Source organism: Momordica charantia (assembly GCF_013281855.1).
Source record: "Momordica charantia cultivar OHB3-1 chromosome 9 unlocalized genomic scaffold, Mcharantia_2.0 BLBB01000009.1, whole genome shotgun sequence".
NCBI classification, from domain to species: Eukaryota; Viridiplantae; Streptophyta; class Magnoliopsida; order Cucurbitales; family Cucurbitaceae; genus Momordica; species Momordica charantia.
This window is the reverse complement of record NW_028275167.1, coordinates 24,151,625-24,221,441: the sequence shown is the minus strand read 5'-3', so window position 1 is coordinate 24,221,441 and position 69,817 is coordinate 24,151,625. Positions and strand designations below refer to the sequence as shown.

The 69,817-nt window shown below is 33.6% G+C and overlaps 8 protein-coding genes across 11 annotated transcripts in view; 6 read left to right on the top strand and 2 right to left on the bottom strand.

The window, feature by feature from the left end:
* The first annotated feature begins 5,938 nt into the window (after nt 1–5,938).
* Nucleotides 5,939–11,930, top strand: LOC111015946 (Nucleic acid-binding, OB-fold-like protein). Of its 2 annotated transcripts, none has more exons than XM_088118106.1 (12): nt 5,939–6,106; nt 6,390–6,491; nt 7,347–7,517; nt 7,751–7,816; nt 8,045–8,110; nt 8,744–8,863; nt 9,983–10,134; nt 10,267–10,357; nt 10,454–10,522; nt 10,823–10,914; nt 11,123–11,186; nt 11,484–11,930. In XM_088118106.1, exons 1-12 carry the CDS (start codon nt 6,026–6,028, stop codon nt 11,586–11,588), a joined length of 1,179 nt encoding a protein of 392 aa, XP_087974232.1. In that variant the 5' UTR covers nt 5,939–6,025; the 3' UTR covers nt 11,589–11,930. The 2 variants fall into 2 exon arrangements, with proteins under 2 accessions (XP_087974232.1, XP_087974231.1); XM_088118105.1 differs by having other exon boundaries at nt 5,940–6,106; nt 8,738–8,863.
* Nucleotides 11,931–18,731: 6,801 nt separating this feature from the next.
* RR16 (response regulator 16) lies at nt 18,732–20,558 on the top strand. The gene is made up of 5 exons (XM_022291139.2): nt 18,732–19,090; nt 19,493–19,578; nt 19,702–19,779; nt 20,044–20,114; nt 20,257–20,558. The coding sequence occupies exons 1-5, from the start codon at nt 18,964–18,966 to the stop codon at nt 20,345–20,347; spliced, it is 453 nt and encodes a 150-aa protein (XP_022146831.1). The 5' UTR covers nt 18,732–18,963; the 3' UTR covers nt 20,348–20,558.
* Nucleotides 20,559–22,952: 2,394 nt separating this feature from the next.
* GLY1 (NAD-dependent glycerol-3-phosphate dehydrogenase family protein) lies at nt 22,953–27,856 on the top strand. The gene is made up of 9 exons (XM_022291037.2): nt 22,953–23,383; nt 24,785–24,921; nt 25,061–25,166; nt 25,400–25,601; nt 25,697–25,784; nt 26,109–26,256; nt 27,130–27,279; nt 27,370–27,519; nt 27,608–27,856. The coding sequence occupies exons 1-9, from the start codon at nt 23,069–23,071 to the stop codon at nt 27,620–27,622; spliced, it is 1,311 nt and encodes a 436-aa protein (XP_022146729.1). The 5' UTR covers nt 22,953–23,068; the 3' UTR covers nt 27,623–27,856.
* Nucleotides 27,857–28,347: 491 nt separating this feature from the next.
* LOC111015953 (uncharacterized) lies at nt 28,348–31,523 on the bottom strand. Of its 3 annotated transcripts, XR_002602096.2 has the most exons (6): nt 31,160–31,516; nt 29,984–30,917; nt 29,768–29,863; nt 29,529–29,668; nt 28,709–29,037; nt 28,348–28,617 (listed from the first exon to the last, which is right to left on the bottom strand). XR_002602096.2 is itself a non-coding variant. In XM_022291160.2 (5 exons), exons 1-5 carry the CDS (start codon nt 31,423–31,425, stop codon nt 28,848–28,850), a joined length of 1,626 nt encoding a protein of 541 aa, XP_022146852.1. In that variant the 5' UTR covers nt 31,426–31,516; the 3' UTR covers nt 28,348–28,847. The 3 variants fall into 3 exon arrangements, 2 of the variants coding, with proteins under 2 accessions (XP_022146852.1, XP_022146853.1); XM_022291160.2 differs by having other exon boundaries at nt 28,348–29,037; XM_022291161.2 differs by lacking the exons at nt 28,348–28,617; nt 28,709–29,037 and adding an exon at nt 29,044–29,196 and having other exon boundaries at nt 31,160–31,523.
* A 6,543-nt stretch (nt 31,524–38,066) lies between these two features.
* Nucleotides 38,067–42,907, top strand: WRKY55 (WRKY DNA-binding protein 55). Its single transcript, XM_022291167.2, has 3 exons — nt 38,067–38,588; nt 39,219–39,350; nt 42,343–42,907. The coding sequence occupies exons 1-3, from the start codon at nt 38,182–38,184 to the stop codon at nt 42,761–42,763; spliced, it is 960 nt and encodes a 319-aa protein (XP_022146859.2). The 5' UTR covers nt 38,067–38,181; the 3' UTR covers nt 42,764–42,907.
* A 1,165-nt stretch (nt 42,908–44,072) lies between these two features.
* Nucleotides 44,073–46,822, bottom strand: WRKY54 (WRKY DNA-binding protein 54). The gene is made up of 3 exons (XM_088128350.1): nt 46,397–46,822; nt 45,893–45,994; nt 44,073–44,661 (listed from the first exon to the last, which is right to left on the bottom strand). The coding sequence occupies exons 1-3, from the start codon at nt 46,765–46,767 to the stop codon at nt 44,217–44,219; spliced, it is 918 nt and encodes a 305-aa protein (XP_087984476.1). The 5' UTR covers nt 46,768–46,822; the 3' UTR covers nt 44,073–44,216.
* Nucleotides 46,823–57,045: 10,223 nt separating this feature from the next.
* LOC148209239 (uncharacterized) lies at nt 57,046–58,473 on the top strand. Its single transcript, XM_088117467.1, has 3 exons — nt 57,046–57,707; nt 57,787–58,269; nt 58,432–58,473. The coding sequence occupies exons 1-3, from the start codon at nt 57,183–57,185 to the stop codon at nt 58,471–58,473; spliced, it is 1,050 nt and encodes a 349-aa protein (XP_087973593.1). The 5' UTR covers nt 57,046–57,182.
* Nucleotides 58,474–69,426: 10,953 nt separating this feature from the next.
* LOC111015925 (Rhodanese/Cell cycle control phosphatase superfamily protein) overlaps nt 69,427–69,817 on the top strand; it is a 5,348-nt gene continuing 4,957 nt past the window's right edge. Inside the window, exon 1 of the mRNA XM_088117816.1 lies at nt 69,427–69,817. This exon is cut by the window's right edge and continues 188 nt beyond it. Coding sequence (XP_087973942.1) covers nt 69,484–69,817 — 334 coding nt within the window. The 5' untranslated portion in view covers nt 69,427–69,483.

Sequence of the window (69,817 nt, the reverse complement as noted above, 5' to 3'; positions counted from 1 at the left end):
AATTCAAAATTTTAGAGGATGAAAAAGAAGAAATGATTACCAAATGAGAAGCAATATATATATATATTAAATAAATTTTTACTTGAATCATGGATTGACTTAGTGGTGCCAATGTAAATAGTAAGTGGCTTAGGGGAATCGATTCAAACTATGGTGGCAATCTACCTAACATTTTATAATCCACGAGTTACTTTGATAACTAAATGGAGTACGGGTGAGACAATATCATAACATATATCTAATTTTTGTTTAGTTTAAATAATATGTGCAACCTTCCATATATGTCATAACTAGATAGCGAATCTAATCTTATATGGACTATTGAAAAATTCATTATTTTATATTTTTAACGACTTAACATGTATATTTAATAATGTGTTTCAATAATTATTACTAATTGAGTAAGAGGCAGTAAATAATGAAAACTATTAAATGAACTTTTTCCTATTGGAATAAACTATGAGAAATAACTTCTTCATAATCTCAAAACTTATTCATAATAAAAGCTCTAAATAAATTTATGTCGTCTTTTAAGTGGCTCCATTTATTACTATTATTATTGTTTTAATCGTCATATGTCGTGATATTAAAAAGGAAAATGTTTTTATATGAAACATGTAGGCTCTAACCCATTTGGCTCGAACACTCCAAAGAAGAGAGGAAAGAACCCATGATAAATTAAGTAGAGCTGGCTCGACTTAAGGGATGATTATGATTGATAGGAAATCTACTAACATTTTATGGACAATTATGCCATCAGATGATTTTCTACTATGGGCAAAGAATCCTTTAAAATACGAAGTCACATTCTTAAAAGGTACAATCTCTTGCATTCTATATAAACTTACATCGACATTAACTCATACTTAATTCTAACTTAAGTTTTGGAGTGTACATGGTTGAGCGCCACGCCAAACTCTTTGCTAGCGTATCATCTCGATCAAAATCGTGCATAGAATTAATTCTAACGTAATTAAGTTTTAGAGTGTACGTGATCGAACAACACACTAAATTATTTGCCAGTGTGTCACTTTCGTCAAAATCGTGCATTAATATATATTTATATAAAAGGGCACATGCATTAATCTTTTAAAAACATTTTAACAAGTTGAGAAGTCATTTCAAATATTAGAAATTAGTTTCGTAAAATAAAGTAAGAGACTAAACAATCAAAATAACTATAATTTTATGGGTGTGATTAGGTGCTTCTAGAATGAATGTTTTAAGTAAAATAATATTTCAATAAATAAAATATAATTTAGTAAAACTTGTTTAATATATCATTTTGGTGTTTAATTCTATCTTTTTTAAAACAATAACTTTGAAGTGCTTATTGGACGAACTACGATTTAACTTTCAAACATAGTCTTAATATAATCAATTTAGATTAATACTAGTTGATACAAACATAATTTAATTGGTCAAGGTATTAGTAATTTTCTTAGATGTACTAACTCTAAATCAACCAATTTGAGCGTACGTTAACTGACCAAGGCACTATAGCTTCAACAACAAAGTTAGAAGACGAGTTCGAAGCTACTTTTTTTCTTTTTCTAAATTCATCCATCATGGAGTGAGTAATCGAATCATTAACCTTTAAATTCATCTAAATTTCAAATGAGATAAATCTATTAGATTCAAGAATCCACTACTTAATATAAACTCGCTACTAAGCAACATCTATTTAAGTTTTAATGCATAAACTTCTACTTAAAAACTCAATATAGTCATTGTCGTTATTTTTAAAAACTTCCTTATTAAAAACGTAACTAAAACAAATTTAGCTTCCTTCTTCGAACCTAAGCATAACTCTGACACCATAGATATTTTTTAGGGTCTAACGGTCGAATTTCCGTCTCATATTTCGTAATTTAAAAATATATTTGTTCGATTCGAGATGAATCAACCTTCTAAAAGAATTTGAAAATAAAAAGAGGGAGAGCAATAAATAAGAGAAAGTAGGTGATGAAGGTGGGTGGAGGGTATTGAAGAAGGAGTGAGATTGGGCAGGGTTCAGACTGCAAATTGATTGTGATTTTTCATTTACTCTTTTTTTTTTTCCTTTTTTTTTTTAATTTTATTTTATTACATTGCATTAAAGCATAATGGGGCCCACTTTCCCCTTGATTCCCTCTCCAATTACTCCATCTTTTTAATTTGCTAAAGCCCCGCACCATTTGATTTGACCTCTCCTTCCTCCTTTTCATGGAAGCTTCACACTCCTACTGGATCATAAATTACCAACTTAGTATAGAACAAATATTGTTTGATTTTGGTAAAATATTAAAATTGAAATTTGTCCCATATGGAAAGATACAAAGAGAGAGTGTGCTTACCAAGTACTAGAAGTTGTCCAACGTTGAGGAGGTGTGTTCCAACTACTATAAAAAGAGCTTATAGGCTTGAGTTTTAATTACTTCTAAGCATGGTAGACCAACTTTAGTTAACTAAGCGGTATTTGCTTTGAGGGAGCGTTTTGTGTAATTGGGATCAGGGAGAAAAATCTGTGTGATTGTAATAATTTTTCAAGTAGTGGATTTCTCTTTGTGGGCTGTGGTTTTTTCTCCGATTTAGAGTTTTTCATGTTAATTCTTGTTTTTCTTATTTCATTGATTTCTTTAAATTTATAAGTTATTTTTTGCTTATTCTTGCCGTAAAAGTAGGAGATTTTTCCTCATCAAATATATGGTTTAGTCTCTAATGGTGGGACGATTTCAGTTTAGTCCCTATTGTTTAGAAGGTTTTAATTTAGTTTCGTAGGTTACTGTTGGTGAATGTGAGAATTGGTTAAGAGTAAACTTACCTGACATAATACTCAGTGAATTAATGAAAATTTAGAGGAGAAAAAGAAGTTATCATAGGAAGGAAATTCAAAATTTTCACAAATTTCTTAGAAATTTGGAGGAGGAATTAGAAACTTTCTTCTCTTAGATCACAATTTTCATCTTCTAAATTTATGTCAATTCAATGAGTATTATGTCATATAAGTTTAATATAAATTTATTATCAGCCAATGTTAACATTTACTAATTGTGAAAGAATAAATTGAAAAATATTAAAACTCAAGACATCACATTGAAATTTTTTAAACAATTGCGTCTAAATTGAAGAAAAAAAAACTCAAACATAAGGGGCTAAAAGCATAAGGCTTTAGTATAAAATAATGCTCAAGTGTTGATTGATCCGTTGGTATCTTAAAAGTTCACTATAAATTTCTTTTATGTAATCTTCTCTTATAGTTGTCAAAAACATAATGGTCATTAGTATTGACCGAGTATTATCCTTTAGTATATGTGTGTTGTGCTTAGTTCTAATTGGGTCCTTACGGTTTCAAAATTTTCGATTTAGTTCTTATAGTTTAAACTCAGTTTTAATTTAGTCTCTATGGTTCAAAAGTTTCAATTTGGTTCATGTAGACTGTCAAACCTCACAAATTGCCTTTACTATTACTATATTGAATATGTGACACATTTTCTATTTGTATGACATTGAATTAATATTTTCAATAACTATGTTAATTAATTGTACTAAGATTTATAATTGAATAAAAAATAAGAGAAATGAATGGGGTAAGAAAGTGTTTAGAAACAAGTGTTGGTAGGATTATTGACTTGAGTAAGTAGTAAGTTATATATGTATCCAACTTAAACTACGAGAAGTATAATAAAATATTTGAAAGTTTAGTGACAAAATAAAATATGAAATCTGATAGGATTCCCTTTAAAAAAAAATGCCATAAATATCACAAGTCAATCAAATTGATTAAACTTTTATTAGCCATAATTTGGTTGGCCATTGGCATTGATTGGTAGAGGATGTTTTTGTAAAACTTTCAAACAAAATCAATTAGAGTGAGGCATTAAATGGTTGAAGGAGCCATTTGTACTTCACCTTCTAAACAAGGTAAAGACTTTTGGATTGAGGATCTTTAAAAAGAATGCCAATCTTGACACTAGGTAGCCATTTGAATTTCAAAAGTGTTCCTTCAAAATTTAAAAATAAAACATGAGTAAAGGAAATGTCACCAAAAAAAAAAAAAGTAACAGATGAGTATTTATTTATTTATTTTGGTTGAGTTCAACGACACGTGGGATGAAGATTATATGTTTTAACCAGTTGAATAATGCTTAGATTGACAATAAGAGTGAGTATTTGAATAGTAATATAGTCCCTACAAATATTTAACGAGTATGAGTTTATAGTTTATGAAGTTTGAGATTAGGAAGTTTGGTTTATAATATTTTAAATTACTACACAAAGAATTTATGTAACATGGAGTTGGTTCGTGGGTGCATATAATATAGAATGTTAGATATCATGAGTACGAATTTGTGTAATTAACCTAAATTTATATAGCACATGTTCATATGGAATATAACTTATATATAATGTAACTATCAGTTTTTTTAAGATTGAAGGTTTGATCTCTCACCCTCATATTTATTGATTAAAAACAACAAAATTTATATAGTACTCTAGGTTAACGAGATTTGAATCTACACGTATGTATTTGCAATGATGATGTAATATTTTAAAAACAATTTATTTTGGAATAAACTAATCCACATATCAAATATAGGTTCGACTTTGTGTCCTTAGAGGGTGCTTGACTAATTAGTGAGTCAATGTATCCCAAGAGATTTAACAAAATTTTCAATTGAATCGGAAGGAATGATTCTCTCGTTTTTTACTCATAGGTGTGAATTTCATTATAATCTGAAATATTTGGGACAAAAATTGTAAAACCTATCATTGAACTATAAAAGTCGTGAACTTTTAAATGCAGAAATTAAGTCCCTAAATTTATGAAATAATTACCCTCAAAATCTATTGTTATTAACTTCATTAGTGACAGTTTTGAGTAGAGAGTACATAAAGTTGAAGGTATCTCTTTTTATATGCAAAATAACAAATAAAAAAAATTAGTTCTCTGTTGTTCATTTTCAACAAGGACAGCATTGAATACTTATAACACATAAAAATTGATCTATAATATTAAATATTATTGTAATAAACAAATGTGCATGATTAAATCAATACAAAAATCTAAAAGGGAGCAATTAATTCATAACTAGTGTTAAAATATATAAATTAACTATTCTAATAAAATGGTAAACTATTTATTTTAAAATCCTCGTCCTTAATACTTTTAAATTCTCAAATTTTCTCTGAATGTAGTAGAAGTTTTCAAAATTATGTCATTAAAAATTTTCTCTGAATTTTCATAGCTCAAGTGGTTAAGTCACCTATCTCTGATAAGAATACATATTAAAAAATGAATGCTATTTTTTGGGAGAGAAAATACATAGTAATTTAAAGCTTAAAAGTGTAATTGAAACTTTTAAAAATTGTAAAAAACAAATAGAGACCTAAATTTGTAATTTAGGATCCCTTTTATAATTTTTTTTTTATAGTTTTTAGTTTTTGAGAAAGGTAAGCATTTAGTAAATATTGTTCCTATTTGTCGTTCTCATTTTTTAAAAGACGTTTTTAAAATTGTGTATAAAATTCGGAACAACAAAATCGAGTTGCTTGTTTTTATTTCAATTTTTTTTTTCAAAACATGAATAAAAATATTATTTTATCTTTTTTAACTTATAAGACACATAATAAATATTTAAAGAATAAATAAAACATAAAACTTTGAATGTTTAATTTAAAAATTATAGATAACAACAAACAATAAATAATTACGAAGCATGTGTATGTTTTTTTAATAAAAAAGACATAAAAAATTAACAAATAATTATCAAATAAAGTCCTATTTTCTTTATTAGAAAAAAAAAGAAACGAGAAATAATAAACAGCGAAATGAAAAACAATTAAAAAAGAAGAAAAAAAGGTTACCAAAGGTAACTCGTAGAACAGAAAGCTGTTATTGGGCCAGTTTAAACTTTTGATGGGCTGCGCCTTTGAAAAGTCCATTACCAGCAATCGGCAAAGATTCTGAAAAACCCTATCAGCGGATCATCGACTGTTTTTCACTGGAGAAAATTCGATCAGTCATCACTGAAAAAGCTTGGAAATGGTTGCTAATGGAGGTTCTGCGTTGGATAGGAAGCAGTTGGTAGCATCAGCGCTGGCCAAACACTTCGCCTTAGATCATGTGAGCTTCTCTTATGATCTAGCATAATCTTAGATTGGTCAAATTGATTTGGATTTCTGTGTCGGAAGAATAAAATGGAGTATACTCTTTCCTCGACATGATCGTAATTTGTCCAGTTTCTCTTAGTAGTTAGTTGTGCATGAATTTCTGGAGTAATATGTGCAAATGTAGTTTGCATTTATTGTTTCTATTTGTTTTGTAGAGCTTGGGCACCATTTGTTTTTTTTTTTTTTTTTTTTATACTTGTTCTTTTGTTGCGGAAGTTAACTGCTATTCGTTTCAGAATGCGCTAATTGGAGAAAATACGGAATGTGATTTTAAGACCTACGTGTTAAACATCCTGAAAGCATCAAGAAATGGTGCTTCTGTCGATGATAACGATGAGGTAAGGTTGAATATTTTCCACTATTTCGTTGTACTGAAGTTTTTTTTTTTTTTTTATTAATTTTCCTTTGTTGCCTTTGACCTTGACTAGTTCTCTGACTGTGCTGTACTAGAGTTCAATTTTTTTTTTTAAGGAATTTTGATAGGAAGAACGAATTTCCATATATGTAAAAACCATGCAAAAGAATCCACCCAAGTCACCCAAAGGAGATTATCAAAAAGCCATCAAATTGGTCGAAGTATAAGAAAGGGACCAACTTATTAAATCAGAGAGGACATCAATCAGAAGAGTTGAAAACTCTAGTGCCTCAAGAATTCTCCCAAATATTTTTCGAGCCTTGGAGTAATTTCTCATTTCTTTCGATTTTAAAATCTAGAGAGTTGCAATGTATTAGCTTTTGTTTTATATGGATGCTTGACGAGAGAGGACATAAACTCTCAAACATTGATAGGCCAAACAAAGGTCCAATTGAAGACATCAAGGTTTTTCTCCCAAATGTGCTTAACCTCCGGAAAAGTCAAGAATAAATTATTAGTATACTCACAAGCAGAATTGCACCAAACACATCAAGCCGGGAACAAAAAAGCATGCGGCGATTTGTCTTTTGCACTCTCTACCAAGTTTTGATTTTGCTGCTGGGAAAATGGACCAAACAAAAACTTTAACGTTCCTCAATCACCTAGCTTCTGTAGCACCCTAACAGAGGATCTTACGTTTAGGTCCTTACTATTACATATATTATGGACAGGGATGCAGCCTTTTGTAAATTTATGTTGTACATTAACTTTTTGTCTGATCTTCACTGTAACGTGGTTAATGGTGTTATACGTCTAAGATGCAACCTTTATGGTGCAGGTGACGAAATGGATAACATTTTCAGATAGCTTTCCTGTAGATTCTAAGGCATGCTTTGAGGTTCTTAAACAATTAAATGAAGAATTAGTTCAAAAGTCTGTACTTCTGGGTAATGGATTGAAGCCTTCTGAAGCTGATGTAATTGTGTTTTCAATACTACACGCTGCCGTGGTAGGCATTATTGCTTTTCATGACAAGTTGTCCATATGTAAAATCATTATTTTCTTCCAAGAATGTTACCATTTCTTCTTTTAATGGTTACACTATTTTTATTTTCTGTTTTCATGCTTGTATGGCAGAGAACCCAAGGACTAGTTTGGTGTTGCTATATGATTTGAAAAGTATATTTTAGATTTAACAAAGTTGAAATTCTAATGAGTTCTGACATGATTGATCACTGCTAGATTGGCCTTTCGAAGGCAGAGAAGGAAAAGTTGCCACACGTTTTAAGATGGATAGATTATATCCAGGTAGTCCTACTTCTTTAATGCTGTTAACTACTTACTAATTGCATGCGGAGCTTATTTCTGATTTTGATTTTTGGTTTAATCCTGTACATGCAAATATGGTTATTATATTAGTTTTTTCAGTTTTTTTGTTTACACTGTGAGTTCATTTTTTTTTCTGGATTAAATAATATTCTGTTTTAGTTCAATGACTATCTAATTAGTACTCATGCCAATTTGTGTTTTTAACAGAACAAAGAGAATTTCGAGGAGTTATTTCAAAAGATATTGCTAGAGAAATCCGATTTTGATCCTCCAGTAAGTGCTCAATTAATTCTTTTGCATTTGATAGAGGTCTGCCTTGAAAAAAGCAAGAGCGTTGAGTTCCCTGAAGAGTATATGGTTTTCTGAAACTATTATATCATTTATCATTAGAAAAATCTAAGTTATACCTTATTCCCTTGTATGACCTTGGAACAATTTGACTTTGAAGCTTGACCATTCATTTTTCATTTTTTTTTAATCTATTCTTCTCTATTATCCTTGGGGTTCTCTACTGTGTTGTCATTCTTCTTTGATTTTCCATGTTTGGCGTGGTTAACTTCAAACTGCCACTTGCTTTTCATATTTGGGGTGCACCTTGCCATTGAGTTGCATATGTTCTTGTTGATTTCATTGTGCTTCCGCCCTGTTTTTTTGGGTTTGTTAATTTCTGGCTTAGCTGAAGCAGCCAAATTTGTTAAGGTTATCGTATATGTCTCTTGATTTTTATTTATTTTTTAAAAGGAAACTAAAGGCTGGATTGATTATTTCAAGTTTCAGACAAATTCATGGAGTTTGTTCCCCAAGAATTGTGCAGTTTAACTACCTGATGGTTAATAACTTAATACTTACATTTTGAAAAGTTGCGTTGTATGAGCAAATTAAAAGTTTTCTTAATTAAAGTTGCAGGGAACCAAAGTTGTTGCTAACAATGTGGATGAAAATTCAAATGCCAAGAAGTCTTTGCAAAGCACCAAGGTTCCAGATAAGCCTAAAGTAAACACAGACGCTAAGAAAGCTGATGCCGGGGTAAAGCCTAATTTTTCTTTATTGGCGTACACTATGTATTTTGATACTATAAACTGTTCAGAGAATGTTGCAGAGACCCTTTTTACAGGGAAATTGTATTTTATTCTATTTTTTTTACCTTTGAATAGATTGCAGAAAATTCTCTTATCTTGTGAGGGAATATTAATTCATGGAATGGAATTATTTCAAAATTTGGACAGAATTGGTGCTTTGATGTGGTGAAAGAAAACGTTTTATAGCTGCTGCATGGCCACAGTTTTTAAAAAAATAAAGCCATCTTTTGTAAACTTTGGTTGGAGAGGAATCAGTGAATCTTCTTCAACAATAATAGTAGGAGCTGGGGTGATGTTTTTGACTTGGCACTGGTTTTGTTCTAAACGGTGTACACTTTCGAATTCTTTTGAAAATTATACCCCCCTTTATAATTAATTCTAATTGGAGCAGATTTTCAGCTCCTTGTGAGGTATTTTGATATAGATCTTTTGGTTTCTTGACTTCAAATTTTCAATTTTCATTGACTCAGTGGAAAGTTTGTTTTATAAAAAACAAGCGCTTATAATTAGCCATTAGGATTTCAGTAGTCTTCCAAACCAATGGAATCTTTGAGAGAACTATGTATTTGGAAATGACGTTTCAATTCCAACTTATAACGTTTGTAGCCACTTTAAATTTGAAAGTGTTATTGTCCAAGGTTGGACCACCATGGGGAACTTTTATGTCTGATTTCCACTATGTAGAAAATGGATGCAGTGTCCATGCGGTTAGTCTTATTCTTACCATGATCTCCTGACCAGTAGTCTAATGATAACTATTTTGGCATTTACGTTATTTAATTATTGTTTTTTTCTTTTAATTTTTACATTTTTTTAGATGATCGATATATTGATGTTATAATGAGAAATATTTTTTTGATTCCATATATTACATACACATAGTTGCTATAGAATGTTCTATTTTAGTATTCAATGTAGGTGACTTGTCACGTGTTTGATTTCTTTAGTTGACTATAAGTACCTCTTTTTTTTTTTCATTTTTCTTTACCCCACTTTTTCCTCATTATCTCATTTGCACTTCACACATTAACATATATATATATTTTTAATTTTGTGGAACTGTTAGAAAAAAGAGAAGGAAAAAAAAGAAGCTGCACCGGAAAAGAAAAAACCAGTTGAGACAGAAACAACCGATAAAGAAAAGGAAGTTAGTGTTAGTTTGTTGAATATACGAGTTGGTCTTATTCGTAAAGCATGGAAACATCCATCTGCTGACAGGTATGATCAGCAACCTTCTTTCCAATAACTGTTTTCTGCAGTAGCACTATTTATATTTCCCTACTGAAATTTCATTATTCTCTTTGGATTTTAAATTTGCATCAATCGTATTGTAATTATGATGTGATGCAGTTTGCTGGTTGAGGAGATAGATGTTGGAGAGCCCAAACTGCGGCAGGTTGTCAGTGGTCTGGCAAAGTACTGTAGTCCAGAGGAGTTGACGGTATGGTTATTACGTGTTGGTCACAAGGAACTTGTGATGAATCGCCCGTGCATACTGAGTTGAAAGTCTGATAAATTATTCTGTTGGTCTGTGCAGAACCGCGGTGTTGTTCTTATTACTAATGTAAAACCTGGGAAGCTACGAGATGTGATGTCAGAGGGATTGGTATTTTCTCTTCGCACTGTTGCACAGATCACATTTGTTTACTTTTACCTTCTTTAGAGGCTCCTGTAGTTTAGTGTAAAGTACAGATCATTACGAGCTTCAAAATTTTTTCAATTTTTCATGTGAATACATTTTCTAATCTTAACACTAGATCTCTGATTCAGGTTTCGATTTTCCTCGTTCCATTAATTTTTTCTTTTACATTTTTTTAATGAGGACACTTTCAGTTTGGATTTTTCATATGTTGTATGGAAGTTGAGTCGACATTCATATGTATGCATGGATTCATGAACCTCTCAGGTGTTATGTGCATCTAATGAAGATCACACGGTTGTTGAGCCTCTGCTTCCGCCAGAAGGAGCCAAAATTGGTGAACAAATTTCATTTTCTGGGTACGTTTTTCATAGATTACTCAATTTTAACTGCATTGCCTGGCACCGTTATGAATTCTTGGGCAGATTAGTTGGATATAGGCAATATCCAAGAAGAAGATAGATCTATCACTTTGTTTCCTTTATTGTTTTATACTTAAATCTCTATTTGAAATGGGTCTCTCCTGACTCCTATGTGGTATATTCATTATCTTGTAATTTGATTTAGGGTCGACGGAAAGCCAGAAGATGTTCTTAACCCAAAAAAGAAACAACTGGAGAAGATAACACCGGTATGTGCACTCGTCCCCCCTATTATGTTTTGGATAAGGGAAAATGGGTTGTATGTTAATAGCAAAAAATATGAATTAGGTTCAAAATTTTAGGAGGATGCAAAAACATTTTTAAATCCGTGCTTTTCTTTTTCTTTGCTCATAAATATATACACGTAAGAAGGACGATCCAATGGTTTCCGGATTACAATATGAAAGTCTGGCCATTTTTGGTCTCTCCTAGCTGCAATATATGAACTCAAAATTCTTCATTTTGCACTTGTAACACACAAATGGTTGTTATTTTGATGGATGCAGCATCTTTTCACCGACGACAAAGGCGTGGCAACGTTCAAAGGAATTCCGTTCATGACATCTTCGGGACCGTGCACCTCATCCATCTCCAAGGCAAGTATCAAATGATAGTAACATGGCAACCCAGAGAAGAGAAGCTCACTGCCAGAAGGATCCCCTAACACTGTATGTTATTACTTGGGCAAACCAAAGAGACTCAGTTTTGAAGAGATGAGGCAGTGATTCATCAAATACAACTTCACTATTTCAGGTAAATGTATTGTTTTGGTTTTCATGCTCTTAAATTTGACTTCATTTTTTTTTTTAATTTGAAGTTATGATACTTAGAAGTCACATTCAGCTATGTTCTTATGATGTAAAAGGTTTTGAATATGTTCACCTTTTTTTTTTTCAAAAAAGTTTTGTTTCTCACCTGTGAATTATTAATTAATGTAATTTTAATTTCAGTTAGTGACTGATAGTAAATAACTGAGTGGTATTGATTTATTCTTTAATATCTAGTTAATTGATGCTATAAGGACATGTTACCTTTACAAACCCATGAATCTTCAGTTGGAAAATAATTGGCCTCATTGGTTACCAATCTTTCAATCTTATTCTTTTCGCTATTAAATGTTTGGCAATTAAGAGAAAGAAAAGTAAAAATTCACTTTTTTTAACGAGTTGTGAATTTACCCAAAATTTTTTATTCTATAAAATTTGAGAAATATGATGTTAATTTTAGAAATATTAACTTAAATGTAATAACTACAAGATTGTTGCAGACATAACTTATATACTAATTAATATTCAATTATTACATTTAAGGCAATATTTTAAATGTTATTATAGTTTTCAAAGTTTATAGAATTTAAAATTTGAGTTAAATTGTAATAATGAGACTTGATTGTATCAATTCTTACAAGTTGAGGATGGTTTGTGCAATTCCTAATCTATAACTCATGATGCTATTACAGTTGAGTTTAATTGCAAAAATTAAAAATTCATAAGTGTGACGCCATTATACAATATTACACATTTTCAAACAACGTCTCTAGATATTTCCATGGTATTAATATTTGTCAGTATGTTGATATTTCTATGTATCTATAGATTCAACATCAACATTTCCATCGTATTACAAAAAAAAAGGCAAAATATGAAAAAAAAAATCAATAAAATGTAACTAATATATTCATATTAATTATTTTTTAACTTATTTAGAAATAGAAAAATATTTATTTGTTAATTTAAATATTTTTATGATTTTTTCGTTTCTCTAATTTTTACAGAAATATCTATCGACCTGGATCCAAACACATATTTATTATATTCAAGGATTTAAAATTTAGATATTTACCCCTAAATATTTAATATTCGTATCTACAAACAAAATTCACCATTTTTAAAAGTTAAAACTCAAAAAGAATAAAACAACCTGCTCTGCCGTTTTTTCCTCCTTTTGAAAGTAAACACAACCATGTGTCTAACTTATTACTTATCTGACATGTTCTTGGTACAACAGACAATGTAATTCTCAAATTTGGCTCATTTGATAACATTTGGTAACCGTTTTTATTTTTTTATTTTTCAATAAACAAAAATAAAAAGTATGATGGTCACCTACCTTAAGAATTAATAATTTTTTTCCGGTACTAAATGTTGTAAGGTCAAACAGTTGTCTATAAGATTAGTTGAGGTGTGTGTAAACTGGCTCGGACACAGATATCAAAAAAAAATAATAATAAACAAAATAGAATAAAACAAAAATAAAAACAGATAATTTTTTTTTTCCCAATAAGAAACAATAATTGTTTCTCGTTTTTTAGTTATTATTTTTCTTTTTTCTGAACGGTTCGAGAATGTGAACCCAACCTAGAGTTGAAATGGAATTTTCTATATGAGAGTTAATAGTATTTTAAACAATTTTAGTTCCACAGTAAAAGTAATAGTAAATAGTAATTATCTTTAGAATATCTTCGAGTTTGAGTAAGAGATGGATAAAATTAAAAGGACAAATTTTAAATCAAGTTTACATATTACTTGTCAAATTTGATGGCAACAAAAGTTTTATATAATGAGCAATCAAGTTCGAATAAACAGAAATATTTTCATTTTAAAAATAAAGTTCAAGAAATTAAAATGAAATTTAACCCTTTTCAAATATTCGAGACAATTTTTTTTTCAAATTATATATGTGAAACCAACTTATATATTTAGTAGCGAATCCGAGTATAGCTAAGTGGATAAAGCATTTATTACAATTCGAGAAATTTTTGATAATACGAGAGTATACCATTTCTATTCACTGTCTGTCATGTCAGTATTGCAAAATGATATGTAGTGCACCAACATTAAAAAAAGATTATTTAGAAAAAAAATCATAGTGTGAAGAAATGCAGTATCAAGTATCTAGTCCGTTCTATTGTAATTTTTTCCCGTGACTAGCTAACGGCGCTGTAGTATAATAAAATAATATTATTAAAAGATAAATACTTTTTTCCCCAAAATATAAAATCGAACCAACCTTTTTAACAAGTCATTAGGGATGGCAACGAGGCGGGGATGTCGAAATTTTGGGGGCGAAGACGGGACGGGGATTCCCGGTTATAAAGATATTTTTTTAATTTTAATTAATTTTTGTTATTATTAGTATAAAAAGTGAACAAAAAGTTGGCAAATGAGATGTTAGCTTGAGTTTTTTTTTAATTAAAAAGTATTTATAGAATTAATATGTATTAATATTATTATATAAAAAATAGAAAAAGTAATAAAAATTAAACAGGGCAGGGTTGGGGACGGGGATGGGGTAGGGAGACCGATCCCCGTCCCCGCCAAGGAACCCGATTGGGATCCCCCGTTTGACCCCGTCTCCAATCAAATTGAAAAATCCCCGATCCGATCGGGTCGATTATCCGTGGGGATCGAATCCCGCATATATTTTTGCCATCCCTACAAGTCATCCAACCTCTTGCATGAACACAATTTTTTAATGTGATTAAATCAATTGAAACTAATAGATTAGGTATAATTTTAATTTATAGTGAATCAAAATATTTATTAAGTTTCAGTCACTATTATATTAAAATTTGTTACTAAGATTTATGCAGGGTTTTAATTTAGTTTCCATGATTTTAAACGTTTTGACTTTGTCCACCGTAGTCTAGATAAATCTCCTAAAACCGTCACGTCCATAGATGTAATATTTTTCTTACTTGACAGTTTTTTAGATGTAACATAGACTAGAGAGAGTATACGAGCTGTCATTCTATATTAGGTGTATCTAAATAGTAAAAAGATCGATTATATTAATTAGGTTGGTTGTACGAGAGTCTAGACGTACGATATATTTAATAAACTAACAAGTAATAATTTAATACTAAGTTATACAAACAGAGGTGGAATGAACAAGGAAATAGGCCATCGATTTGTATTGAAAATATTACACATGAAAGTTAGAAACGTAAAATATTATCCATCGTTTTAAAAACAGAATAGATCAACTAGATAAAATAACAACACATGCATCAAAATCGCAATAAATTTTGAACTTTTGTTTTGTGTCTTTTTTTCTTCTCCACCCCAATTCATATATTTAATCCCTTTTCACATATCATCCCAACTTTTCAGTTTTTCAAAAATCCCAAAATAAAATATATTTAATTGTGTTTTATATTTGGTTGACTGAAATGAAAAGATTGTTTGGGTACAGGAATAGGGTACTCCGTCCTAGATTCCCATTAGCCTTAGCTGTTAAGGTTTGACTTTTGGAAAACTTTACACAAACACAGCTCTGCCATATCTTAAATCAAACAAAATCCAAAGTAGAGCCTCTTTGATTGGATTTTAGATTCTTCACTTCATTTTCACTCTGATTTCATCACCTCTCAAAAAAAAAAAAAAAAAAAAAAAATTTATTCTCAAAATCTTAAATTTGACTAAATATTAATTAATATAAATTTAGATTAAACTAAATATTTATTTTGTAATCAAGAAACATAAATTTGAAAACAAGTGAAAATGAGTTTATAATATGAAGTAATATATTTATTAAATTTTTTATCATTTTTTTAATGTAATTCTATATTTTAAAAATTTCAAATTCTGAATCTGAGAACACTGATAACATTAAAAAGTCGTTTTCAGAATTTCCACGGTTTAGATCATAGAATCTGAAAACAATTTTCAAAAACGAATTTCTCAAATTCTGTCAAACGCGTTGATTTAGTGAATCTAAAAATAAAAAACAAGATCCGAGTTTCCAACTAAACAAGCCTTATATTTTCAATGGTACGATATTTTGATTCTTAAACTTGAAAAACTTAAATTATATATCATTTTGTTATAGATTATGTTTCCACTTAGTCTCTGTTGTGTACTTGATATTTGAGTATCTAATTATTTGTCATATTATTTAACTTAGCCAAAAAATTATTCGATATGGGCATACAAACTTTTCTAGGTAAAAGTCCTCCCTCTCACGGCTGATTACTACCTCTCAATCTTAACTTGATGATGGTCTCTTATCACAAACAACTATTCTAGTTTGTTCGTGAACTCAAATTTAGATGATCTATACAAGAATAGGATGAAGTTTGAGTGTGACTAAGTAAAGGCTCGAACCTATTATTACTGAAGAGTTAGAAGCTGAGTTGGACGTTCGATTTCTCACTCTCTCCCCATAGCTCTCTCGTTCCTATACAAGCAATTTGGAATTAATAGTTTGATGCCCATCCCCCACATAATCCATTATCCCTTTAGAGGGGAGATAAATCAAAATTGTTGAAGGTTAAAATTGTAAAAGAAAAATGGATCAAATCCCATGAGCATCTAAGAAATCCAAGCCAAATTATTCACATGGGTTTGAAAATTAAAGCACCTCTATTGTGATCACATTTGGTATTTTTGGACATGTGATATTCGATACCAAATGAATGGGAGAATATGAATCTCCACTTTTTATATCTCTCACGTTTCAATCCAATATAAACGTTTATGTAATGTCACTAACGCTCGGACATATTCTGAATTTTCAAACTTTCAAATATTCTATACATTTTGAAATCATTTTACATATATTTTGTAAGGAACATAATATATATGATTCCAACCTTATAAATGTTTTCAAAATTATAAGAGTTATTTAATTTTTAAAGCACAATGATTAAATAAAGTAATTTCCAAGATTATAACTTTTTTTTATTTCATTTTATTTGGAATTGAGAGTCATCTTTATCAATTTATTATTATTATTTTGTGTGTATGCTAGTACTTAATTTTAATATTTAAAAAAGTTAGATTCCTAGAATTTCAAATTACCGACTTGAAACTAGTCCACAAAATAATCCTATAACAATTTAGTACATCAAACATGCCACATCTACTAATGACAACAATGACCTATTAGACAAAGAGAATATAAAAGTTTATGGACCTGCATAAATTTTGTAAACTACACCGACCAAACAAACACAACCTATTAAAGTTTAGTGACATCCAAATTCGACGTCATTTATAATTTCGATGGACTAATAATAAAGAGATAAATATCCCAATCTTGCTTTAAAAAAAAATAGGAAAGATTCTTGTCTATTATACTCTCAAATGCAAGAAAATAACAATAAATTAATAGAAAACATTGTCACTTAAGCGTCAATTAGTTAAAGACATATTTTCTCAACTGAGAAGTCAGAGGTTCGAATCTAACACTATCACATTTTTTTAGTACAACATATGAGGTGGAGATCGAACTCATAACTTTTTGATTGGAGATATATGTCAATTATGATGGAGCATTTTTGACACATCTTCCCATTTAGTATCTTTGCCAACTAAAAGTTCGGACTAAATCGTTAGGAAGAATAGAGAGAGACAATGCTTTTACCCACTGTTTTCCCTCTGTAAATCATTAATATTCTGTTTTTTTAAAGTCTTCTTCCTCTCATGGTAGTGGGAAAAAAATAAAGGCATTTTGGAAGCTTTTGGCCAGAAAATCTACATAAGTCTGTACAGCTTCAGATATGGTTTACACAATGATGGGACTGAACCAAATCTTCACCAAAACCCACAAAGGATCCCCCAAAGATTTGAGACTCATCTCATACTCTCTCTCTCTTGTTTATGTGTCATGGAAATGCAATAAATGGTAACTAATGCGTACCTCATCGTTTTAAATATTGACGTTGATGAAAATATGTTAGAATTTAATTTATTGAAATATTGATGAATATCATTACCGAAAAGAATTGTAGAAGTCAAGAAATTGTTAGAAAACGTTGAGATAGATTGATAAGCCTTTAACATGTTTTAGAGAAATTGAAAATTGTCGTTGTTTCTTTTTTGTTGGTTAAATTATAAGTTTTGGCACTTTTTACTTGGAAGGATAGTGTTTAATAGGTCTTTAAACTAGAAAAAGAAAATAATAATATATACTTGAATTTCAACATTGACGAGTCTAATAGGTCATTTTGAATTTTAAAAAGTGTCATTAGCTAGTTCTGAATCTTTCGATTTCGTGTTTAATAAATCTCTTCCATATGAGATAATTTTTAAAGTTTAGGGAACCTATTGAATATAAAATTGAAAATTTAGGGATTTATTAGATATTTTTTAAAGTTTAAGAACCTGTTAGATAGATACACACTGTACCATTTTTAAAGTTTGGAAACTTATTAGATACAATTGTCATATAGACCAAATTTGTAATTCAACATATTTTAGAATATAAATCATTATTATAATTAATACTAAGTTCACTTTTCAAGAAGGGGGTGAAATATTAATATGAATATTTTTTTCAAACAATTACATAGTTAGAAATTTTTTATTAATACTAGGTTAGCTATTAAAAAATTTCTAACGATGTAATTGTTTTTTTTTAAATAGTTTATTGATATTTTTATAGTTCAACAATAATTCGATTAAGAATGATAATTATGATATCACTAATATTTATTCATTCAGATCTTTTAAATTTTTTTTTAGTACATTATGTAAAGGTGGGAATTCGAAATCTCACTCACATATCATAGATGTCTTAATCTATTGAATTATATTCCGATCCGTTCAAATCTCTCGTGTTGTTGTCGAATTCTCAAAATACATATAACAATGTAGATGAAAAGGAATTTAATATCTGACGGGATAAGGAATACAATGATTCTACCTTGGAATATGAAAAAAATATATATATATATTTTGAACCCCACCAATCTTTGGTTTTGGCTTTAGCATTTAACCCTATAAATACCCAACAACTTAGATATCCTTCTTTCATGTCTCTCTCTCCCTCTTGAAGCTTTCTGCCATTTTTCTTATTATTATTTCTTCTTCTTCTTCTTCTTCTTCTTTCTGACAACCTCGTTTTCCTCTCTCTTCTGTCCAAAATTTAATTGCTAATTTAATTTGTCCACTTCTTTATTTATTACTGCAAAACAGTGCCTTCATTTGTTTCTGTGTGTCTCTTCATATTTTTTATTTCTAGTTTAGTTAATTTTGGAGATCTATGGAGGCTTCTTCTTCTTTGGATTGGGATTCTGAAATTGGGTTCCAGCCCCATGTTCTAGCTGTTGACGATAATCTCGTCGACCGTAAACTCGTCGAGAAGTTGCTCAAGAACTCCGCTTGTAAAGGTACATATTAGGCTCTACAAGATTTCTGTTTAAATCTCATTTTAGTGGTTGAGGTTTCAAGATTTCAGTAGTTTCAAAATGTATAGTTTTGGTGTCTTTTTTTCAAAATTAAGATATAATCGTTTTAGAGGTGAAAGACTAAAATAATTATTTTTTTAAATTATAAGAACTAAAATAGACGTGTTTTAATAGTTGTGATAGAACTTAAAAATTTAGGAACTGACATAATGAAAAGTGAAATTTAAACTTATAATTTTCCATGGCATTAACGTTTCTTTCAGTGTTCAAATGGGTTTCTGTTTGGCAGCCCAGAAAATTCTCTGGTGTTCTCTAAATAAAGTGAGAAAATCTGGAAAGAAAATTTCAAGGACAATTTTTTTTTTCCTTAACTTTTTTTTGCAGTAACAACAGCAGAAAATGGTCGCAGTGCTTTGGAGTTTCTGGGTTTATTGGATGATCATCAACACAGCAACTTAGAACGTAGGAGTGTAAGTAAACTCAAATTTTTTTTCCAAAAAAAATCTGTTTGTTTGGTGAGAAAATGAAGGAAAATTCAGCTGGATTTTTTTTTTCCATGAAAACCATTTCTTATTGTGAATTTGCTTTTGCAGAGATCGAAGGTGAACATGATCATCACAGATTATTGCATGCCTGGCATGTCTGGATATGAACTCCTCAAAAGGATTAAGGTATGGTTTCTCATTTCTCGTTTTAATGTTATCAAGATTTATAATATAAGTTGGACAGTTTCTTATAAATGTGAGAGAACAATTACTTGTATTTTAAGCATGAAACAAAAACGAGAATGTACCCAACGATAATGAACATGATCATCACAGATAATTGTTTTTGCTTTTTAAAAAATAATGAACTGGCAATTTCTTTTTTTATAATGGTCAATATGAAATAGGTATTGAAGAGTTAGCTTAGAAAACAATTCCCTCTTGTTGCAGAGATCGTCGATAATGAAGGAAGTTCCCGTGGTGATCGTATCATCAGAAAACGTCCCCACTCGCATCAACAAGTAAATAGAAACCTCTCTCTCGTCTCCGACGATAAAACTTCAAGATCTCAATTTCTTACTACAACTTTTTTAGACGAACGACGACGATCGTCGCTTACTTTACCTTCTTCTCGCTCAATCGTACTAGTTTATTTTTGAACAGGTGTTTAGAGGAAGGAGCTGAGATGTTCATGTTGAAACCTTTGAAGCAATCTGATGTGGTGAAACTACTGAAATGCCAGATGATGAACTGAGATAAATCTAGAGAGAAATATTTTTCCAGTTTAGATTTTTTTCTTTCTTTTTTCGGAAGATTTGAAAGGCCTTGAGCTGTTTTGCAAATTTTGTGGATGCCACTGTTCAATGGATTTAGGCTGCAATATTCCAATGATTTTGGATTTATAAATATGTCTAATCACTTCATATTGGTAATTTATTTGGGAGAAAATTTTTTTTAGACTTTTATTCCTGTTGTCATGTCGGCATCATTTTTAAATATTATGAATTATTTAAGACAAATTATAGTTCGAATGGAAAGAGTATGTAATTGCAATGTTTAATTTTTTTTTCAATATCTTTGGGTTAAATTAGTTTGGCAAAATAATATTTAACTTTGTTTGGTAAATTTTAAATTAATTGAAAAAATGTGAGTGACAGTTTAAATATTTTTTAGTACAAAATTGAGAGATGTAGATCAGTCAAATATAATATTTGAGTGATTATACATTAAAAAGAAAGAAAAGGTCTTTAATTAAGGTTTAAAACCAAGGTTACCAAAAAAGAAAGTTTTCTCTATTTAAGATTTCTAAAATGTGAGCTTGAAAATTTAGGATCTAACTCAGCAGTCATTCTCCCTTTTGTTAAAGGTCCAAATTTTTAATTGGGATTTAAGTTGGTAGGTTATGTTGTGTTTGGTTGGTAATTAGAAAGCAGAAATTTGAAAACAACGGATTTAATGAAAGTCAGGATTGTATCGTTTGTTTTCAGTGTTTTCAAATATGTGTTTGGTAGGAGATTTTGTAATTGAATCTCAATTTAAAAATTGTTAAATGTTTCTCTGGCAATATATTTGTAAATTAGATGTAGTTACAAACTAAATTTTAATTTAATCTAAACTTATATTAATTAATTTATGAATTTTGTATATTTATTATTTTACAAAGTTATATAATTTAAAATACATTATATTTTACATGTTTCAATTTTAACAAGCATAAAATGAGTTTATAACATGAAGTAAAATATATTTATCAAAAGTTTTTATTTTTTTAATGTAATTTTGAATTTTAAAAATTTCAAATTCTGAATCTGAAAACACTGAAAACATAAAAAAGTCGTTTTTATAATTCTACTGTTTGGATCATAGAATCTGAAAACAGTTCTCAAAAACGAATTTCAAAAATTCTGCCAAAGGCCTATTCGTTGAATCCATTTGATTGAGTGAATCTGAAAAAAAAAAAAAAAGAATCCGAGTTTTCAACCAAACGGGCTATTCATTTCAAACCAAACAAATAAAACCCATAGATTTCAAAAAAGTAAAAAAAAAAAAAAGTCATCATAATATGAAAAAGAGAAACCAAACAAATAGAGGTATTTACATGCTTTTATTTATAAGATCTTTTTGGTCGAGATTATAATGCTTTAATCAGTTAAATTATTTTCAGATGGATTCTTCTTATTATTATCTTAAAGACTAGAGATTATGAACCATACATTTGGTCAGTTATCTACATATAAACAATTGACCTATCTAATTCAAGCCTAGATCAATGGATATGGTGTCTATTTCTTCCCATGATAGCTTTTATATTTTATAAAGTTTAAAGAAATTGTACAACGTAAAATAGATATGTATTTTTAAAAGTATCATTACTTTTTTCTTTTTTCTTTTTTCAAAAGTTTCACAAATGTGATTTTAAGGCTTGCCTTGTATAATTCTATACCATTGCAATTTATGTTATTTTTGTAAATTTTAAAATTAATGCTATGCATAAAATACATATTTCTTTGGTGTAATTCCCTCTAAAAATTTGTATGAGATTTAAGGGAAAAAAAAATATTCTAACCCTTTATATGTTGAAGAACTCTTTATCAAGATAAAAAATAGAAACTTTAAATATTATTTTGGTCACCATACTTTTTCTAGTTCATTTTTAATCATTATACTTTCTTTAACTCACCTTTAGTCATTGTACTTTTTCTAGTTCATTTTAGTCCCTATAATTTCAAAATATTCGTTTTGGACCCAGTACTTTAAAAAGTAAATATTTTAGTCTCTATTTGCAAAATTTTAACACACGAAGAAAACCTTTTAATTCAAAGTCATAGTTACATTTTAAGAAATATAGCGAAGGTATATCATGATAAAATTGTGATAAAAAAAATATGATAAATTAAGAAACCAAGTGATCACTTTTTAAAAGTACATGGATTAAAACGAATATTTGAAAATAAGTGGATTGAAATAAACTTGGTTTGCCCCTTATTTTCGACTATTACAGTTGACATTGACTAACTTTACGATACGGATGGACACAAAAAAGAATGCAGGCAGCGGAAATACAAAAGAGAAGAGTAAAGATTTTCAACCCAGGACATGTTATTGACTCAACCACAAATCTATTGAACGAAGATAGTTTGTTTACTCTCGGTCACAAGTTAGAAGGAAATCTGTTGACTTCGTTTACACTCTAATGCAATAAAAAAAACAAGTGAGTGAGGCCGACTAAGCTTCTATTGGAAGTAAGGTAAGATTTGGATCGTATACCACCTTCAACTCTTCTCAAGATTCTATATTATTAAAAGTCCCTTTAAAATAAAATCAAAATCAACTAAAGTGAAATTACATCAGGTAGTTAAGCTCTAAAAGAAAACTACCAAAAAAAAGAAAACGATATCTGTTTGCCCATCACATTTCCACCTGATCTTCTAGACGTTACCCGCTATCTTCCCTCTGTCTTTCTCTTCAGTCTTCAATGGAGACGCCATTAATGGACCTTTCTTCCCACAGCCCATTTTTCACCCCCAAGAATCATTCCTTATACCATTTTTACCCTTCAAAAATAACCATTCCTACCCTCTGTTGTCCCAATAACCCCACCACTTCCCTTCGCCGGTTTTGCGCCGATACGACGCCGCCTGAAGACATTCACGCAGCAGCTTCAGATTCGGCCCCTGAAAGAACCCAGAACCGCCGCAGGATAGTCCGATTAGCGTGGGAGAAGTTGGTCCGATGGTCCAGGTCTTGGCGGTTCAAGGCCAGGACCGATGTTCTTGAGCGTACGAACAAGGTGGGTGGGTTTTAATCTGCTCGTTTTCTTTTATCTACTTGTGTCTTTTTATTTTTGCCTGATGAATATGTGAGCTAATCTTATTATTGAGCTTTAGCTGTGTGTAATTCGACACTGCCTGCAACTTGTTTGTTAAAATGCAGCAGAGAAGTTCCACTGTAGCATCTTGTTTTTTCTTCATTTTCTTTCCCAATTTGTAAGAGCAGTATAGGAATTTCTTTTAATGTTCGAAAATATTACCATCACAAATACATGTGAAAGTTCGCAATATTCGAACTTGCAACTCTTAGAGGTAGAGATGTCTTAACCGCTTAAATTGGCTGAATTTTAGGAATTGTTGGACCTTGTTCTCAAATTAATCAGTTGTATTTGCCCTGGAAATTCGTAGAAGTTCAACTTTCTTGTCCCTATAGCTTACCTCATTGTACTCTCTTGTGAGTTGTAATTTTGAACGAGTCCCATTGTATGGCATTGTTTTTCCAAGTACTAAAGATTTAGTTCCTCTTTGGGCATGGAGAACGATGGTTATTATTGGGGGGAATGATGACCACTAGAAAATTAGTCAACACCATATTACTTGACTTTGAATTTAAGTACCAATAAACTTGATGGCATCTAATTTACTACCACCTTGTCAAAGTTATTTTTCCATTCTTTGCTATATCCGTTATTTGGGTGCGGGGCGTAATTTAAGGTGTGTTGGAAAGTGTCTTTTGGCCCTAGAGACTACAAGGTTTGACCGTTTGAGTCTAACATTTTTCTTTGAAATTAATAGTTTATTTGACCATCTAGGATATGAAATAATCAAATATAAAAAGGTGTAATCATATTGGAGCTAATAAAATAGAGCTCTAAAGTAGCTTAACTGTGTAGGTATTAATGATATTTTATTGGTAAACGTGGTTGTCCCACCTTGCTAAGAGTCAAGAGACAAGCCTTCAAAATTAGTACACTAGTTATAGTATCTCAAACCCAATTAATTATCAGCAAGACCTTTTGCATCCTTGCAAGTGCTTGGGTGGGCATCACAGTGTATAAAGGTTGAATTTGGCACTTTAGGACGCTTTTGCACTAAATATCAATATCCTTGTGAAAAAAAATCAACAATTCTCAAAGTAATATCTCTTGTTATTAAAGAAGTTGTCCTCATATAATATTTCTACTCTAAGTCAGGCAGCAAACATTTCTCTGAACTGTACTGTTTCTTTTATTCCAGTGATCAATAATTGTGTCATTAATATTTTATTCGTCACCAAGGTCAACATCACTATGCTTAGCTTAAATGTCAAACTTCTAGTGCAATAGACTGAGTCTTTTTCAAAATGATATTTGTTTAAAGCATATTCTACTTCCAAAATTTCTTTTTTCTTATTTAATAGTTCATTGTGTCAATTTTATCAGGTGGCTGTGCTTGGAGGGGGATCTTTTGGTACAGCAATGGCTGCCCATATTGCTGGTAGAAAGCCCCAATTGGAAGTCAACATGCTTCTTCGTGATCCTCAAGTATGCCAGTCAATTAATGATACCCACTACAATTGGTAAATTTCCATGTACTCCAAAGAACCTTTCCTTTCCTCCACTCTTTTGTGATGTATGTGAGCTGGTGCATGTTTGCGTGGTCTCAGATGAAAGTTTGCCTGATTGAATATGATTGATGACATTTCTTCTCATTCTCAGTAAGTACTTCCCAACGCACAAGCTACCAGTAAATGTTATTGCTACAACTGATGCCAAAGCTGCTTTGCTAGGTGCTGATTTCTGTTTTCACGCTGTACCTGTGCAGGTCTTTCACTACCCTGTTTAAATTTGTGCATTAATATTTGTTTGCTCTTGTAGCTATGAAATAATTACGAAGATGTAATGGGGAAAAAACATAGAATGCAGTTCCTTCTTTACAAATTCTTGCAAACAAATTCAAAATTTTTTCATATGCATTTTTAGGCCATTAAGAAATGTGGATCTTCATCATGTTCTCTTTTTTGGGGGATTAGAGTATTTTTTAAAATTTCATTGCAGTTCAGCTCATCGTTTCTTGAGAGCATTGCTGATCATGTTGATCCACACGTGCCATTCATATCCCTAAGCAAAGGGCTGGAACTTAATACCTTGAGGATGATGTCTCAGATTATACCACAAGCACTCAGTAACCCTCGACAACCTTTTATTGCTCTTTCAGGACCTTCATTTGCTTCAGAAATAATGAATAAATTGCCAACAGGTGATAACACACATTATATACATATTCCTTAGTACACACTCATTTCAGTTGTATTATTTTAAAATTTATTTTGCACTTATATCTTGATTTTCCAGCAATGGTAGTGGCATCAAAGGACAAAAAATTGGCAAATGCAGCCCAACAACTGCTAGCTTCTAGTTATCTAAGAATAAGCACTTCAAGGTAGATTTAATTATCATAAAATGTGGGCTTTCTTGTCTTGTATATTGTAATTCAAAAATACCTTCTGGTAGAAACTTTAATTCCTCCTTTTGGTATGATCATCTTATGAAGCATCTAATTTTTGACATTCAGTCATTCATCCACTTTTTTCATTTCTACTTCAATATTTGTTTATTTCTCCATTGCCTAAGCACAAATTCCCTCGCAAATAGTTTCTTTTCAGAAAATAACATAAACCGCAATGAAAAGATAGCAGTAAACTCTTGAGGAAATGATCTGTAAGAGTAAGCCTGTTTACATGGCTTGTAACTTCTGATGACTCAGTGATGTCACAGGGGTGGAGATTGCAGGTGCACTAAAGAATGTGCTTGCAATAGCAGCAGGAATTGTTGAGGGGATGAATCTTGGTAACAACTCTATGGCAGCTCTTGTAGCACAAGGGTGTTCTGAGATCCGTTGGCTGGCAACAAAGGTGTGCTTTTATTCATCATTAATTTCTTGGTACATGAGTATGATTTATTTACACTTAAATTATCTCTCTTTATCCAATAACTCGAGGAAGCCAATGGAGCTACTTACCAGTTGCCATCAACCATTGAAATATTGATTGATAAAAGTTATTAGAAGCATATTTTGATGTTCCTGCTCTATGTGGTTTGTAAAATTGTTGTTGGTGATGGTCAGATGGGATGCTTTAAATATCTGTTTTCTCAATGGCATTTGAATATGGTACTGCTCTATGGACCCCTGACTCATGATAGTGTGAGCTAACAGCTATGAACCTCATGGTCTGACCACCTACCTAAGATATTAAAATCATATTAATTTCCTGACAACTAAATATTGTAAAGATCTTTTTTCTTTATATCCGCGAGTGTCCAGGCCAACTTACGCATACCTCAACTAATCTCGAGATAACCGCCCGACCCTACAACATTTGGTGTCGGGAAATACATAGGAATTACTAATTCCTAAGGTAGGTGACCATCATGGGGTTTGAACCCATTCCCTCTTAATTAACCCTAGTTCATTTGGACCAATGGTTAGAGTACACTCATGTTGTAAAGATCATTTGGCTAGAGCATGCACATATATCGAAAAGATAATAATAATAATGGTCCTTTCTCTTTGCCTGCTAATGTAATCAGATTGTTACAGAGAGCTGACTGCTTTTTATTGCCTTTGGTGTAACTTGCAATTGGATCGTTGGCCTCACATTCCTGCTGTCAGTCATAGTTCAAGCCTTATCTGCATTAAACACATTATTATCTTTCGTATCTACAATTTGTCTGAATGCAATCATGGCATTCTGATTACTTTTTCCTTCAAAATTTTTTTCTTAAAGATGGGAGCGAAGCCAACGACAATTACCGGTCTCTCGGGCACAGGGGACATTATGCTTACATGTTTTGTCAACCTCTCCCGAAACCGAACTGTTGGAGTACGACTAGGATCTGGCGAGAATCTGGATGATATATTGAGCTCCATGAATCAGGTACTGGGTTATCCCTTGGGTAGCATGTCAGGCAATGTTTGGTGTCCATTTATAATGCCAGCAGTTGTTAAGGACCCCTGTATTCAATAGGTTGCAGAAGGTGTATCAACTGCAGGGGCTGTAATCGCATTGGCTCAGAAGTATAATGTAAAGATGCCAGTTTTGACAGCGGTGGCCCGGATCATTGACAACGAGCTAACGCCACAAAAAGCGGTTCTTGAATTGATGGGGCTTCCTCAGGTAAAACTCTTAGCTCTCATTGAACTGGTAACTTGGATGTTTATGAACTTGATCAGATTGCTTGAATTCTCATTTGAACTTCATTTAGGTGGAAGAGGTCTGAAACCTGAGGGGCTCCACAGATACTTGCATCATAATCACAGAACTTTTGTGGCATGAAACCTTGCCAGCAACTATTTTTACCACGATATTATGATATCGAAAAATTTTATTTGTCGAAGGATTCTTCGCTAATTTTTGGGAGATCAGAAGTTGTTATGTCAAACCTGCCAGTTGATATGAACATTTGAGCATTTTGATTCTTATAAATTGAATTCAATGATTTTGTTCTTGTAAATTCACAATCATAAAAGATGTCACTCCTCTCCAATTTCTTGAAAGCTCGGTTTCTAATAAAAAAAAGGAATATGACTCAAAACTGTTCGTAAAATTTTCCATCCAATCCAATTTTATTGAAAGTTCATCAACTAAGAAGCATACATACTTTGACAATTTTTAATAGTAATATACGATAAAATAATTAAATTTTAAAGTAAAATATATCGAATTTACTTTTTTTTTATTGACTTTAATTTCTTTACACTATAAAAGTGATATTTATTTTTTTCAAAATGTATATATATTAATATGCATCGGTATCTTAAATTTTTTAAAAAATGACGTGACACCATACCCATGTCGTATAAATGACCCGTACTTTTTAGTTCATAAATATCAAATGAAGCATAGTTCATAAATATCAAATGAAGCATATGATGTGCGTTGTTGACTACTTAAAATTTTAGTAAATTCATAGCAAAAGTTAGCATTGCAAATAACCTACGAAAGTTCACCAAACAGTACAAGTTAGCTCTACCTTTTCAAAAGCATCGAAAATTTTTCCCTACATATGATGTCATATTCCAAAAAAAAAAGAAAAAAGAAAAAAGAAAAAAAAAAGCCTATGCAAGTTCAGATAATTAAACATATGTCCATCTTTGTATAATCTGAGAGCAGGAAATATCATTTCACAGAACAGTGACTGAATCCAACAGAAAGATGTATTGATTTCAAACCAGCTCCTTTCACCTCTTTCCTTTTCATTTTATCAAGTTGAGGCTGCAAAACACATATATATGTGTATATATAAATTTTTCAAGGATTTCCATTAAGTCTCCAATGGAGTTGGTTGATCATAGAGGATATTTACCTTCATTTTCTTCATTACCCTTCCAACCTGGCTGCAATTTTCAACTTTGAAGCACTGAAACTCAAGCAGTGGGCTCCTGTTCTAAGCAGCTTAGTGAGTGAAATGAAACAAATACCACCAAAATATACAGAGAGAGGCATCACTCTCTTTTATCTTCCTCAAGATCTCCTCCAAGCCCAAACACAGGGTGATCTGCAGTAGTAGATGGTGCCTTTCTTTCCTTCCTTTCCAGCTTGTTAGATAAATCTGCAGCTACCTTAATTCCGGTTCCGGTGAGTGCCACGACTTCCTCATCGACGTCGTCCCCGGTGTCCTCCGAGTATGCAAATCTACGAAGCCCAGAATCATTCAACTCTATAACTAGACACTTGTCGATTTCATTTGATGATAATTTTGGTTTCTTAAAAACTCATTTTTAATCTTCTCTTTTATAGCATTTCAGGATAAGCAATTCAGCTGCAGCAGTTTTTGGAAGTGAGAAGCTAGTGCTGTGAGAGAGACAGAAGATAAAGATAGATAGCTATCCAAGTGCATACAAAAGAAAGTAGTGAAGCGAAAATATGAAATAGTAGGACGTGTAAAAGTAAAGTAGGGGAAAAAATCTTTCAAGTTAGGAAAATTATTTGCCAACATTACTTTATCCAGTATCTCCAATTTCTGTTACTTGGGAAGATTTTTCTATGTAACCTTATCATATATTCATACGGGATAGACCTTTCAAACCAAGATCCGAGCATAAATTATTTGCTAGGCAGCTTAGTTTGTCAGGAGGAGATACAAGGAGTTAAGTAGATTCCAAAAGGAGGCAAGGGATCGCTACCTGGTGATCGGGTTATGAGAAGGAGCCCAGAGAACGCATATAACTACCAAGAGAACAAAAGAAAGCAAAATCCAGAAAGCTGGAATGATCCAAGCTCTTCGCCACAGCTCACTCAATGGGTCGGTAGCATTGAAGTACAACTACACGAACAAAAATCAGTAATCCTAAACAATTGGACTTATCTTACAAATTGTTCAAGCAATGGAGAAAAATGGAGGGAGATAAATGAAATACATCACCTCATATCCAATCCAAGCTATGGAGAGCAACACTGTAACTGCAAGGCAGTTCGTAAACTTCCGATACAGCTCGAGTTTGGCCATGCTTTTTCTAATCTATATAGTATACAAAATAGAGAACCAAATATGATCATCCTTCCAGCAGAAGAAACCAAGATGTCACACACTAAACTGGATAAAAAGACATGAATTAAATCTCAAAGAAGTATAATTTACCTGAAGCTTCTCCAAAGTTTTTGATAATGATGAAAAGATCCAGAGAATAAAGCAAGCATCCAGTACAGCAACTGGCAACACCAGAAAGAACCTTGTTTTTCCAGAGAAGTCATTAACATTTCCCAAATGTTCAACAAGCTCAAGTGCTTCAGAAGCCAAGAAATATGCAGCACCCAGAAGGACCACTTTCATGGTTATACCACCGAGGGTCGGTCGCACAACCCCGTATCCCATCGAAACCACTAGGAGAAGCAGCCTAGAAACAGTCTTCTTAATAGCGCTAAACGTAACTGCCAAAGTGGTAATCCCCATTGGTCGACTTCCAGAGGAATTAAAATTTGAATACTCAAAATACCAAAGGGCCATTTCACACATTCCCAAACCTATAACACAAGTGATATGGTAGTGCAATTGTATTACATCTTTCCAATATCTTACAAACCAGAGAAACCAGACAAGACCCAGAACAATGTAAGACAAAGACATTAAGCCAAAGAATGTCACCATTGGAGCCATCTTTCCTGGTAAATAACCATCTGGGTTTCTCCAAACCGTTCTTCCACTGATCACCGTACCTCGGAGTTGCGGATCACAGAACATAAAATACAGATAATACATTCCAGTTTTGTTGAGTTCAACAGTAGTAGGTTCCATTTTAGCTTCTTCACTTATCCCTTCAAAGAAAGTCTGAATTCTCCTTGGTCCATTAGGGTAATCTGACTCCTCATTGATAATAACTTCTCCTACTTTGCAAGATCCATTATTCGCAAGCTTCTGGGTGCAGCATATAATATCAGAATTCAGAAATGCCCCTCCAATTTTTGTCCTGTCTTTGACCTCCACAATAATAGCTTCAATTAACCCAGTTTTTTGCTGCATCTCATTTTTCTGTTCAGCAGATTCTTTTGTTCGCCAAAATGTGATCGATTCAAACCTACATTTTCGCACAAACAATATGACAAACAGGAACTAATTTCAAATCTCTGATATACTTCCATCACATGCAGAAACCCATTTGAACTGGACACTTAACGACTAATTTCAACCAACCATTCCAACATTTGACAAAAGATTTTGCGGAAACAAACTAACCCAAATTGGCCCTACTCGATCAAATGAAGTACAGTAGCGAAAATCGAGAGAGAGACGCGAAAAACAGGGGTTCGATTAATTTACCTGATGAAGGACATTCCGTCGAGCGTTTGGTCTGCAGAAGCGGTGGTATTGGAGCTGAGAGGGTGAAAATGGGAAGCATACAGCCCTTCACTACCGCCATGGAAGAAGAAAGAATTGGAACGATGAATGAAAGATTCGTTTTGGTATTGATGGATGGAAGCACCCACTAGAGAGATTGAGAAGCAGCTGAGAAATGTAAGCGCAAGGATGATTTGAATGTACCCGTTAATGGAGGAAGCAACCAAATCGAAAAGCTCCCTCTTCATCGTTCTCTGCTACTCGTTTCTTCTTCCGGAGAACAAGAACCAACGTACAAAATAGCTTTTACGGCAAAATTGTAACACATTCGTAAGCTATACGTCTCAAAATTGGAGTATATTTTATTTTATTTCTTTTGAGCGAAAGATTGAATCTTGCCTCTAATGATGCCTAATTTGTTTAAGTATTCATGATTTTTTTTTTTTTTAAGAATAAGTATTCATGAAATTCACTTTGAGCATAGTTCAGCGGTAATTGACATATATCTCAAACAAAAAGTTCACACCGTGACAAGTTGTTAGTAGATTTTATATATGTTCGTTTTTATAAACTTGGCGTGTGTGTGTATATATATCTTGCTACAACAATATATGAGTTGGGGATTTAAACTCGAATCTTTTTGGTCGGACATACCTGTCTTAATCAGTTGAGTCAATCTTAGGTCAACGATAGACTTGTAGATAGATGTTCAACAAATGGGATAGAATATCGTGAACTGGAATGGTAAAAGATAAATGATTCTGAGTTTTTTTTGTAACCAAGTTTGGAAAGATGGGTTTTTGGGGGATTTAAGGTATTTAAAAAGGATAAGTACATAAATATCCCATTTAGAGATCCAAATTTCACCATTTGAAATGAATATTTCACACATGTTTATGGTTAGTCCATTTATGATAGATTCCCATACAAAAATTACAAATATGACCGCAATAGATATCTTATATTTTAAAAAAATGAAAAAAAATCTTAACATGAGTAAAGAAGAATACGTGAGATTTAAAATTTGGGAAAGCGAGAGAGATTTCGGAAAGAATCCAAGAGCTAGAGTCCATTTGTTTGTGGTTTTGATCGGGCATTTTTAATGTGGGATTCCATTCTCGTAGAAATCACTCGAATTTTTTGCAGATCGTCGAAAAGTCGCGTCGGTGAAGATGCTGCAGATTAGGGTTGTCGCCGCTTGGAGTCTTCGAAGCCGCATAATTGGTGAAGATGTTATAGATCGGGTCATCGAAGCTGCATCGATTCAGATGTTGTGCAGATCAGGTCGTCGAAGCTGCACTATTGAAGATGCGACAGAACAGGGTCGTCATTGCTCAGAGTCAGCGAAGCCACGCCAGTGAAGATGTTGCAGATCTGGGAGATGTGCCATCGAATCTCTTCATCGTGCCGTTGTGGATCATCATTAAGGTTCCTAGGTAGTTGGTATCCATGGTCAGATGGGCCATCAGAGGTTATCTTCGACGAGGGAAAGGTCGATGGGGTTGAGAACAACAAGGGGGACTACTTGAGGAAGAAGGAAAAGAGTTTCTTTTTTTGGAGTCTATATTGTGTGTTGTTATAGAGTATATGTTGGATATATGATCCATATACGTATGTGGGGTATACTTTGGATATATATGCTAAGATGTATATTATATAAAACCTAATATTTTTGTATACGACATTAGACGAATATATATTTTATCATCCCGTAAAACATATTAAAAGATATAATTTATGTAATGTTTGTTGGAAAAAGAGCTGGAAAAGAAATAGTACCTATACAATTATTTTTAAAGAAGTATATATTATATAACCATATAACAATAAAAGGTATATATTATATAACCTAATTAATAGGTTGAAAAGATTAATGAATGGTTGGAATAAAAAAAGGTTGCCAGAAAAGATAAAAATGCAACCGCCCACAATATAAAAAAAATGTAGGAACCTTGATGAGTAGGTTTTGTATCTCCTTTTTTCTTTTTTTTTTTTGCAGCACGTTTTCTTGGAGTGAATGTAAATATAATTCAATGATTCAATTTCAAATCATCGCTACCTTATTTAGGCTTAATATGCATATGCTTGAAAAGGGAGGATTGAGATGATAAAAAATGGCTCAAAAATAAAATGTTTAAATATTAAATTACAAATTTTAAAAATATTTAATAGTCACCCTTGTCCAACTATCAATGTTTGTAACTTTTTAGAAAGTCCAAAGAAGAAAATGACTAATTATTTGAATTTCATAATTGCCAAATTGTCTTTGACTTTTCAATTCAATTAATTGATCAACTCATAATTGATCTATTTTTTTAATAATTTTTTGTCCCTTTTTAGAATTTAATTTGAATTCATCTAATTTGTCCAATTGATGAACTGTAATTTATATTTTAAAAAAAAGAATGGTATTTTAATAATTATTAAATGCTATTTATTATATTTATGAAAAAAGATAGAACAGATAATGTAAAAAGTTTAAAAAAAAAACAAAAAAATATGAGAATTTTATTTTTAAAAAATTAATTAATGTTATATATTTTTTTTATATATAACTTCGATAAATCAAAAAAAGGATGGAAATGTTCAAGCGTTTAAAATATTTTTGTGTGTTTTCTATTTAATAAAAATAACATTAGATTTGCTTCCCAATTGTTTATTCATTTTATTTTTTGCTTTTTAAAAATATTTTGAAATTTTAATCATTTTTTAAGTAAAAAATAAAATATACTTTTTTTTAGCTCAAAGTGGACTAATGTTATGAAAAGTTAAAACTCATTAAAAAAACTATTTTACTAACAACTTGGAGTTTTATTTTTACCTTTTTATTAAAAAAAAACAATTTTTAAATTTGCATTTCGCCTTTGTTTTTAGCATTTAATAACATTAGAAACTTGACTAAAAAATAATCCATACATAAAACATAGAAGTTTGATCCATTAATTTTAATAACTAATATGTCTCAAAATTGAAAAAAAAAAGAAAAAAAAAGTCTAATTGGTCCTTAAACTTTAAACAAAATATCTAATAAGTCTTTGAATTTTTAATTTTGTATCTAATAGGTTTTTAAATTTTAATAAATGTCTAAAAAATTATATATAAAAACATGTGTCTAAAAGATTTAGGGACATGTTAGATACAGAATTAAAAGTTTAGGTGCTATGAATACGAAAATTGAAAGTTCAATGACCTATTCAAAACTTTCTAAAACTTAAGACTTTATTAGACAGTACAACACAACATTGAAAGTTTAGAGATTTATTAGATAATTTTGAAAATTTCGAGACATATTAAATACAATACTAAAAAGGAAAATTTATAACCAACAATTGCTATAATTTTAGGGCCAAAATGAGATTTGACTTTTTTTTAAGAAATCAAACGTAAAATTTAATTGGTGGTCGGATATTTAGTCAAACTCACAATTTATTTTTGAAATTATGTCCTTCTACTTTTAAAATAATCATTTTTGTCCTTCAACATTTATTCATTTTAGTACATATACTTTCAAATATCTGTTTTTGTCATGCACTTTCAAAAAGTGACCGTTTTGATCTTCATTTTCATTTTTATCACATTTCTATTGACTACCATTAGCATGATACTTAACTCGTAAAAAAATTTAGCCAGGAAATTGTAATAAAAGATGTCCATTTTGTATACAATTTATGTCCGTATAGGAAAACAAGACGGACGTTTTGCAAGTTTAGAGACTAAAATAAATAAAAGTTGATGGTACATGTATCAAATTAGACGTTTAAAAATTATGTGAATTAAAATAAACCAGAACTGAAGGTACAAAATCCAAAAATTGTATTTAAATCATAAAGATAAAACTTTATAGTATCCAAAAAAATATAAAAATAAAACTGTATGTTTTCTTTTCAGTACAACATGTGGATGAGAATTGAACTCACATACTCCTGGTTGGAGATATATGTCAATTACAAATTTTTTTAATACATTTAATAAGATAACGTGACAAATACGAAATTAAAAAGATTATTTTAATATGTATAATAGTCTCTAAGATATTTAATCTCTAATATATTAAATTAATGAAATCAATCAAATTAAACCGTCCGTTGGTTTGCATGTGACAGCCACCAAGCATGTTAAGAAACAAAAAATAATAATAATAAATAAATAAAACAAACTAATAATAATAAAACAAAACAAAAAACCATATAATAATATATTGACATATTCACTTATGGGCTAAAAATTATTTAGCCCCTAATCTATATTTTGTTCTTTGTTCCAATTTGATAAATGATGTTTTAAAGGGTTGAATTTTATTTTTTATATATTGAATTATTTTTCAATTATGTTTTAGTCCCTACTTGAGCCTCTTTTTTCAATTTAAAATATCCATGATTTGATATTCTTTCGTATCTCTTAAAAAATCAAACATTATTGTCCGTAATTGACACATATCATTCTCAATTACTAAAAGAAAGCAAAAAAAACTTTGATGGTAAGATTTATAAATGTTTCAATAAAAATATAAAAATAAAATATTGTTGAACAAAATTGTACTAATAATTATTTTTGAAATAAAGTACATTATTGATTTTTAATAAGCTAAGAATAAAGTATTATAAATAAAAATTAAAACTAAAAAATATATCATGTGAAAGGTACAGATATATGGTAAATTTCAGATAATGACGTAATTGCAAATTTTTAATTAAAATAAATTTCATAGATTTTAAAGTAAATAATTAAAGCTAGTTAATGTATAACAAAATAAAATAACTTAAATTAAAATATGTTATTAAAATTTTTAGAACAAAATATATTTTTAGTCCTTTAGGTTGATGATCCTTTAGAGTTTTAATAATTATTTTTATGGAATAGCTTAATTGATAATTTTTTAATATATAAAGAGTAAATTTGATATTTATTTAATTTTAAAAAGTCATAATAATAAATGAATAAGGAAAACTAATAATAAAAAGAAGATAAGCAAAATGGGGATAGAAAGTTTTTGCTCTTAACTACGTTTATATATAGTATATATAATATATATATATATATTCTCTTAAAATAGTACTAGAGAGAGAATTGTTAAATAAAGTTATTAGTCACCAACTTAAGCTTAGCTGATCAACTAATTAAGACACCTAACTCGGACCAAAAGATCGAGAGTTCGAATCTTCACCCCACACGTTGTATTAAAAAAAATGACATTATTGGTCCATGTACCTTAGTTTCAATTTAGCTAGTGTTATTAAAAGCATTATTTCGTCCCTAACATTTTGATTTTTTTTTATTAAAGTCATGTATTTATTTAAGGATATGTTTAGTTATTTGAAAATATTGCTTTCTTAGGAAATGTCACATCATAAAAACATATAACGGGGCAAATTCAAACATATACTAGTTGATACGATATCTATTATTATCTTAAAAGTTGACGGTTTAATTTACCTACCCTTGAACTCAAACGAAAAAAAGATGCACGATGAGATTCTAACTTATAACGTCTTAGCGGAGAGGTAGAATGTTTAAACTATTTAAGATATATAGGTTGATGTGTGAAAATCTCTATTATTTTACTTCAAAAGTTTATTTAATTTTGAGACGCCAGCAAAGGTTTGAGTTTACTATTACACAATTTTGAAAGAGAAATCAAAGGCTCGTTTGGGAACGTTCATTTTTCTTGTTCCTATTTCTTCATTTTTAATAAAGAAAAATTAATTGTATGATCCTAACATCCATGAATTCAAGTAGGATAAAACAATATTTTTATTTATGTTTTGGAACAAATTGGAAATGGAACCAAAGAAATAAAACTTATTTTGGTTTTTTCTAAAATTTCTAAATAATTTTGAAAATGTTCCCAAAATCGGAGAAACAAGAAACATAGTTAATTATAAAATGCTTAGATTGCTTAAGAAAATTAGAAACCAGAAATCAGAAGGTTACCGAATCGCTCTAAAATGCAACCACAACAATTACCAAAGACAACAAAATTATTTGATATTAATTGATTGACCATTTTGCCCTTCAATAACATAGAAATGACACAAATGTGTCCTCTAAGAAAGCTCCAAGATAACCACCAAAAAGGCATCATATCTTCAATTCCTAGTTGTTTCAATTTGGGACAAAGTTTTGCCCCTTCTTTTCCTCACACTGAATAACAAAAGAAGGAAAATAAAAAAGTCACCAAAAGTTGCAAATGCTAACCAAGTTCCCACACAAAAGTTTGACTCTTTATATTATTTAACCTAACTAATCAATCTCCTTTTTCGAATCTCAAAATTACATAGCAATTTCATTTTCGGTTGTTACATTTTCTCTTTAACTTTATCCATCATACGATATATACTAAGACTCCCGAACAAAATTCTAGATCCGTCACTCGCTACTCTCACTGCCACAATGATAACCCTCTTTCAAACCTAATTTTTTCCAAATTATGCAAGTAGACCCGTAAAGATAAGGACATAATGAAAAAGAAAAGAAAAAGGAGTAATTTTTGCAAAGTGTGAAAGAAACATTTAAAACCAAATTAGAAAACAGCCAAATTAACATTGTCTTGCTTTCTGTCCCAAAACACACACACACACACACAAAGTTCAAACCAAACTAAAAGCAAATGGAAATCAAAAACAAAACCCACAAATTAAATTCTTCTTCTTTGTTCTTCATGATCTTCATAGTCGTTGGTCTAAATTTTCCATGAAAACTACAAAACCCTTCAATTTTTTCAAACCCCAAAAAAGAAGATTCTTTTTCAATGGGTAGAAGGGGCGAAGTCTTCCTCTAGACCCAACTCCCTTTTTTTTTTTTTTAGTTGAAATTCTACGTCGACCACGACCATGACCAAGTCTCTAATTTTTTCAAAAACTACCTTTTTTTTTCCTTTTCTTGTACCGTATACCACAAACATGTCTTATTTTATTCAATCAAAACTTGGGTTTTTTTTTCCTTTCCTTTTTGATCATAGATACATATAAATATATGTATTCTCTTCAACTTTTTTAGCATCTTCCATGGCCAACCAGAGAAAGTTGCAGGAGGAACTGGATTTGTCTATGGAGGAGGCCATTTCCTTGATCCTTCGTGGGTGTTCTTTGGCGAGAGAATTGGAATTCAGTGTTCTCAATAATAATGTTAATTTCCGGCAGCCCCAGATGGTGGCGCAGTCGTGTGATGAGATTTTGAGCGTTTTTGCCGCCGCCAAGGACCGCCTGAGCAGCCATGAACGGCCGCCGTCAGACGTCGGGTTGGAGGAGTGGCTGAGATCCACCTGCTCGCAGGCCATGGAGCTCGCGCAAATGCAGATGAGGACGCCGGTGGCCGCGGTGGCCGTGGCGCCGCCATTGCCCGTGACCATGGAGGATTCTGGCAAGATGGTCGGAATTGGTTTGGCTTCATCGTCGCAAAAAGGACGAACACGGTAATTTAGTCAAATTTCACAAATTGTATACATAATTACAGCACATTTGATTATCCTAATTTTGTAGCAATGAGCTGATTATGTTTATCTTATGGTTTGAGACGAGTTTAAATCATTCGTTATTGGTAATTTTAGAATTTTCAATTTGAATGCTTATATACTTGTAATATTTGTTGTTACCAAATTGTTAGCCTACGACACATTTTAAATTTACATGGCAATAAAAAAAAAATTTTAGTTTATTAGGGTTTATCGCAGAAAAAAGTAAAAAAGACAAGTGAGTTCATTCATATTGATCCTAAAAATACTTTAGGGATGATCCGTAAATTTATTTTTACTTAATCGACTAACTTGTATCGTTTAAAAGACTAAATTGAAATTAAACCCTACGAAGCAAAATTGGAAATTTAACCTAAAATTAAAAGAAAGAAAACATAATTATATATAAAATCTCTAAATTAAAGTAAGGATGGGAATTGGGGTTGGTAAAGCGTGGGAAAGGGAAGAACTTGATCACTTTTCCCACGAAGTTAAGTATAAAAAGTATATATATAAGGCTTCCTTTTTTTCTTTCATTTTTCCTTTTCTTTCCATTATTGATTGAGAATTTTGAAAAATGGGTTTAAGCAGGAAATATGATATGGAGAAGAGGACGGTGCGAGTGGCGGCGCCGCTTATCGGAAACACAGAGCTTCCGCCAGACGATGGCTTTACATGGCGGAAATATGGTCAGAAGGAGATCCTCGGCTGTCGATTTCCCAGGTTTGTTTTACTCTCTCGTTTCTCGTTTCTAGTTTTTGAAAACATACTTCATGCGTTTTAGACGTTTGGAATGAGAGTTTGAATTTGTATTAAAATGACAAACTCGTATTTGTCAATGGATTTTTCAAGCATGATCTAAGTTTGCTCAACATATTTCATAAGTTTAACTTAATTTCTTAAATACCAAAACTTCTTAAACACTCGTAGGTGTTAAAATATTGAACTTAAACCCTAAATATCCTTCGACTTTAAATAGTCAGCGTAATTATGTGCACTAAAATTAGGGAAAGTTCTGTCTCCAAAGGATAGCTTGGGGCCTCAAAGAATAACTTCGAGGTCTTTGATTCAAACCACATGGGATTACAACTTTCATCCAGCAATGACTCATTGCGTATGTTCGGGTATGGGTACAATGTGCATACCCTAGGAATATATAGGCTAAAGGGCCGCCGACTCCTGGTTAATAAAAAAAAATTAGGGGAAGTTGTGGAAGACACATCGAAAAAACTTTCTTTGAGAAATTGTTGCGGTTAAACTATATTTTATACAATCTCGTTAGTAGAGGTAGGAATTTAGATTTAAGGTTTAATTATAACTCTTATAAGTTTAAAAATTAGAGCTAACAAAATTATAGTTATATGGAGTTTGATTATTGAACAATTTAATAAGTATTGGGGATAATTGTTGAAATTGAAAGGTGAAGGGATGAAATTCTAACCACAATTCCCTTGAAATTGTTAGAGCACAAACCCATAATTTTAAAATTAACAATTAACATCATTTATTCTATTTATTAAAAAATCAAAAAGATAAATAGAACTTTTAATTTTAAAACTGGTTCTTTCAAACAAGCATTTTTAAAGTTTTAACACTAAACCTCTAGTTTTAACTTCTTCTTCTTCTTCTTTTCTTTTTGTTTTTTTTTTTTTCTGAGTTCTAGTTTTAAGCTTTTCGTTCCCTAAATTGTCTGTTAAAAATTAAAACAATAATAATAATAATAAAATTACATAATAATTTTCGCCTCATACTGCTAAATTTGGTTAATTTTAGCCCGAAAGTTTTTTTTTTTCCCTTCTTTCATCAATACTATGAGTTGGTGAAAATTTTAGTATACGCATTTGGGATAATGACTTTTGAGAAAATTGGCTTTTAAATAAAAACAACTTTTTTTATTAGCAGTTTTAAAAAATTAATAATATTTAAAGTGTGTTTCCTAAATGATTTTAGACCATTAAAAGTATTTCAAAGAAAATCTACAATATTTGATAATAAATAAAAGTATTTTTAAAAAAGTTGGATCGTTTCAAAACTATTTTAAAGAAATATTTAGAGAGATGATTATCTTCTTTTTCTCTTAATGATCATAACCGGGAGTGTTCGAGACAACTTTTTGACCCTACTGTATTTGATTGTGAAAGAAATTCATAGGACATTAAATCTTAGGTAGATGACTACCATAGTCTGAACTCATTCACGCTAAATTCTTTTTGGAGATGATTATACAGAAAATTAAAATACTATTTTGTTCTATATGTATTTTCAGCTTTTGGTTCATTTTGATCGTCTCATGCCTGAAGTGTTCAATTTGGTTACTTTTAACCTAGTTTATTTTAGTCTTTATACTTTCAAATTGTTTATTTTGATCCATATATACTCATAAAGTAACCATTTTGATTTCTTATTTTTATTTTTAATCTCAATTTTTCTATTATAATTTCAGCATGACACTACATTCAATATATTTATATTGAAATGTAACTATGACTTTATACGGACGTAGAATTTGTGGTAAAAAATTTAAAATATGGACAAAAAATGGCCACTTTCAATTAAAAAATATTGAAATGTAATGGTTTACCAAATGTATTTCTTTTTGCTTTTCAATTAAAAAAATGAGAAATTTCACGTCATAATATAAATTAATTAATTTAAAAGACATATTCATTTCATACTATTTATCTAATTGCCTCTAAAAGAATAACAAGAGAATAATTTCCAAACAAAAAACAATAAATAAAAACATTATCAGATAAAAAGACTATTAATTTTGTTTTTCTTTTTTAAAGAGAGAATGATTTTAAAAGTTTGTCCTTAGATTCACTTTGATTATATAAAATGATTATTGAAAATTTGACTGATTCAATTCAAAACAAAGTTATTTATTCTTCTTCAAAAAGTGGCCAAGTGGGGCAGCTTATTTGAATTTATGACTCATTCTTTGATTCAATTATGTGTCTATATGCTTAATAAAACCTTCCATGCCTTGTGGAATTTTCAGTTCCTTCAAATTTTCAAATTCAAACTCATTTAATTAGCAATTGACATTTTACTAAGTTTTTCAAACTAATATTATTTTATCATTTTTACTACTTCCTTTAACATCATTATTAATGTTAAAAAAAATTAAACGTAAAGACAACGACACTTAAGATATGTTCGAAAGTACGTGTTTTTAAATACTTATAAACGTTTTCTACCTCACCAACGTAGTCCTTTCATGGAGCTGATTTATCAAGTGCTTCAAATTTAGTACTTTGTTTTATTAACTTCTCCTTGCTACACTTTCCTCTCTTTCTTTTTTTCTCTCCCTCATTTCCTTCCACCCACATACACATATAAATATATATAATTTTCTTCGCTAATCTATTTCTACGCCTAATTTCTCCCAGTTCAGTCTACTTTATTAATTTTAATTATTTTCATTTTGTATTTCTTATAACTTTAATTAATTTTATTTAAAGCATCTCTCGATTCTAAAAACATTTATTACTTATTCCAAATCTGTGAAAACTTAAAAATAAAAATTAGGTGGAAGAATTAGAAAATTTCTCGCATAATTAAAAAATAATATTAAAACATAAGAGATCAAACTAAAATTTACTCAGACGTTAGGGGATTAAAACGTATATTTAGTCTTTAAAAACACCAAATTACCCAAAGAAAAAAAAAAACCCTGAGGGTTAAAAATGTAATTGTAGTCATCTTCTTGCAGAGGCTATTTCAGATGCACTCACCAGAAGCTCTACCACTGCCCCGCGAAGAAGCACGTGCAGCGCCTCGACGCCGATCCCCACACGTTCGAAGTCACCTACCGCGGCGACCACACGTGCCACATGTCCGCCACGGCGCCGTCCGCTGCGCCGCCGGACGTCGCCTGCAGCCAACACATGGCACAGTTCCGCTCCCCATCCGGCGGATGGCTTTCCATGGACTTCGGCTCTGCAACTGGGTCCGGCGCTCCGGCCACCGCCCGGTACGGCAGAGACGGCGGCGGCGACCAGTTTCCGGTGCTGGACATGGCCGACGCCATGTTCAACTCCGGCAGCTGCAGCAGCAACAGTATGGACTCCATCTTCGCCGCTTGTGTGGCGGAGGAACACCACAAGTGGGACAAAGACGACCACAAGAATTAGTCAAAGTTCTTTTTCGATTTAGGTTGAAATTACAAATTTGGTCTCCTGAATTTCATGTTTATTTAGTCCCGATACTTCCAAAATTAAATTTTTCATATTTTAGAACCAAGAGATGGTATATATATTCTTTTTGTGTGTATGAAATTTGGGTTGATAATGAATTTTGATTTTGATTAGTAAACGGTGTGATAAACATAAAGTTACTTTGCTATTTTAATATGTGCTGATATAGCAAACTAACCACGCTCATGAAAAATAAACATGAGGATGATCACATGACACATGGCACAACGTAGTACGTATGATGAGTTAAATGAATGAATTATCGTAAAATTTAGAGAGAACAAGTTATTTTTAGAACCTGCCCAAGAATCCATAATTTAACCTAAATGGATGAAATATCGTTTTGGGAATAATGTAATTTTTCTAATATAATAAATATGGGGTGAGAATTAAAATATTCTATCTCAAAGAAAGATATAGATATTTTAATTCACTGAACTCTGTTCTTATTATCTACGAGGAATAACATTTCAAACACGTCGATTTCATTTGCAACATCGAGAAATTCATGGTACATAAAAGACATCTTATCACATATAAAACATATCATTATCTAAATATTTACCCTTTTTTTGTCACTTGTAAGAGTGCAAGAATCGGAAGATATTCTCAATCTCTCCCATTGTCATATTCGAAAAAGTTGTGAGATTTTTTTAAAAAAATACACCTCAACATCAATAGCTCTTAATTTTCCACCCTTTAATGGGGCCGAATAAAAATGACTAGTAAGATAGCTTAATTATTTCTTATTTCTTAGGTTTATTTTAAAACGTTATTACTTTTTTTCTTTTTTTACCTTTAAGTTTCTTTTTTTTAAAAGGTTATTAATTTTCATTATTTGTATTATGATTTAAATTCAACCTGCTAAATTAACTCACGGATATTTTAAAATGATGTCTATAATGATATAATATTTTGTTTCAATAACTTAGAGACATGGTAAACTCACGTTGAAAAAGCATAATTTGGTTTTGATTTTAATTAAGACGTATTTTTTTATAACCTCAAATCGATAAGTTTTTCTAACTTTTTTATTCCTATGGGAGTACGGACGCCCACCCTAGGACTCAAATTCAGATATCAAGAACTTTTAGTATCAAGCTCACAAAAAATATGAACACAAGATCTCATAGTAGGTGATACGTCAAAAACTTCATGCCCTCTAGCTCACCAATAAAGCTAAATCGAGCATGGTTGGAAGACACTAATTTGGTTGGAAGAGAAACATATATACAAGTGGCAGAAATAAAGGAAGGTATTTTTAATATTACTGCACATAAAAAATCTGAAGCTATTAGATTGGATTAAAATCCAACCATCCTAATATGCAAAAAACCATCCAACCATCATCTAGAATTAGGATTTTATTGTATACACACAATTTTGTTAATCAAAGTGTAAAATCACCATAAAAATCCATCCCAAACACATGAGAATCTGCATCATCTCCCATCGAGAAACAGTATTGGTTCGTCGTCGGCATCTCCTGCAAGTCCCCAAAATCCTTAAACTCCGACCAGAGAATATCTGTCCCGTCTGTCACTTCACTTGTCGTCTCTCCCTTCACGCTATCGTCGCCCTCGGGCCAGACGAAACAGTCTGCAGTACTATCGCCCCGTTGGTCGTTGCCCGAGTTGGAGAAGCATATGTTGTAGGAGTTGGAGGCGGAGAGGGGAGGATCGGCAGCAACGACGGTGGCGATCGGGGCAGCGAGACCGCACGTGTGGGACGCCATGTAAGTGATCTTGTAGTTTCCTGAACCGTCGTCCATTTTCTGCACCTGCTTTGTGGCCTTGCAGCCCTGATCGTACTTGTGGGTGCACCTAAAGTAGCTCCTGTGTTTGGTTCAAAAAGAGAGGAAAGTTCTTGTCAAGCTTTTATGTCTTTTTTTTTTCACTTTTCTTTTCTTTCAATGTTTGAATGATTCTTCTTTTGAAATTGAGAAATAATAAACAGTTTTGATTTCAACTTAGTTTATATCAACTGAGTTTTTAGGTCTTTACCGTTCTCGTTGTTGTTTTTCGTTTTCAATTTTACAACTATTTTATTGTTTCTTGTTTATGTTTTTTCTTAAACTTTTTAAGACTTATAAAAAAATTTTTTAGAAATTTCTTGTTATTTCTAATTTGTTCCTAAAATATAAATATAAATATTGTTTTATCATTATCGAATTCACGGGTGTCGAGGGTCATGCAATTTTTTTAATTAAAAAGGATCAACATAAACAAGAAATAGTAACATAACTCAACGGACCCTTAAATTACATTTAAATTATATCAAGCATAATATAAAAATTCTTAGCATGCTATTGTGTTACCAAGAGACCCATGCCCTTATCTCATTAGAGACTGTTGGAAATTGAAAGATTATGTATATATAAAATGTAAGAATATACAAATTCATCTCGTCTGGTTAGAATTTCTAACTTTGCTTATGTTTTAAGCTATTCTAGACAAAAAAAAATTTTTGTAAAATAAGTTCACTAAAGTATGTGTATTGAGTGTTTTTCTTTTCTTTCTTTTTATGGAATGTCACCATCCAAATTACTTCCACTATAAGTATTTTGATCAAAGTTCCTATTTATCCAAAAAAACTCACTCTGTTTGTGGTGCTAATATTTTCAAAATGATTTAATGGAAAACTAAAACTACTTTTTTAATAACTAATATTTTTAGAATAGCCAAAATCACTACAATAAAAAAATTGGAAATTATTTGTATAAAAAGAAAAATTACAAAACATGTCTTTATCTTTTTTAGATTATGAACCTTTGAACTTCCAACAAGAAAAAAATAAATAGATCTGATTTATCGTTAAATTAAAATAGTAAAATAAACAATAATAGGTTTGAAAGAGACAAATTAGTGAAATGATGTGTTCTGAGAAAAGTCGAAGCATTTGAAGATAAGTGGAGTGTAGAGGGAAGTCGGCGAAAGAAAGTGTGTACGGAAAAGTGATTTTTTAGAATCAAAATATCTCTTTTTGGTAAAAAAAAAAAAAAAAAAGATAATAATAATGAAAATTAAAGATAATGAGTTGAGTGGATGGGGATAATAAAATGGCTACCTTGGATGTTTTGCATTGAGGATAGCTTTTTGGCCGTACTTCCTCCAAGCACGGCCGTCCTCCGCCGTTGCCGACACCACTGTCCTCCCCTCCACCGCTCTCCTGCGTTTTCGTCTCAATTGTTAGATCCACTAGAAACGTCGCACATTTAGGTCGCAGTTAGAGCTAGAAATTTTTTGATATCTGAATCGAGTAGACATGACACCTATTATCATTCTAAAAATTTATATTCAAATCATCCATAAAGAAATTTACTCACTCGTTTAACATTTTGGGATGTTAAATCAAAATTAATTTCGATGTATTTTCGATACTAAATATTGTAAGATGATTGTTGTGTGAGATTAGTCGATGAACATGTAAGTTTGTCCGGAGCACTTACGGATTTAAAAAATCAAAATTAGAAGCGATCGCTCCCATCTTATCTTTTTCATTCGCTTTGCCCTAAAATTCTAGAGAGAGAGAGAGAGAGAGAGAGAGTGGAGGAGGAGGAGAGAGAGAAACCTTCTCTTATGGCCGCGTCCGGAATCTTTATGCGCCGGACTCCGCTGACTGTCGCCGGAGTCCAGATCGGAGCAAACGGAAGAATAATCCTGGCCAAGCGACTCGTCGGCGGCGGACTCGTACGATTCGAGGACGGAAATCGCCTCAGTGAAGGATCTGAAGACCTCGGCAGCGAGAACTCGGCGATCGTGCTCCGTCGCGGCCGCCGACCGGAGCAGAATCTGAAGCCGAGCCGCCGATGCTCGGCCGCGAGCAAGCCCCGCCGTGAGGCTCCTCCACGCCTCCGCCGGCAGCAATTGACGTCGAGAATAATCCGGCGCCGTCGCGAAATTCGCCTCTCTCTGACTCTCAATCTGAATCTTCTCCGACATTTTTGAAGATCGATTTTCGGAAAAATGGCGATGAGATTTTAAAAGAACCCGATTTTATATAAATAAATAATAATAATAAAAGAAAAATGAGAAGAAGTAATGTGGAGGAGGAAGGTGTGGGGAAGAAACACAAGTGATTGGATGGTTGATGACGTAATCAGCATAACGTCATCCTAGTGATGCTTTGGGTAGTGGAAGAGGCTGCCATTTTATTTTCCAAAACCACTTTTACTTACCACTTACAAGGTTACAGCTGGCCATTTTTATTATTCATTATTTTATTCATGCGATACTAGCCTAGTCGAGTAAGATACCAATTATCTTTCGTGAAATTGAACGTTGATTCTAAACTTTTACCGTTGTGTTTTAGGAAAATTTAGAGTCATGTTTGTTACAATTTCTAAAAATATCTGGCTACATAAATAATTATTTAATTAAATTAAGAAAAGTAATTTAATTATTCGTAAGTTTTGAGGGAGATAAAAGAGACAATTATAAATATGGCAAAAAAATTTAAAGAAATAACAAATTTAGTATATATATTTTAGATTTGTAAATATATCAAAATTTTTAGAAAAGATGGAGGCCCAATAATAAAATGTCAAATTTATCCTCGTAGCATTGGTATACCATTGATATAGCACTGATATATATTTGATATACATCTGATTTATTACTGATATACAATTGATATATCATTTATATAACTATGATATCTACTACTATAATTTCTTATATGATTATATTATTTACTATTTATTGATTTACCATTAATAGATGTGTAATATATTATTGATGTGTCTTTGATATATCACTGATATAAAACTGATTTACTTCTGATATATCTATAATATCTACCAATATAAATTCTAATATGGTTTGCAACTGATATACGTATGATATAACTATGATTTCTACTAATATAGGTTCTTATATGATTATATAATTTACCATTGATTTATCATGCTGATATAACACTTATATATTTGTGATATATACTTGATATGTCTTTAATTTACCACTGATATAACTGTGATATCTACTAATATAATTTCTCTCATATCATTATATGATTTACCACTAATATAACTTTGATGCATCTATGATATATACTTAATATGTATCCAATTTACTATTGATATAACAATGATATCTACTGGTATCTAACATTGATGCATCTGTAATCTACTGATATTTACTGATGTATATCAGATATCAATTACAAATATATTTAATACGTCACTGATATACATCAAAGATACATTTGATATATATCAGATAAGATATACATAGGTATATCATTACAAATATATTTAGTATATCATAAATTAAAGTTACATTAGATGTATATCAGATGTATAATATGTACATCTTATGTATATTATACATCAGACGTAGATCAGAAGTATATCAATATATCGGGCGTATATCAGATACACATTGGGTGTATATCAAATTTCATAAGGGTAAAACTAGAATAATAAAAATTTCGAAAATAAAAATTCAAATATTTTGCCATATTTGCAAAATACAAAAGTGGTTGACATTTTTGTAAATATGTATAAAAGTTTAGCTACCCAATACAATTTCCTAGAGATAAATGATATAAATTGACCCTGGGTGAAATGTATAAATACAGTATAATAATTTACAATTTGATGAGAGGAGTCAAATTGTCAAGGCGCACGTAAACTAGTATCTATACAATAATTTCTCGTATAAATTGTCCTGGGCAATACTCATGGATATAAAAAAAAGATGAGGAATTAAATTGGAAATATTAAAACTTTGTAACCGATCATCAACTAGTGGCTTGTTATGGTTTGCAAAAAGGGGTTACGGTCTCCGAATCAGATAGTTAGTTGTTTGTTTCATATATATATATATATATATATTTTTTTTAATCATCATCCGTTCACATACAGACGTATTTTTCTTCTTACACACAGTACAAAAGAAACTTGAGGAAATCAATGCTAAATCATGATCTATCTAGACTGGAATATCAAATCCCATGAAGATGCTTTCAACTCTAGATTCCATTTAATTCTTTTGAATTCTACATAGAACATCGGTAAATATCAAATCCCATGAAGATGCTTTCAACTCTAGATTCCATTTAATTCTTTTGAATTCTACATAGAACATCGATGCGTGGCTTTACGTATTAGGCTTTGATTTTACCCAACAATAATGTTAGCTTCTATATTTTAGAAAGAGTTTTAAGATGCTCTAAACTTTCAATCACGTGCATAATACATCTTTTATTAGATTAATGATTATGTTATCACATTAATGAAGTTGGCTTTTGATTTAAAAAATAAATAAAATACACGATACCAAGGAAAAAAAAAGTTAGTTTTCACGAAATTAACCTTGTCCAATCATAAAATTGTTCACAACTAGCCTAAAATCCTATAAAAAAAAAATGTAAAATGGACTAATTGAGGGTTTAATTTAATGAAACTCAAATTGAAGATTAAAATGGACAAATCGTGTCAACTGCATGAATAAATAAAATGGTATTTTTCCTTTTCCATTTGATACCTACATTTTAATATATTTTATTTAGTCTCTCAAATTACAATAAAATTTGAATTTCAATCTTTATTAATAAAATTTAAGCCAATATTTAAAAGAAAAAAAAAAAGACATAATCCACTTTGATATAATCAATATTCATATAATAAATAAATATAATTTCTTCACTTTATTTTTTTTTAGTTCATTTTGGTCCTTATATTTTCAAAACGTCCATTTGGTTCTGTACTTTTAATTTGTTCATCTTAGTGCTTATACTTTCAAAAAAATTTGTCTCTATATTTATAAAAGTGGTCATTTTGGTACATAAAATTCTAGCACAAATTTTATATACAATAGAAACTCTTTACTACAAATTTATGGCTACATTTCAAGAAATTTAGTGAGTGCAGTATCATGCTAAAATTCTAATAAAAAATAGATAAAAATAAAATTGAAGAGGCCAAAATAGCCTCTCTATAAAATTATAGGGACCAAAAAGATATTTTGAAATAAAAAACTAAAACAAAAGTAAAAAAATATAGAGATAAAAATAGTATTTAAACCATAAATAAATAATTTATAACATAAATCTTTGGAAAGATAAACAAAGAATTAAAACCAGTAGTTTCTCCAAAATAATAATAATAATAATAAACTGTTTTTTAATGGAAAATTTAAAAAGTACAGTCAAATAGTCCGCCCAATATTTTAATTTACAAAAGAAAAAAAAATGTTATTAAAAAATATTGCTATATTTAATGTATCTTATTACTAAATAAAATCCAGTGTCTGTATTGGACAAAAAGATCTGACTAGCTTTATAGATGAGCCCCACCCAGTTATATATATATGTGTAAATTATAATACTATCTACTTTTGAAATATTAATTTTTGTTGATATACTCATTTATCTCGTTTTCTGAATTACAATTTCAATACGATATTTATTGTGTATATAATTTATCTTAATTTTTCAAATATTTTTTAAAGTATATAGTCAAATTAAAAATATAAAAACTAAAATATTATTTAAATTTATAATATAAATGCCCCCATCAATTAATTATTTATTTTTCTAAAAAATAAAAAAGAATAATAGACATTTCGACCAAATTTGATCCACCAATAAGGCATAATACCCTCCGCAATATTCGGGTCTCCGTCTAATTTTATAGAATTAAATTTTTTGTTTAAATATGCTTCGAGTTAAGTAAGCAAAATTAAATAATATTATCACATGTATTGAAATCAAGATAAAATACTATAGAAATAATAGTCAAAAGATAATTTAGTAATCTCTTGTCTGAAACTCCACCATCACATTTGTGATATTATATTATATTAAAAAATAAAATAATAATTTTAAAAATATAAAAATACATCACTTTGATAACTTTTTTATTTGTTATTTTTCGTTTTTTGGCGGATGTTTAACACGTGGGAGTGGAGGATTGAACTAAAAAATTTGGAGATATATGTCAATTACTTCTGAGCTATGCTTGTTTTGACATTTCTTACCCTACTATCTACTTTTTAAAAATATTTTCAAAATCTAAGTTAAATTTTGAAAATTAAAAAAAGTAGTTTTTGTTTTTTAAATTCGTGCAAGAATTCAAACGTATTTTTAAAAAATATCAAAATATACAAAATAAATTGTAAAACAACAAACATAACTTTTAGAAACATAAAAGTAAAAACGAAATAGTTATCAAACGAAACTTTAGTTATATATTCTTTTATATGTTTACATAAATAGCATAACACAAATGTATTTTTAAATGTAACATAAATTTTAATTTAAATATGACTCAAAACTCAAATTTGAGAAAATATACTAAGAGTAAAAAAAAAATTGAAAAATTGTGCCATTTTTTAAAGTAAATATTGATTTTATGTTATAGAGTGGAATTTCTTCTTTTCTAGAGTGAAATTTATAATTTTTTAAATTCAAATAATAATAATTTTAATGATTATAGTTGATTATTTATATTGATTATAATATATTTACTGAAGTAAAAATTATTCCATTTAACTTTAGCTAACAATTTAACTCTTATTGAAACTTATATTTCTACAAAAAATAATAATAAAAAGATTGAAACTTGCAACAGAGTTTTGTATATAATAATTTAATTTTTGTTATTTAAAAATTGTAGCAGCGTGAAAAATCTTCTTCTTCGGAGGTTTAAATAAAATAGGTGCTCGCGATCAAATGTGTTTTGCAACTACAGAGTAACAAAACGAAATATGTATTTTAACTTGATGGATTTTTTACGATAGCAAATTTTTACAAATTTTAAATTATATGAATTAAATTGTTACCATTCAAGAACTAAATCGTTGCAAATGTCAAAATTATAGAGAGATTGACTTATTATCCATTAAAGTTTGAAGACTAAATTGTTTTTTTTCAATAATTTATACTTTACTTTTATAATTATACAATTGATATTATGTTTATTTGCAAAGTATTTGAAGTATTCTTATATGCTCTGATACTAACTGTAACAACCTGTATTTTCTAATACAGTCTAAAGAAATCGCTTCTGCTAAATAATTTTAGTTTTTAAAGTTTCTTAGAAAGTTGTCAGGATGACTGTATTAGAAAATATGGGCCGGGTTGTTACAGTTTAGAAAATCTTTCATAATCTTCTTAGATTTACCAAAGGTTGATTTTTTTTCTCTGCTTAAAACGTTTTTTCTTTAATACAACGATAAGTAAGTAGAGGTGAAAATTCAAACTCACGAACTTTTAGTTGGAGTTATATGTGTCTTAACCGTTGAGGCTAAGTTCAAATTAACCCTACACGTTTTTAAACATCGTCTCATTCCCTTTCTTTTTCATTGTCCAACAAAACAAGGTAAGGTAGAATTCATGTAAGACCATCATCAAACTTTTTGTGACTCCAAAACCTCCCAGAAAAGAAACTATAATGATCAAATTGAAAATTTTAAAAAGCTAAAAATATTAAATTGAAATCTAGCACATACCATAGAGGACTAAACAACCGTAATTTAACCTTAAATTAAAAAAAAAAAAAAGAAATGTTAAAATATAAATTTGATCCATACGATTTAAGTTTAGTTTTCTCTCTGCTTTAAAATTTTCAATTTAATTCTCTATGGTTTTGAGATGAATTTAATTATCAAATTTGACTCAGTTTCACTTAAATCCTTATAATTTTAAAAAAATTTCAAATGAGTTTTTATAGTTTAGTTAATCCACCTTTAAACCTAGCTAATCCAATCACACTCAAATAAAATACACTGTTTATTACCTCATAAATAGAAAACGTGACATATATTCCAGACATTAACAACCTATACAGCCACATACAATTCATAAGAATTGTGTCATCAACTTGAAACTAAACCCAAATAATTCAACGCAAATTTTGAATGACAAAAGTTTAGAAAAAGAAATGAAAACTCCCTTTAGTGTTTAGTTACGTAATAACAGTGACGATTCATGGATGGTGATATATATGCATTTGCATAGGTTTATAGGCTTTATTTTATTTTAATTTATAGGTTCAAAAATACTAAGTGACAAATAAAGTATAGGAAAAATACATTTTTTATGTTAAGATTTGGGATAGGTGTCAATTTGGTCTCTGAAGTCTCAAAATGAACACTTAAGTTTGAAAATTTGTTCTAAATGGTCTTTAAGTATTCTTGGACCATTAGTTAACTCAATGAAAAAATAACATAACAATTAACAGGTGACTAGTTAGGGACCAAATTGAAAAGTTAAAATCCAGTCACTCATTAATTGCCACGTTATTTTTTCGTTAAGTTAACTAATGGTAAAAGAATGGTTAAGGACCATTTAGAACCAAATTTCAAACTTACGAAAAGTGTTCATTTTGAAACTTAAAAACCAGATTGACACCTACCCCAAATCAATTTATTTTTTTCTAAAATAAATAAAGTCGCAAATGGCTGCCGTTTTAATCAAATGGGAGTGGATAAGACGACCGCCCACAAAAAATTTTATGCCAAACTAAACTATTGGACATTTCTAAGCTCTCATCAAGTAGGGAATATGAATATATGATTGTATTTTCTTTTTTCTTCGTCCTTTTTGTTTTGTGTGGAATGAGATTTGATATTCTTCATTGTAGATGCACTTTCTAGAATTGCTTTTAACCTACCACGCACCAAATAAACTTTGGTATTTTGTGTGGGAAATTTTAGTCTGATATCTCAATTAAACCACTAATATACCAGAAAGTTAATTAATGATTCGTTTGCCATCTGGGATTGGTAAGAAATCATTTCAAATTCGAGAATTTTAAAGAATGGAAATGATTTCAAATTCCTAACGATATTTCGAACCAAATTGATTATAAATTGTTGAAATTAAAGTTTTTTGTTTGAAAATAAAGTATCACATTTTATTATTATGCTCCTGATATTTTGCAAGATATTGTATTATTAATGCTATAATATTTTATTATCAAGTAGTTATTTCAATATGAAAAAAGGCAATTTAATTAAATCAACTCAACAAAATTAAAACTTGCAAATGTCATCTTTATTTTTAAAATTAAAAAAAAAATACTTGAAAATATCTTGATTTAATTTATTCACGCTGCAATAAGGTGTTTTTTTTTCTATCATAGCTATCCACAGTTCTAAAAAAACAAAAAGAAAAAAAAAATCTATGAAAAACACCATATACATGTGAAGATCTCTCTTTACCTCAATTTATTCAGCAAAAAGGTTTTTTTTTTTTTTTAATCATAGTCATTTTATGATATTTAGTACTGAAAAGACAAAAGCATAAGGGGAAAATAAGAAAAATCTACTTAAAAGAATATGATCCAAACAATATTGAAATAGGAAAAAAAATAAATACTCATGACAAAATAGAAAACCAACGTGAGAGTTAGATTATAGTTATTAGAATAAAGAAAGTTACACAAAGCAAAATTTGAAACTAATCTTATAGTCGACTTGATGATCTATGTAGAAGGGAGATTGTATGTGTGTACATTTAAACTTAAAATCATAACAAATCCGACGTTTTTTTAATGGGAAATAATAGCACCAAAAACAAATTTGAAATCATTTAGGATTTCAATATATTTTTTTAATTCATCCAAACACTAACCGATCTTGAAATCCCTCAAATTCGGAGGTTTCAAAGAGTGGTAAGTCAATATAGGTTAAGGGTAAATTTAATGATCATTTATAAGATATCTAACAAGATGTCTCAATCAATTGTTGGATATTATAAAACTTGGACATCATTGAGAGTGCCTCTCTCTTATGACCACGCGGTTGAGATTGCTTTCGACTCAAGCATATGAGATAACTCTGGCTCGTGTTTGAGCTTGGTACCAAGCTTGGGTAGTCACATAAACGCACAATCATGCAATGGTCCTTTCATCCACTTAATATGACACAACAAATAACTCTTGCTGTCGAATTTGGTCACGGTACATTTAATCTCGATTATAAGACTAATACGCAAAGGCCTTCGTGACAGTAATAAACTGTCGTTATTAAATTTATCTTGAATTACACACGAATGAATTTTATTGATTTTTTTCTTGATAATTTTTAGTAAAACAATTTTTGTGATGGTTGGAAATTCTCATTAACACATCTTCTTTTTACAGTTTTTAATTATCATAGTAAATTTATTAATGATGCTTTTTGTTTATCGTCATGTTTATTGTTTCCTTGATGGAGAATATAATGACGGAAAAGCATCAAAAGATATATTTACAACATTTTTTCACCATCATCTAAAGTCGATATTACTGTAGTGGCACTTGTGAGAGATATAGCCTTATTCAATATTAGAAGGGTTCTAGTTTCCCTCTGAAGTGGAGATCGTATCATCAACCTTACGAATGATAATAAGTGTCTTTATCTACTTAGTTCTTAGCTCTACTCAGATTGGTATAAAACCCTATCGTGTAAGTGCCTAACAAATATAAAATTTTAATGATTATTTTTATAATAGTTTATTTTAAAGTGGAAATTATGAGAGATTTTTCTATAAGCACTTAAAAAGTAGTATAAATAAATAAGTATTTTAAAATGTTTTTAGAATTTTCAAAATAAGGAATGCCATAAAATTAAAATTTGAAACGTGTTTTGAGAATAATTGCAATCAATAGACATTTTCCAAAGAAAACAAAACAAAGGAGAAAAAATCGACATAGGAATAAATAAAAATGGAAATGTATTATTATTCCATCCAAAAGCCAAAAGAAATTAATTAATAAAAATGGAAGGTTCGAAGATTATTTTTCCAATTTAAAATGAGTCGACAAAATCAGTAGGAGTCTTTGGAGAACAAAAATGTATATATTATCCGTTCAAAGTGAAAAGTAATTAGTGAGGAAAATGAAAGGTTTAATTTCCTCTATCTTTTTATTTTCGTATTTTCACTTGACCTTAATTTTGTCCTCGCAACACTCGTTTCAAAAAAAAAAAAAAAAATCATCGTTTGATATCCACTTTGCTTTTAGTTTCTTATTTTTAATAAAACGAAGATAGTAAAATTTGTTTATGCAAGGATATGCACAACCACGTATTTCAGATTGCAGCTCGAATTCGGCTTCCGGACCGATCTGAACACTTGGGCGGACCTGCACAAAAAGGTGAGCACTCTGACGATCAAGTCAGTATAGGTCGGGTTCCCAGTTTAGTTCGAGGTCAGAGATCATCGTACCTGATCGTGGAGTGAAGTCCTCTACTTATGGGTGGTAGTCCCGCTAATCTTGCAACGGTTACGCTCGGTAATCTCGGGATCGTCGGTTACGCCCGGTAATCTCGGGACCGACGATTATGCTCGATAATCACGCCGCCGACAGTAATTCGCATCGGCCCCCACCGAACTTCCCGGTAGGTCGGACCTCGGCCAGGTTCACCTCGGCCCTCATACTTAGCATCTATCAACGCTAGTAGTGGTGATTTCGGCCGTCCGAGCTGGGCATGACTCATGAGTCATCTTAGATTCTCCGATGACGGGGAGGATAGTGACGCCTCCACTTCAGGTCAGGGTTTGGAATACCCTTCTAGGATACCTGAGCACTACCTCGGATCCCTTCGTAGGGGGTTCGCTATCCCTGAGAACATCCTCCTCAGGCTTCCGGAGGAGGGGGAGAGAGCTGACAATCCTCCAGAGGGATGGGTCACTCTCTACTTCAAAATGTTTGAGTACGGCCTCAGACTTCCCCTTCACCCTTTTGTCCAAGAATTTCTCTTCTGGACTGGGTTGGTTCCGGCTCAAGTGGCCCACAATGGGTGGGGTGTCATTTTCGCTTTGGCCATCCTTTTTTGGCTACGAGCTCGGGATAGCGAAGAGGCCGAGCTGTTGGACGTAGACCAGCTCCTCGCGTGCTTCGAAGCGAAAAGGATAGCTAAGAAACCTAGTCGGTTCTATATGTGCGCAAGGAAAGGCGCAGGCGGTATAGTTAAGGGGCCGACCTCCATCAAAGGATGGGTGAGGAAGTGGTTCTACGCTTCTGGGGAATGGCTTGCAAAGGACGAGTCAGGTCGTTCCTTCTTTGACGTCCCCACTAGGTTTGGGAACCTAGGTACGGAGTAGTTCTTGCTTTTTGTGATTTTCTTTTCTGTCATTCAGGTCTAACTCGGATTTTGTCTTCGTGCAGTTTCAATCCGACCAGTCCCCGAGCTTACGCAAGCCTCCTTCGACACGTTGAAATATTACAAGGAGCGCTTTCCGAAGGGTAGGAAGGTCGGAACCCTGGTGACCGACGAGCTACTGCTTGAGTCCGGGCTGCTAGATTACAACCCTGCAGTTCGTCCCATTGAATCCTCAAGGCCGAACTCCGAACTTGGTATGCCGAGCTTGCTTCCCCCCTTTTTTCCTCTAACCTTGTGCTGACCCCTGTTTTTATTTTGCAGCCATGGTTTGCGGATTTGCAAGCAGCGTGAAGCGCAAGTCCAAGGGCCGAGCCCATGCTCTTGAGGCCGTCCAGAGTTCGAAACCTGCCACTCCTGCCGTGGCAGGGCCTGCCTCGGAAGATCCAGCCCCAGTGATCGAGCTGGAGTCTTCTGGGGGTCCCTCGAGGGAGAAGCGCCCCAGGGATCAGACCGAGGCGGTGGACGCCCTGCCTTTGGGCGAGGAGGTGAGGGAGGAAGTCCCTCAGAAGCGAAGGAGGAAGGAAAAGAAGACGACCTCCCCCTTGGAGGTCGGAGCTTGTAAGGTCTTGCCTGCGAGCTTCGCAGATCGGGTGGACGATCCTGAGGCCAGGATGGGCGGGACGTCCGATGTGACAGCACGGTTCAGAGTTGAGCCGTCAAGTTCCGGGGTGAGGGACCAGGTGTCCCGCATCTCAGCTGCAAGTTTGGACCGCTGCCTAAGGAGGGCGTCCAAATTTGTGAGCGACCCTGGGTCCGTTCTGCAGAGGACCATCGACTACGCCGCCGAGGTAAGACTAGTGTCTCCATTTTTGCTTAATTTCACCTAACAGGTGCTCGGTCTAACTTTTTCCTTGTACCGTTTCTCAGGCGTTCGTTGCTTCCATTCAATCGGCTCTGGCTGTAAAGGCCGAGCTGGATGGGAGGGAAGTTCTGGCAGCGAGGGAGAAAGAGGAGTTATCTGCTGCCTTGGAGGCTGCTTCCTCCACCATGAAGGATGAGCTGCTGAAGGCTCACTCTGAGGTGGAAATTTTGAAGGCCGAGGTGGAGACCAAGGCCGAACTGCTGAAGAAGGAAGAGGACAGGCGCAAGGCCCAACTCCGAGCTGCCCACGCTATCACCAGGGGCTTGGAGAAGGAGAAGTTCCAACTCCTGAAGGAGAAGGACGACATGCTCCAGGCGCTTGAAGCGAAGGATAAGGAGCTGGAGCATGCGACTGCCGAGCTGGAGACGGCGAAGGAGCGCCTCAGCAATGGAGTCCTACTGGAGGAATCGTTTAGGCAGCATCTTGACTTTAATGGATTTGCCAAGGACTTCTCTGACGCGGGCTTCAAGTTCCTCATGAAGGACATTGTTTCCGACATGCCTGACCTTCAGATCGATCTCAGCGGTCTGAAAAGGAGGTATGCCGAGAAGTGGGCGTCTGGGCCTGGCGGCACCCCTGGCCCCCAAGCGTTGGTGGATCAGTATGTCAGAGATCTAGACTCTGACTACTCCGACCTCGAAGAGGACCAGGTCGGCGCCGCACAGGAGGGCACTTCTCAGGCGGACTCTTAGGCGATCATCCTTCATAAGGCTTTTCTCTGTCTCTCTTCTCTTCCTTTTTTGTTTGTAAGTGTCAGGGCAGAGCTGCAAGGTCTATAAGCCTTGGCTCTGCTCTCCATTCAATAAAGAGGCTCCCATTTGTTTTTACTTTGTTGTCGGCAACATCTTTTCTTTGCTTTCCTTGAACTGCAGCCAATGTCACCTCGCACCTCTTACTTTTGAGGTCGCGCCTTTAATTAAAATAATTTGAAAGTTCGAATTTGAATCTCTGTCTAGCATTCAATGCATTGCACCAACTCTGGATTTTTTAACATCGCACTCTTAACTTAAAAACGTTAAAAGGCTAAAATCCTAAGTCCGTAGCTATTCTTCACATCGCTCCTCGTACCCTCAAGTTCGGAGGCTTGACCATTTTGAACTTTTCACATCGTCCCTTTACCTTGAAGGTTTGAATTTCAAGTTCATCAGTGGTTTTGGCATCGCACCTCGTACCCTTAGGTTTTGGAGGATTGAATTTTAACCGACTGCTGGAATGTGATCGCGTGGGAGTCCGTGGCCCCCATTTAATTTCTGGTCGAACTCGGAATCATGAAATTAAATCATCACATTTATTCCGATCATAATTCTTTTGAAACAGTGTTTACAGATCCATTGAAAACCCTTCTGGCATTTCAAGGATAATAACGCTTCAGGTGCTCCGCGTTCCACGGGTGCGCGAGGACATCTCCTTTCAGATCGGCCAATACGTACGTCCCAGGTCGGACTATGCCCTTGACCTCAAACGGGCCCTCCCATGCCGGATCAAGGGCACCCACATGGGTTTGGACCCTCCTTAAGACCAGATGTCCGACCTGAAAGGTCCAAGGTCGAACGCGGGCGTTGTAATGTCTGGCCATTCTGCCCTGATATTCCGCCAGGCGTAGCTGGGCCACTACTCTTCTTTCTTCCAACAAGTCGAGGTTGAGGAGCAACTCTTCCTCATTTGCCATAGGCTTGTAATGCTCTACTCTGTCAGATGGCATGCTGATCTCAACCGGGACTACAGCTTCGGAGCCGAAGGCCAGGGAGAACGGGGTCTCACCCGTCGATTCTCTTTGGGTGGTCCGGTACAACCACAGAACCTCTGGTAGCTCCTCGGCCTACCTGCCTTTCTTGGAGTCCAGTCTAAGTTTGATGCCCCGCTTGATGATCTTGTTGACTGCCTCCACCTGCCCATTTGCTTGCGAATGGGCGGGGGACGAGCTAAGATGACTTATGCCAAGTTTGCTGCAAAAGTCTTTGAACTTGGCGTTGTCAAACTACTTCCCATTGTCTGTCACGATGGCATGCGGTATACCAAAGCGACATATGATATTCGTCCATACGAAGGACGTGACTCTGGATTCCGTTATGTGGGAGAGCGCCTCGGCCTTGGCCCACTTGGTGAAGTAATCCACAGCAACCACAGCGAACTTGGTCTGGCCCTTGCCCAAAGGGAAAGGACCAATGATATCTACCCCCCACTGCGCGAATGGCCACGGGGCCGAGATGGGGGTGAGCAGCTCGGGAGGTTGGTGGATTATGGTTCCGTAGCGTTGGCAATTGTCGCAAGTTCTAACGAACTTCTTGGCGTCCTGGCTGAGGGTCGGCCAATAGTATCCTTGTCGGATCATTTTTGCTGACAGCGACCGGGCGCCTGAGTGATTGCCGCACACTCCTTCGTGGATCTCTCTGAGGACGTACAGGCCCTCTTCAGGGGTTAGGCATCTCAATAGAGGCAGGGAAAAGCCACGTCGGTACAATACCCCATCTTGGACCACGAACCGAGCTGCCCGCCTTGCCAACTTTCTGCACTCCTTGGGGTCTTGTGGTGAGTTGCCCCTAATGAAGTCCGCGATCGGGTCCATCCATGAGGATTCTGGAGCGCCGATCTCCATCAGATCTGGCTCTAAGATCGAGGGATTATCTAAGATCTCAATGGGGACCGACCTGGCCAAGTCGGTCTCGTACGCCGATGCTAGCTTGGCCAAGGCGTCAGCATTAGAATTTTCTGGTCGCGGAATCCGGCTTACTTCGTAAGTTCGAAACTGGGCGAGGTACGATCTGACCTTGCCCAAATACTTCTCCATTCGGGTGTCTTTGGCTTGGTACTCGTCCTTGATCTGGCTCACAACCAGCTGGGAGTCACTGAAGACCTTAACACAAGAGGCCCCCAATGCTCTAGCGATTCGCAGGCCGGCAATAAATGCTTCATACTCAGCCTCGTTGTTAGAAGTCCGGAAGCCGAACCGCAAGGCATACTCAAATCGCTCGTCCCCTGGTCCGAGCAAGAGGACCCCGGCTCCGCACCCCTTCTCATTGGAGGATCCGTCGACATAGACTGTCCAAGGTAGGTCGGACTCGCTCAGCTCGGAAGGTGGTGTGAGCTCGGGTATGAAATCTGCCGCTGCTTGTTCTTTCAACGCAGTTCTGGGTTCGAACTGGATGTCGTACTCACTTAGCTCTATTGCCCACTTCATTAGGCGTCCAGAAGCTTCCGGCTTATGGAAGATGCTTTTTAGGGGCAAGTTAGTGAGCACCACCACCGTATGGGCTTGGAAGTATAGTCTAAGCCGTCGGGCCGAGGTGACCAAAGCGAGAGCCAACTTCTCCATCTGAGGGTATCTAGTCTCGGCTTCGGTCATAGCCTTGCTTGTGTAGTAGACCGGGTTTTGCCACGCTTCCTCTTGCCTGATTAGGGTCGAGCTGACGGCACTGTCAGACACTGCTAAGTACAATTGGAGCCCTTCCCCCGGCATGGGCTTGGCGAGCAAAGGTGCCGAACAGAGGTAGCTCTTCAATTGCTGAAACGCTTGCTCGCACTCCGCTGTCCATTCAAACGGCCCTTTCTTTCGTAGGATTTTGAAGAAAGGAAGGCACTTATCTGTCGATCTTGAAACAAACCGGCTCAGGGCCGCAATCCTGCCATTGAGACACTGAAGCTGCTTCAGCGTCTTCGGTGCCTCCATCTTGGTCACGGCTTTAATCTTTTCGGGGTTGGCCTCGATTCCCCGGTTGTTCACCATGAAGCCGAGGAATTTTCCCGAAGAGACTCCAAAGGCACACTTAGCGGGGTTGAGCTTCATTTGATATGCCCTCAGAACCTCGAAGGCTTCGGTCAGATCGGAGAGATGCGACTTAGACTGCTTGCTCTTGACAAGCATGTCGTCCACATACACTTCCATATTCCGGTCGATCTGCTTGGCGAACATTTTGTTCACCATTCTCTGGTAGGTCGCTCCTGCGTTCTTTAACCCGAAGGGCATGACCTTGTAGCAGTACAGACCTTGGTCTGTTATGAAAGCGGTATGACCTTCATCTGGGACATGCATCTTGATTTGGTTGTACCCAGAGTAGGCGTCCATGAAGGTGAGCAGCTTGTGCCCGGCTGTGGCGTCCACGAGCTGATCAATCCTCGGCAGTGGGAAGCAATCTTTCGGGCATGCCTTATTTAAGTTCGTAAAATCTACGCACATTCTCCACTTGCCGTTAGATTTTTTAACTAATACAACATTGGAGAGCCACTCGGGATACAAAATTTCTCTTATGTATTCAGCTTTCAAAAGTTTGCTAACTTCCTCAACAATTACATCACTCCTCTCCTTGTTTATAGGTCTTCTCTTTTGTTTCACAGGTCGGAATGATGGATCTATGCTGAGGCAATGCGTCATAATTCGCGGGTCAATGCCAGGCATGTCCTCATAGGACCACGCAAAGACGTCCGAGTTGGATCTGAGGAAGTGGATTAGCTCCTCTCTGTCGGTGGCCCCCAGCTTGGTTCCTATGCTTACCTGCTTCTCGAGACTAAGCAGCGAAACAAGCTCGAGCTCCTCTGTAGGTGCGGCAAACTCCTTCCTCGGCGGGTTGGCCTCGAACTCGAGCGTCCCATCCCTACCGGGGAGAGTTTCGAGGGCGCAGACCGATGAGCCTTTGAGTGCGGAGGCATACCACTCCCTCGAAGCGGTCTGTTCTCCTCGGACCGTGCCCACGCCATTGAGGGTGGGATACTTCAAAACTTGATGAAGTGTTGAGGGAATGGCCCGAAATGAGTGGATGATGGGTCTCCCAAAGATGACGTTATAGGCCGATCTACCGTCAATTACCACGAACTCGGCCATTTGAGTGACCCGAGTTCGGTCCTGCCCCAGCGTGACCGGCAAGTCGATGCAACCCTCTGGGATGACCGATTCTCCAGAGAACCCAACCAGCGGTGTCGGGCTTTTCTTCAATTGCGACCTCGTCCATCCCAAGGCGAAGTAGGTCGGTAAGGACAGGATGTTAGCAGATGCGCCCCCGTCTACCAGCACTCTCCTGACCACCACATGATCAATCAAGGGAGCAATCACAAGTGCATCATTGTGGGGCAGGTGGACCTCCTCCAAGTCTGCACCGTTGAAGGTGATTGGGCAGGTCGGCCCCTGCTCCCTGATGATGCACACCTCGCGCCTGGCTGCACGGGCTAACTCCTTTCTTTTATGTCCGGACTGACCCCCGCTTGGCCCTCCAAAAATGGTATTGATGACCGCAGGTCGGTCAGTGCGCCGAGGCGGCGTCCTTGAACGCTTTCGCTCTTTCTTTTTCTCTGCTGAGCTGGTCCTGGGCTTTCCCACAAATTTCTTGAAGTAGCCATCTTGAATTAGATCCTCAATTTGGCGCTTCAACTCCCAGCAGTCTGACGTGTTATGGTCGTGCTCCCGATGGAAGCGGTAATACTTGTCCTTGCTGCGCCTCTCCGGGGCTCTCCGAAGCTTCTCAGGACGCTTGAGTAGTTTTTCCATTCCAGATTCCTCGATGTTTGTTAGGATCTCGGAAATTGGAATCGTGGTCGGGGTGAAGCGTTCGTAAGGTCGGCTCCTGGTAGGTCCGCTCTCCGCCCTTCGATACTCAGCTCGGCCGCTGGAAAAGGATTCCTTGTCCTTGGACTTGGGATCTGCCCTTTCTACATCTTTTCCACTTCTGCCCCGGCCGATCTTTCGTTCCGGTCGGCCGGTTTTGGTTCGGAGGAGCTCCTGTCCATCGATGACTTTCTTCGCCTTCTGAAGCACCTCGGCGAAGGTGGCCGGGGCCTCCTCTCCAAGTTTCACCGTGAGGGCTTCGTCGGCTAGACCGGTGAGGAAATAGCACATGGCCGAGTCATCGGAGCAGTGTGCGACCTTCAACTGCTCCTCCTGGAATCTGGTGACATATTCCCGCAGCGTCTCACCCTCCTTCTGCCTGATGGTGGCGAGATGGGTCGTTGTCTTTTTGTCATAGTGCCGAGAAGAGAACTGGGCGAGGAACTCCCTTCTCAACTGAGAGTAGGTCGAGATCGACCTGGCTGGCAGTCTCCGGTACCACAATCGCGCGCTGCCAGTAAGCGCGATCTGAAAGGCGCGGCATTTGATTGCGTCTGATGCCGCTTGGAAGTCCATGAGGCCTTCAAAGACCTCAACATAGTCCTTGGGGTCCTTCGTCCCATCATAAGGCTTCATGGTAGGAGCTTTGAACTTCGGAGGGATTGGTGCTTCCAAAACGTCCGAGGTGAAGGGCGACTCTCTAAAGTCGCCTTCGTTCAGTGAATCGTCTTTCTGCTCACACTTGGCCTTTAAGGCCTCCACCTGAGCATCGAGCTTGCCCCTCAGTTGGTCGAACTCCTCCCTTGTGATTATCCCTGCGGGATTGTGAGAGGATTCAGCCTGCTGGTTGGAGCTCCTGTGTGAGCGGGATGGTGACTGCCCTTTTCGGAGAGACGAGCCTCTCTTTCTGTTGAGATGCTCACGGAGGTCTCCCCTCTGGCGAGTGTACCCCTCGCTCTCGTTGTCTTCGGGACGTTCCTCCTCGGCTGGGCCGAGGTGGGAACCCCTTTGCTCGCGTATGTCCACGCGCGTCACTCGATTTTCAGATCGGGACCCTGCGCCTGCAGCTAGCATCATTTCGTTATACATTTCCTCCATGGAGCGCATTTGTGTGCGCATTGCCTCCATCTCTCTCTGAAGTGCATCAAAGTTCTCGCTTGTTGGAGCCGGGGCTGGACCCCGGGCGCCCTTCTTAGAGGTCCCACCTCGGCCACGGGTGGCCTTGGACGTCCTCGGGTGCGCAGGCGGTAGGGCAGGCGCGGTGATCCGTGCCGACCTGCGGAGGGGTTCTGTTGCTAGGCCGTCGTGACCTTGCCCCTCTACCGCTGCTGCTCCGACCTCCCTCTGGTGGGCATCGCTGGCAGCTAGGGTCCTTCGATCCGCCGTATTGGTCGAGTTTGCGGGTTGAACCATTTTCGTCCGCGTATTGGTTTAAAAGGATTGGGATGACTTAGATTGTCGATTCCCACAGACGGCGCCAAATGTTTATGCAAGGATATGCACAACCACGTATTTCAGATTGCAGCTCGAACTCGGCTTCCGGACCGATCTGAACACTTGGGCGGACCTGCACAAAAAGGTGAGCACTCCGACGATCAAGTCAGTATAGGTCGGGTTCCCAGTTTAGTTCGAGGTCAGAGATCATCGTACCTGATCGTGGAGTGAAGTCATCTACTAATGGGTGGTAGTCCCGCTAATCTCGCAACGGTTACGCTCGGTAATCTCGGGATCGTCGGTTACGCCCGGTAATCTCGGGACCGACGATTATGTCCGATAATCACGCCGCCGACAGTAATTCGCATCGGCCCCCACCGAACTTCCCGGTAGGTCGGACCTCGGCTAGGTTCATCTCGACCCTCATACTTAGCATCTATCAACGCTAGTAGTGGTGATTTCGGCCGTCCGAGCTGGGCATGACTCATGAGTCATCTTGGAGCACCAATAGGGGTCCTCCACGTGTCCGGGGTATTTTCATCCCCAAAAAAAATTAATACTAATTAGGTTGTATTTGATATGGCGACTTCGATTTTAGTTTTCTATTTTTAAAAATTATACGAAATTCCTTGTAAAAATTTTAATATGTTTTCTATATTTCTTTAAAATACATTTAAATTCATAACCAAATTTAAAAAACGTAAACAGATTTTTTAAAATCTACATTTTTAGGTTTCTAAAATTATGTTTAGATTTTAAATACGTTTTTAACAAATAAATAACCAAAACACAGAAACACATATGTAGAAGAAGAAGTAGGGTTTATAAGCTTATTTTTTAAATTAGAAAATTAAAAACATAATTGATTATCAAGTTTTGGATTTTTAACTTTTTTTCGCAAAAATATTAAATCATAAACTTATTGTACGAACGTTGAATGTTATGTATGTTGTTTTATAATATTTAAACATTAGAAAATTCAATTACGTCTCTAAAAAATGAATTTTGTTTTTATTTATTCCCACGAGGCCAACTTAATTATTAGACATGTTGACATTATATTAATAAGGTTAGGATAATGACTGGAAAACATAATTTAATGTCCATCCACGTAATTTCAAAAGGGTGAATCCCCACATATTCACGAGCTAAATTTATAAAAAGGGTAAAAAAAAAATTAATGGGTCAGCATAAATTTCTAAAATATTTAAAATATGAAGCTTTAAAAAATAATGGTAACCATAGCAAACTTTTTAAAATAGTTATAAATCTAATTTTATTTACAAATAAATAACCGTATTAGTTGTATAGAGCCCGTTTGTTAATGTTCTTATTTTCTATTTTTTATTACCGTTTCTCATTTTTTAGAAATATATGTTTGATAATCCATCTCGTTTCTAAATTTAAAAAAAAAAATAGAAACTATAAAAATTAGTTTCTTTTTTCTATTTCCGTAATCTCTAGTATACGAAGGCGCATTAATTTTTCTTAAATACCTTAGCTTATTACCACAATAATATTCTTTTGATAAACTGTAATCACTAATATACTTTAATTAAACGTAATCAATGGACGTTAATTTTTTTTTTTTTTTATATAACAAATCTATAGCATGTTGTCCCTTCGCATACTGTGTCAAAAAAAGTCTTCATACCATTTTGGGATGTTAATTACTATTTTTTGAGGGGTTGTTAATTATTATTAGGAGTAGTTTTCATGATCTAGAATTTAATGTCGAGGAGGCACAATATCATATAAACATGATAAATATATATCAATTTTTACAGTAAACTTTTAATTATATTAAATTATACATTAAATTTGGATAACTATTGTATTATTCCTCTTAAACTTTTTAAATTATTGCAAATTTTAGCCTCTAATTAACTTTTGTTTGAAAGATTGTTAAAATGTTATTTTCATGTGCCAAATGAATTACGAAACATATATATTGTAGCGTGAAAAATTTATAGGATTCTTACAAAAACCACATTAGATTAACGGTTTTTTATTTTTTATTTTTAATCTGTAAGTTTCGGCGGGACTGTATCATTGTCGATTTTGTTCACCGAATTTCTTATTTTGGAGTTTCTTTTTTTTTTTAATTAATGGTGACGCTGAAAATAGTTTTCAGCAACACCACTATTAAGGATGTCGTTGAAAACTGTTTTTAGGGTATTAAACGTGTCACTGAAAATACTTTCTGATAAGACTTGATTTAATGCTAAAAAGTGTAGGTTTGTATGCTTAGTTGACGGTTATTTGGGATGAAAAATGTATGTTCATGTATATAATTTAGGGAAAATGTGCATAATTTGTAATTAAGGACTTTGGAATTCAGTTATAGGTAAATGAAGGCTAATTTGGATAAATATACTTATTTTGTAAAGAAAAGTGAAGATTTATTATCACAATACGTCAGACACATTGCAGGATCAGAAATTGTAGTTTACTAGAGGAATGAGTCAGCCAAGTTACTTCCAGCTTCACAATGCGAGCCACATTCGATGCATAGATTGTCAAAACGGGAATAAGAACTTTTGTCCAAATTATTGGTCCAAGATTTGGTTTTACTAATATCTCTACAACAACTAGTGGTTGCCAACCTCCCTTCAATTTCTCAAATCCTTCTTACTTTCATGGCCTATAAAATGACATCACTTCAACACATCTCATTTCCATGCTTTTTTTTTCTTTCTAAATTCTCGTCAACTTTAGCCTTTTAATTCCAACTTTAAGTTTTGCTCTTCCTTTATTGTTTTTACAATTATTCCTTACTTATTTCGCAATTCTAGTTACTCTAATTGTGTTCTTCTTTCCCGATTCAATAAAAATGCATTCTTTTGTTATCTTCTTTTGCTATTGCATTTATTTTAATTCCATGAGTAGCTAAATTAATTTTTCAATCCTCCTACGAATGATTTAGTTCATTTATTTTAAATTACATCTATCAGTGAGCACGACGCATTACGATCTCTTTGCTTATCTTGATTGATACAATTTATCCCGTTGATTTTCTTGTTGGCCACTCGTTTAAATCACATTGGTTTGAATTTAATTCTAAGAAGGTTAGAGTCAAACGGATCTCATCAAGGTAAAAGGAGAAGTTACTTAGAAATAAGAACTAAAACAAGATCCTAGACATATGCTCTCTTACCCGTTAAACGTAAGTTGACATTTAATTCATTTAGGATTCTAGAGTTGCATAGACATATGTAAACATTATCCTAAACTTCTAAACAAACCAAAAGCGGTATGGAATAGGAGTTGAACCAGTTTGCATAAATTGAGTGTAATTACGGGCATATTTGGTAGGTGTAACTCATCATTTTAGAACTAAACAGAAGTAGGGATTGACCTTTTAAATTCTATTATTTTCGTGTGTTTTTCTTGTTCAACCAATCTCACCAATTTTTATCACAAATCTGATTGCTCATTCCAACAGTTTTCAAATTCAATTAAAAAAAAAAAAACTAGTCCCTATGGAGACGAGCTTGGAATATTTCCAGATTATAGTGTGCACTTGCATTTTTCCTCTAGCTAAACAGAGGTGCAATACTTTCAGAGACACATTATTTATGGGGCGTCGCTGAAAGTTTTAGATTAGAAACCCCAATCCCTTCCCCTTCCTCATTCGTGATTTTCTTCCAAATCCTCGCCCTTTCGTTCTTCAGCTGTCCGTCAACGCTCCTTCGCCATTCCATCTTCGCTCTGTCGTCGTTTCGTCTCCCTGGGTCTTGCCATCAGTCTTTGTCGCTTCTTCGCCGTTCCGTCGTTGGTGATTTTCACTGTGGGTCGCTAACATTGCCACTACCATCTCATCACCACTGCTGCTGTTGTCGTGGGTTGTGCCATGGGTATTGCCGTTCCTTTTCTCCGTGGGTTTCATCGCTGCGTTGAGATTTGCTTCAACCCTATCAATCCCATTCCATTCCTTATTACGTGGACTCACGTATATATTATAATCAATGTACCACTTTTACCCTTTCTCCTTAGATCCGTATAATTTTTAATTAATTTTTTTATTTTTATAATTTCTTCTCCATTTATATTCCAATTTTTATTTGTTGATGTGATTTTATTATATAATATTAATATTAATTAATATCAATAAATTTTTTAAATAGATATTATTACTTTTAAATATTATAATAATAAAACTTAATAATATGTTTTATTAAAGTTTGGTTGTTGTTTGTAATTTTATTTTAACTATTCATTATGATAAATTGTTATAATAAGAAATATTTATTATCAATAATATAGTAATAAACTAAATTAAAATTTATTGTTATTATAATTTGAAAAATATTAGTACAATAATATATTTGTAATAGATAAAAAGGAGAAAGGGATATATTAACAATTGTCATATATCTGATTCAGATTCCGATTCCGATTCCAAACAGTTTTAGTAAACAACATCAAAAGAATTCTGATTACGATAGTAAAAAAATTTATAGTAAACAAGATCAATAGAATAACATTACGATTCTTATTGATTTCATTACGATTGGTTTTCATCACGATTGTGGTTAAGTAAACGTGGCCTAAAAGAATTTTGATTACAATTTCAAAAAAATTTTAGTAAACAACATCAATAGATTAACATTACAATTCCGATTGGTATCATTACGATTGATTTTCATTACGATTACTTTCTATTACAATTGCAGTTAAGTAAACGTGGCTTTAGCGGAAAATTTCACCTCGACGGGGAAGGCCGCCCCGCCCCATGAACCTCCCTAATCCCCGGGGGACGGGCAGAGGTGGACCGGTCCAAGTTGTACGGTTGGGCTTGTTTTTGACGTTAAGCCCAACCTGGAAACAGACCGAAAAGGAGCCGAACGACTCGTCGTCCACACGAGCCTCCATGATCAGATATAGAGCCCTGGCTATGGTTTCGCCATCGCCATTGCCGTCTTCTTCTTCTTCTTCTTCTTCTTCTTCTTCTTCTTCTTCCTTTTCTTCAAACCCTAATTTCATTACATTCAGTTCCTCTTTCCCGGTTCTCAAACCATCCCTTCCTCTCCCTTCTCTGCTCTCCTCTTTTCTCTCCGCTCTTCGGA

What these genes read in the sequence shown, in the direction of transcription:
- LOC148209239 (XM_088117467.1), top strand. Translation starts at nt 57,183, where the DNA reads ATGGTTTGCGGATTTGCAAGCAGCGTGAAGCGCAAGTCCAAGGGCCGA. An exon ending in CCATCGACTACGCCGCCGAG is followed by an intron (nt 57,708 to 57,786) that starts GTAAGACTAGTG and finishes ACCGTTTCTCAG; the next exon opens with GCGTTCGTTGCTTCCATTCA. An exon ending in AGTTCCTCATGAAGGACATT is followed by an intron (nt 58,270 to 58,431) that starts GTTTCCGACATG and finishes GAAGAGGACCAG; the next exon opens with GTCGGCGCCGCACAGGAGGG.
- LOC111015946 (XM_088118105.1), top strand. Translation starts at nt 6,026, where the DNA reads ATGGTTGCTAATGGAGGTTCTGCGTTGGATAGGAAGCAGTTGGTAGCA. An exon ending in AAACATCCATCTGCTGACAG is followed by an intron (nt 10,135 to 10,266) that starts GTATGATCAGCA and finishes GATGTGATGCAG; the next exon opens with TTTGCTGGTTGAGGAGATAG. An exon ending in GAACAAATTTCATTTTCTGG is followed by an intron (nt 10,915 to 11,122) that starts GTACGTTTTTCA and finishes AATTTGATTTAG; the next exon opens with GGTCGACGGAAAGCCAGAAG.
- GLY1 (XM_022291037.2), top strand. Translation starts at nt 23,069, where the DNA reads ATGGAGACGCCATTAATGGACCTTTCTTCCCACAGCCCATTTTTCACC. An exon ending in AATGAATAAATTGCCAACAG is followed by an intron (nt 25,602 to 25,696) that starts GTGATAACACAC and finishes TTGATTTTCCAG; the next exon opens with CAATGGTAGTGGCATCAAAG. An exon ending in CTAAGAATAAGCACTTCAAG is followed by an intron (nt 25,785 to 26,108) that starts GTAGATTTAATT and finishes CTGATGACTCAG; the next exon opens with TGATGTCACAGGGGTGGAGA.
- WRKY54 (XM_088128350.1), bottom strand. Translation starts at nt 46,767, where the DNA reads ATGTCGGAGAAGATTCAGATTGAGAGTCAGAGAGAGGCGAATTTCGCG. An exon ending in GGACGCGGCCATAAGAGAAG is followed by an intron (nt 45,995 to 46,396) that starts GTTTCTCTCTCT and finishes ACGAAAACGCAG; the next exon opens with GAGAGCGGTGGAGGGGAGGA. An exon ending in CTCAATGCAAAACATCCAAG is followed by an intron (nt 44,662 to 45,892) that starts GTAGCCATTTTA and finishes AACCAAACACAG; the next exon opens with GAGCTACTTTAGGTGCACCC.
- LOC111015953 (XM_022291160.2), bottom strand. Translation starts at nt 31,425, where the DNA reads ATGAAGAGGGAGCTTTTCGATTTGGTTGCTTCCTCCATTAACGGGTAC. An exon ending in GACGGAATGTCCTTCATCAG is followed by an intron (nt 30,918 to 31,159) that starts GTAAATTAATCG and finishes GCGAAAATGTAG; the next exon opens with GTTTGAATCGATCACATTTT. An exon ending in AAACTTTGGAGAAGCTTCAG is followed by an intron (nt 29,864 to 29,983) that starts GTAAATTATACT and finishes TATACTATATAG; the next exon opens with ATTAGAAAAAGCATGGCCAA.
- WRKY55 (XM_022291167.2), top strand. Translation starts at nt 38,182, where the DNA reads ATGGCCAACCAGAGAAAGTTGCAGGAGGAACTGGATTTGTCTATGGAG. An exon ending in TCGCAAAAAGGACGAACACG is followed by an intron (nt 38,589 to 39,218) that starts GTAATTTAGTCA and finishes GGGTTTAAGCAG; the next exon opens with GAAATATGATATGGAGAAGA. An exon ending in CTCGGCTGTCGATTTCCCAG is followed by an intron (nt 39,351 to 42,342) that starts GTTTGTTTTACT and finishes ATCTTCTTGCAG; the next exon opens with AGGCTATTTCAGATGCACTC.
- RR16 (XM_022291139.2), top strand. Translation starts at nt 18,964, where the DNA reads ATGGAGGCTTCTTCTTCTTTGGATTGGGATTCTGAAATTGGGTTCCAG. An exon ending in AACTCCTCAAAAGGATTAAG is followed by an intron (nt 19,780 to 20,043) that starts GTATGGTTTCTC and finishes CTCTTGTTGCAG; the next exon opens with AGATCGTCGATAATGAAGGA. An exon ending in GTCCCCACTCGCATCAACAA is followed by an intron (nt 20,115 to 20,256) that starts GTAAATAGAAAC and finishes ATTTTTGAACAG; the next exon opens with GTGTTTAGAGGAAGGAGCTG.